The following is a 60,948-nucleotide window of genomic DNA, read 5'->3' as shown; positions in this document are numbered from 1 at the left end:
CAAGCTCCCACGCAGGCGCTGTACCTTGGGGGGATCTGCCCCCAGTCATGTGTTGGTGGGGAAGTTACTTCCATTCCCCTGGCTCAGAGATGATCACAGCTATTTAACATATCTAAGCGACCAGCCAAAGGCTATAGATATGTTAAATGACCACACCAGAGGGTAGCTGCAAGGCTGTTGCTATGCAAAACAGCTCTCAATGGCCTTGCTCCATTTGTCCCTTCCCCCAACCCACACCATGGGGCGGGGGTGGAGACATTTTAAAATCTCCTGGACACCTTAAGTTCTGGACCCCATTTCAAATGTCCATTTGGGGTCCCCCCTCTTGGCTGTACCCTGTAACAGAGGTGGGACAAGGATTTGGTCTCAGAGTTCTCACTGTTTTAATTTAGTCACTTCTGATGAAAAAATAATAATTGCTCCCAAATACCTTAAAGTTAAAACCTGAACATCATTTTTTTTCTAACTTCTGGAATCACCTTTCTGGTTTGGCTCATACTCTGCACAAAGCAATGATTCCTCACAGTGGAGTCTTTCTCTGGGCTCTGTTTGGCTGTCAATAAGGAAGGCCCATACTTCTTTCCATCCCCTATGGAGAGGGTAATATGGATAAGGTGAAAAATTACCTTCTAAAAGTGAGAAAGGGATTAGATTGCTGCTTGAGAACTGTGGAATTATTTGGAATATTTTACAAATGGTTGCTACAACAACAAAAAAGGTAATTACAAAATGTGTACATCACAACATGCTTTTAAAGACACTTTGCATTGTGTTCACATTCCCTAAATGTTCCCAAAGGTGCTCAGCCTTTATCCCAACCAGAATCTCTGGGGAGAGGCAGAGACAGTTTGGCAAGAAAGACATTGAGGGGAGGGGATGGTGCAGAAGCAAAAGGGGAAAGCAGCCTTCCAGTTAAAGATCAGCCCTCAGTTTCAAAGTCAACTTCTGCCCCATGTTACTCAGAGATAGACAGGGTCAGAGGGAGAAGCAGTGGCAGGGCAGGACTGGGGTGCTATACATCTCATTCCAGTCAAGCAGAGTCTGGTACAGCATCCTTTGTGAATAGAGCTCTTCCGCTTTGGTGCATTTCAGTTTACCTTCCAAATCATCAACTGTGTGTTCCAACTTGGCTACCAGTCCCTCAGCAAACTCAGTGGGGGTCTCTGCCTCCTTGAGTTTATCAGTAAGAATCTTTATCTCTTCCTCTCATCTGTCTTCTTCTTGTGAGTACTTTTCTTCAGCAGCACTCAAACACTTTAGGTTCCGCTCAGCCAGTCTGATCTGCTTATCCATCTTTCAGCAACGGGACTCTGCCAGCTCAGCTTGTTCCTCTGTGCATTCTAGGTCCCCCTCAATAATCACCAACTTATGAGCCACCTCTTCATACTTCCTATCTGCCTCTTCTGCAGTGTGCTTAGCTTCTTTGAATTGAGTTTCCTCTTTCCTTCATCTTTTAAAGCTCAGTTTTCAATAACCTTCATACCTTTCTCTCATTAGCAGCTTTCTCAGCTTCCTCCAGCTTTTGCAGGGCAGTGGCCAGGTGCTCCCAAGCATGGTCCAGCTCTTCTTCAACCAGCTGAATCCTATGGTTCAAGGAGACAACCACAGTCTTAGCTAGTTCCCGGGCCATCTTCTCTTTCCACTTCCAGCTGGAGGTGCTGGGCCCTCTCCTTTGCATCATTGGCCTGCTGATGCAGAACTTGGACCTTGCGTTTCACCACCTCAGTATTGGTGATCCCTGCCATGGTGCCCACCCAGCTCCTGCTCCTGTTCAGGGTCCTGCCTTCTCTACTTGATGCTGTAGCCACTCCTCTCTGCTAGTAATCTTATTGAGGATTTCTTATAAGTGACATTTTGCTTCTCTCTTGCTGCTTTCAAGATTCTTACCTGGTCTTTGTCTTTTGAAAGTTTGATTATAATGTATCTTGGGTCTCTTTGAGTTCATCTTATTTGGAGTTTGCTGAGCTTCCTGGATATTTATATTCATGTCCTTCATCAAATTTGGGAAGTTTTCGGTTAGTATTTCTTCATATATTCTCTCTGTCCCTCTCTTTATTTGGGACTCCCACAATGTGATGTTGGCCTGGTTTTTAATGTCCCACAGGTCCCTTAGGCTTTTTTTTCTTCACTCTTTTTTTATTCCTGTTTTTTTTTAGACTCAATGATTTCCATTGTTCTATCTTCAAGTTGTAGATTCTTTCTTTTGCCTGCTCAAATTTGCCTTTGAATCCCTCTAGTAAATTTTTTTAATTTCAGTTATTGTGCTTTTCAATTTCAGAATTTCTTTTTGGTTTCTTTCTTATGCTTTCTATCTGTTTATTGATTTTTCATTTAGTTTCACGCATAAACTTCTTGACTCTCTATATCTTCCTTCTTCAGGGACAGTTTCTGTTTATAGTTTTTCTTTGAATGGACCACTTTCCTGTTTCTTTGTATGCCTTGTGATTTTTTTTGTTGAACACTGAAAATTTGAATTTAATAGTGTAGTAACTCTGGAAGTCAGATTTTCTTCCTTCCCCAGGGTTTGCTGTTTTTTTTTTGTTGTTATTGTTTATTATGCATTTTCCCTTCCTTCCTTCCTTCCTTCCTTCCTTCCTTCCTTCCTTCCTTCCTTCTTTCCTTCCTTCTCTCCTTCCTCCCTTCCTTCCTTTTTTTTTTATTGTAGGTGGTCTCTGTTCCAAGGATCAGCATGAGGTGTAAACTAAAGTCTTCTCAAGCCTGTTCTCAACTTTTGCCTGGGCATACATGGTCACTTTCTGATTTTTCCCAGGAATGCAGTTTTTTAATGTCCTAGTCTTTAATTTCTGATTCCTAAAAGCGGAAAAGCAAAAAAAAGGGAGGGGGGAGTGGGAAGGAAAGAGTACCAGCCCTTTAAATCCCCTGGAAGTGGGGGAGGGGCCTGCAAGAATTGGGAGAGGTACAGTAACAGTGGCTAGCTGTTTCTTTTCTTGCACCTTTGTAATCAGAAGCAGCAATTACTGATTAGAGCACGGACCCAAAATACAGGAATATGTGGTCCTTTTTGCCTACCCTAGCTCCCATAAGCCATGGGCAAGCTGCTCCAGGAACAAGTACACAGCTGCTTGCCATGTGGCTGAGAGTGTGGGATGGGTAGCTGCTACTGTGCTAAAGCTGTAATTTACCAAAATTAACTGAAATTTACTAACTTGGTCTTCCCCTGGAGTTGCAAGCCCTCAACAGACTCTAGAATTGCAAAAATAGTTACATTAGACTGATTGTGCAAATGGAATTGTTGTCTAGATGGGGATGAATTCTTTGTGTGTCATACCCCACAAAATTCCTAGAATCCTCCTCTAAATTATTTTTAAATTACCTTCCAACACATAATATAGTCTCCAAGTTGTTAAAGATAAACAAAGCCAGATGCTAGTTAAAGTGGTAAGGACAGATTCTTAATCAGTAATACACTATTGCAATAGGAAAAAGAGTCCAGCATGAATTGAACTCCACTTTGATTTGCAGGGGTAACTAGGCGTTTAAAGAGAGAGACTGAGGGAATAGGGAGGCAGGTAAGCAGGGCCTCAGGAGAGTCGGGAAAGTGAAAAATTACAAAAAAGGGGATGAGGGGTTGGTCCATGTGAAACTCATCCAGGTTTGCTAAGTGATATTTATTAACATCAGGCTCCTACTCTCTCCATAGGCTGGGACAGGGCACTATCATCAGGTGTTGGCTGGAACAGTCAGTTATTGTGGCAGCCTTGAGTTTTCTTAGGCAAACACTCACTTCAAGGAGGGCTGAGGTCATGCTAGGGAATGTCCTTGAACTGTTAGAAACTAAGTTAATGTTTGTTCAAGTCTTTATAAGCCAAGTTTGAGGCTTAGTTGAGAAGAGGGCTCAGAGGATCCTGGCTAGAGTTTGTTCAAGGAGGTAATAATCTTTGTTAATGTAAAAACTACAGGTACAGCCTAAGTTCACTATCATTCCCAACCTTGGTTCTTTCATGCTTCTTTGAACCACCCTTACCCCTGTTATTGGGGTAGGTGAGCCTCTTTCCAAATTTTGAGTGCAGTTATACTCACTTGTGTGCACACGTTTATAGGATATGTGTGTGTGTGTGTGTTTTAACAAAACTGTGTTTACTGGTTCCACTGAACAAGACATCTGAAGGTCTTTCCATGTTGGTACCATTCTTTTTGATTCAAGCATAGTGTGGCTTTCCATAGTCATTCTAGTTTCCTATTCAGGGATATCTGGGTTGTTTATGGTGAGCGAGGCAGCAGCTGGCTGACTGGGAAACTAAAGACTCAAAACCTCTAGCTATAAATTTCTATGGGGTTGCAAAGGTGGGAGAAACTCCCAATCTCAGAGATAGTTTGTTGGAGAGGCCCACAGGATCCTAGAATGTACACAAACCCAACGACTTGGGAGTCAGCACTTGAAAGGGCACAGTTTGCTTGTGGGAAGGGAGGGAAGTGATGGAAAGTGGGGCTACAGCAGAGCCAGTGAGTGGCTGGTGTAGCTCAGTGGATTGAGCGTGGGCTGCAAACCAAAGGGTTGCTGGTTTGATTCCCAGTCAGGGAATATGCCTGGGTTGCGGGCCAGGTCCCCAGTAGGGGGTGTGCAAGAGGCAACCACACATTGATCTTTCTCTTCCCTTCTTTCTCCTTTCCTTCCCCTTTCTCTAAAAATAGGTAATTAAATAATTTTTTTTTTAGATTTTATTTATTTATTTTTTAGAGAGGGAAGGGAGGGAGATAGAGAGAGAGAGAGAAACATCAATGTGCGGTTGCTGGGGTTATGGCCTGCAACCCAGGCATGTACCCTGGCTGGGAATTAAACCTGCGACACTTTGGTTCGCAGCCCACACTCAATCCACTGAGCTACACCAGCCAGGGTAATTAAATAAATGTTTAAAATATTGCTCAAAAAACAAATAGAAGATCAAAAATGATGAACAGTAAAATGACAACAAACTCACATCTATTGACAACTGAACTTAAAAAACAAAAGCAAAAACTAAGCAAACAACTAGAACAGGAACACAATCACAGAAATGGAGATCATGTGGAGGGTTATCACTCAGGAGGACTAGAGGGAAAATGGGAGAAAATGTACAGGGAATAAGAAGCATAAATAGTAGGTAGAAAATAGGAGGTTAAGAATAATGTGGGAAATGGAGAAGTCAAAGATCTTATATGTACAACCCATGGACATGAACTAAGGGGGTGGGGAATGCTGGAGAGATGGGGGTGAATGGGAGAAAGGGGAGAAAAAATGGGATGACTCTAATAGCATAATCAATAAAATGTACTTTTAAAAAGAGATCCCTCAGCAGGCAGGCATGAGTCCTGGAGACCTTAAGGTTTACCTGTGAGTGTTAATAATAAAAATAAATATACTTTCTATTACCTACTCTATTTCTCCCACTGGGTAAATTAGTTTACAAACATGAACCCCTCTTTCTATAAATGTCATCAGTCTCATTTTACAAGTGGTAAGAATGAGAGACAAAGGTGTCCTAATGTTGTGAGTTAGTGGCAGAGAAGACTCATGCAACTACAGCATTTGCCAGTGGAAAGTGCCTAGACTACCTGTCCACTCAGGGTCAGCTTCCTTTTTCAAAAAGCATATTTTATTGATTATGCTATTACAGTTGTCCTAATTTTTTCTCCCCTTTATCCCCCCTCCATCCTACACTCACCCCTATCCTCCAACATTTCTTGCCCCCTTCCTTATTCATGTCAATGGGTCATACATATAAATTCTTTGGCTCCTCTATTTCCTATACTATTCTTAACCTCCCTGTCTATTTTATGCCTACCATTTATGCTTCTTATTCCCTGTAAATTTCCCCTCATTCTCCCTCCTCCCCCTCCCTGCTGATAACCCTCCATGTGATCTCCATTTCTATAATTCTGTTCCTATTCTAGTTGTTTGCTTAGTTTTTGGTTTTGCTTTTCAGGTTCAGTTGTTGATAGTTGTGAGTTTGTCATTTTACTGTTCATAGTTTTGATCTATTTCTTAGATAAGTTCCTTTAACATTTTATTTAATAATGGCTTGGTGATGATGAACTCCTTTAACTTTACCTTCTCCAGGAGGCACTTTATCTGTCCTTCCATTCTAAATGATAGTTTTGCTGGATAGGGTAATCTCAGATGTAAGTCCTTTCCTTTCATGACTTTGAATACTTCTTTCCAGCACCTTCTCACCTGCAAGGTCTCTTTTGAGAAATCAGCTGACAGTCTTATGAGCACTCCTTTGTAGGTAAAAGTCTCCTTTCCTGTAGCTGCTTTTAAGATTCTCTCCTTATCTTTGATCTTGGGTAACTTAATTATGATGCACCTTGGTGTGCTCCTCTTTGGGTCCAACTTCTTTGGGACTCTCTGGGCTTTTTTTCTGGGCAGTTTCCTGGACTTCCTGGAAATCTATTTCCTTTGCCAGATTGGGGAAGTTCTCCTTCATTATTTGTTCAAGTAAGCTTTCAGTTTGTTACTCTTTTCCCTCTCCTTCTGACACCCCTATGATTCAGATGTTGGAGTGCTCAAAGTTGTCCCAGAGGTTCCTAAGCCTCTCCTCATTTTTTTTTTTTTGAATTCCTGTTTTCTTCATTCTGTTCCAGTTGGATGTGTATTTCTCCCTGTTGCTCCAAATTGTTGATTTGAGTCCTGATTTCCTTCCCTTCACTGTTGGTTTCCTGTATATTTTCCTTTATTTCACTTCGAGTAGCCTTCATGTCTTCCTCCATTTTGCAACTGAATGCAATCATTTTGTGAGCATCCTGATTACCAGTGTTTTGAACTCTGCATCTGACAGGTTGCCTATCTTCTTGCTGCTTGGTTCTTTTTCTGGTATTTTGATCTAATCTTTCATTTGGGCCATATTCCTTTGTATCAGCACACCTGCTACACTTTAAGGTGTGTAGCCTTAGGTATTATAGTCAGGGTGAGGCAATGCACTTCACTGTGTTGTGGCACTGTCTGTGGGGGAGGGGTCAGAGAGGGAACAATGCTGCTTGCTAACCCAGCTTTCAGTCACTTCCCCCTCTATGCACAAATTAATTGGGCCCCTCTGGTGCTAATTCCCAGGTAGGTGAGTTTGTGTACATTCTAGGACCCTATGGGTCCCTCCAGTGGATGCTCCTGGGACACTGGGAGTTTCTCTCACATCTGCAACCCCCACAGGATTTTATAGCCAGAGGTTTTGAGGATTTTTCTTTTCTTTTCTTTTTTTTTTAACCTCACTGGGACCCTGGTTTTTGTGGTCTGTCTCTCTATCCCCAGTTGTTCCTCCTGGTTTATCCGAACATAAATGTGGGACTGCCTGGTCCACCAGCCACAGTCTTGATGTGTATCCTCTCTACCCTGGCTGCCCATCTCCACCCCTCCTACCAGTCTGAATGAATGTTTCTTCTTTAAATCCTTGGTTGTCAGACTTCCATACAGTTCAATTTTCTTGCAGTTCTGGTTGTTTTTTCTTTTTGTTTGTTTATAAATTGGTTGTTGTCCTTCTTTTGGTTGTTTGAGGAAGCAAAGCATATCTACCTATGCCTCCATCTTGTCCAGAAGTCCTGAGGGATCTCTTTTTGGCAGTATCCTTCTCTGTCCTGTCCTTCAGCTTGTGTGGTCCTCTTTCCTTATCTCTCAGTCTCAATAGAGTCTGAGCTTCAGTCTTTGGTCTTCCCTTTGCTGTTCTTATGCAGCTTTCTCCTCTCTGACCCCTCATCTCCTGGTGCCCAGGATGTGTCCCCACCTCCAGCTCCACTTTGGCTAGGTCCTCCTCTCTTTCTAATGAAGAGGAGAGTCAGCCCAGACAGCACTGAGTCACAGGGGGAGGAGCAGAGCGAGCAGGGACCGGGACTTCCGGGTATCAGGTGGAGGAGGGAGGAGGAAGCAGAGTAATGGAAGGGAGCAAGGAGGAAGGAGTGGGGGTGTCAAGGGCAGAAGGCAGAAGCCTTTCCTGAACCTGTAAGTGACCATCCCAGAGCTGGAAGGACAGACACTCAGACGAGGTTGACGAGGTACTGAAGGTGTCTCCCACCTCCCTTACCATTGAAGAGGCTGCTCTGGGGAGCAGATAATTTTGGCCTTCAGAACCTGAGAGTCCTCAGGCCCAAAGTGCCACTGACTGGGAATAAGCAATAGCACTTCCTGCCTTCTATGTTACACATATGGAAAAATGAATAGTGAACAACCTATGGGGTATTATGATGACAAAATGACCTATAAATAAATTCTGTTGTTCTATTTGCAATGCAGGAACTTCATCCACAGCCACATACCCTTCTAATGCACTCCTCCCCAGGGAAGGAGCAGCCCATGCTGCTCTCAGTCACTACCCACATTCCAAAGGCAAAACCGGGTGGCCACTCAGCACCCCTAAAACTACTTCTCCCACTCCTGGCAGGAGGGAAAACATTACTATGACTCTCAACACCTCTCTACATTTCAAACATATTTCTGAAACATTTCTCAAATCTCCAATCAATTCCAACACCCCAACAACTCCGACATCCAAGTTTGTCATCAAGGTAGAAACCACTCCACCTACTACAATAGTCTGTAGGAGCACTGAAGAGTGCATCAAAACAACCAGACTAGTAGTCACCACCACTCACCCCACCACTACATGCATAACAATGACTCAGGTGGCCTTGCCCAACACTTATACAACAGCTGTGACAGGAAGTAACACACCATCTCTAAACACATCATCAAAAACTGTAGCAAGCACAGTACCTTCGGCTACAATGACATCCTATGAATGCAGCCTAACAGGGACTACCATAGATACACAGCAGACATCCACAAACACAGAACCAGAATAAAAAACTGCAGTCTCTACACAGACAGGCAGGACGACAGACACAACCTCTTATGCCACATCTACCCCGAAGACCACACTTACCCCTACCAGTGACGTTTCCACAGAGACTGTCACAACAGAGAGGACTTCTACTCCCACAGTGACATCCTCAGTCACTCCCACAGAAACAGTCAGTTCTCCCACATCCATCACCTCTACCCCAGGGACCACTAGTATCCTGATGTCCACCAGCAGCGTGCTTCTGTCTTTTAAGCCTGTTTCAGCCACACAGCCAGGGCCCATTTTCAGCATAAACACAACACCCCTGTCCTCCTTGATTACTACACGCTCTACTACTCAGGCCCCACCCACCCATAAATCCCCTCCACTACTGTCACTATGGTCATGACTGAAGTCACCACTTCTGCTGACACTTTGACCCCTGCCACCTCAGTCACAGCAACCTCACTCACTCCTTCCACAGTGGCAGCATCCATGACTGCTCCCACCCTCAGGGACCCAACCTCCACCCCGACTGTGACTCAAGCTACTCCAGGCATCAGTACTTCACAGGGCTCCTCCACGGGAAGCACACCCACAGTCACTGCCCCTACCTCTGGCACCATGCACACATCCACAGCCACTACTCCATCTACTGTCAGAACTGAGATCCCTACCACTGCCTCAACACGGGTCACTTTCACATCCACAGGCACCCTCAGGTCCTTGATCCCCATGACTGAACTCACCTTGACACACCTCATCCAGTAGGCTGGCCACCTGCACCGATACCATCACATCATCCCCCACCACACACAATGCAGCAACAACAGCCAATAGCACCTCAGTCTCTGCCACTACGACTAGAGATGATGCTTTGCTCTCCATAACTTTGGGTACATTTTCAAGTGTGTCTTTCATGCCCCTTCTTCCTTCAGTGAGTACATCTACAAATGCAGTAATCAGTTCTTTTAGTACCATTATCTCTTCTTCAACATCTGAAATAACAAGTCTGTCTTCTGTCTCTTCCACCAGTGCTAGTTCAATGCTCTCTGCTGTCTCCACAAATTCTCCCCATTCCTCACAAACCGTCACTGCAGGTACACGTTCTTCTGTCACTGCTTCTCCTACTTCATGTGAAGCTACAAAAACTTCTTCGATCATATCTTCTCCAATAGCCTCTTCTATTGAAACTACTCCGACTGTTTTGATTTCTCCCACCACTCCATATCCAGAATATACATCCGTTACAATAGTGCCTACTTCTCCCACCACTCTATGCATAGAAATTGATCCAAACAGTAAAGTTACTTTTACTCCCACTATCCCATTACCGGTCTTTACCTCTACTGCTGAGACGGCCACCACCCCTTCTAGTTCCACCAGTATGACAGCAGTATTTCCTACACATACGGACACTTCTACTTCAGATTTGGAAACTGATCCCACCAACATCATAACTGACGTCCCTAATTCTCTCAGTCCTGGGACCATTCCCATTAGTACAGTTTCAATGAGAACACGAAGACCCACTAGTGGTACCTGGATGAGCTCCTACTCTGTAACCACCCCACCTGTGTCCAGCTTTACCAGACTCCCACTGACCATGAGGCAAAGCAGCAGTTTTCCAACTGTCATGATGATGTTGAGCAAGTCGACACACCCCAGTACAACCACGACCAGAACTCCAGAGATATCAGTGGTCACCACTCAGACTCCCACCACTTTTACATCACCCAGGACAACTTTGACCACTACTCAGATGACCACATCATCTCGACTGACCACCACCCCAGGTTGGACCTCCTTTCCCCCCTACTAAATTCCCATGTATTCAATGTCTGGTTCTATCCTGAAATTCCCTTTCCTCCTGTGCTACCCAGGCACCTGTGACAGTGGTGGCACCTGGATGCAAGGCCATTGCCTTTGTCACTTGGGGTTCTCTGGGGACCACTATGAGCTCCAGGAGATCAGATGCCAGAACGGAGGTCAATGTGATGGCCTCAAGTGCCACAGCCACAGTACCTTCCATGGCTCCCAGTGCGAGTTTGCTGTGGAACAGGTGGAACTGAGTGAGTGGCCAGAGTCCTGCCCTATGCACTTTCTCCTGGAAGGTGCCCCTGACTCTCCCTGGGCCCAGCCCTGTGGTTGACCTGGAGCCATGGATACCTTCATCCCTGCCTTATCTCCCAAGCCTTCTCCCATCCCATCTCATGCCTCTTCTCTTTCCTCACCTCCAGAAGGTGGCTGACACCACAGTCCCTCTGGGACCTCTCCCCAGTCTGAACTGCTCAGAGCTATTAGTTTCTAATTGCTGTTGTAGGAAACTTCCATAAATTTCGTGGCTGAAACAGTATAAATGTCTTATTTTACAGTTCTGTAGATTAAAAACCCAATGTGGGCCTTGCTGCACTAAAATTAAGGTTCCAGCAGGGCTTTGTTCCTTTTAAAAGGATCTATTTATTCACCCTTTCTAGATTCTGGATCCTTCTACATTGATTGTCTCAAGACCCCCTCTGTCCATATTCAAAACCAGCAACATCGCGTCTATGACTTTCTTCCACCCTCACATCTTCCTCTGACCAGTTCTGACTTTCCCTGCTCCCTCTTCCACTATTAAGGACCTTGTGCTTATATCGGGCCCACCTGAATAATTTATGTTGATTTTCACATATTAAAGTCTAAATTCAACTGATTAGTAATCTTAATTACACCTGTAACTTTGATTCCTCCTTGCCATGTAATATAACATATTCACAGGTTCTGGGAATTAGGACATAAGCATCTTTGGGGACCATTATTGTCTCCCACTGGGGCAGACAAGGGAGAGACTGAGACCACAGGTCTGACTTTGGTGCATCCCAACTTCTTTCTTTCCCCCATCTCAGGACAACTTATCCCGCAATTCCTATGTCTCTCCCTCCTGTTATTCGGTTAGTCCTCAGAGAATATGGGGAGGGGCATGGCAAGAACCCCTGGGTTGGGGTGGTGGTGGTGATGTTGGATAGGAGTAGATGATGATTAGAACAGAGCGTGTTGTGTTCAGAAATGGTAGATGCTGAAGTGAGCATGGAGGTGTCTGTTCAACAGACATTCACCCCGTGCCTCAGTGACAACACTTCTGAGGCCTACATGGATTTCAGCAACACCTTCAAGAATCAGGTGAGGAGAAAGGGGAAGAGACTCAAAGGTCCTCACCTGGAGCTGAGCTTGGGCTCCTTAGGTCTGGAGGTTTAGACATGAGCCCAGGGATCCTTGGCATTTCAGATGAAGAATGTTTACCGAAACATGCAGGGGTTCAAGGATGTGGAGATCCTGTCCCTGAGGTAAGAGACTCTTCTGGGGTCACAGAGATAGTGTTAGGTGGGGGAAGTGGGTGCGAAGAAAGGCTGGAGAAGACATCCCTTGGTTTTGGAAATCATAAGATTTCATAAAGAGAGGGATGAAGAGGGTATGCAAGGAAATCACTCCACGGTGGACATTTTTTAAATCCCTACCCAAGGATATATTTATTAATTTTAGAGAGGGAGGGATGGGGGGAGAGAGGCAACAAGATAGATAGATAAAGAGAGAGAGAAACAACAGTGTGAGAGAGAAACATGGATTGGTTGCCTCCAGTGGGTGCCCTGACCAGGGATCAAACCCACAACATTTTGGTGTATGGGACTATGCTCCAACCAACTGAGCCACCTGACCAGGACCATGGGGGACTTTAGAGATCATTTTCTGGGGTAATTTCTCTGTAGGAGTAAAGCCACCATTACCTTTTTAAGTGCATTTTAAGTAGAGGGATTGCATGGGACATGCAGTGAGGTGGTGCATGTGGGCTGGTGGGAAGCCTGGTGTCTGGACTGTAGCTAGTCTGTCTTTGGCTGGCATCTGGTCTGCTGGGTGGGTCAGTATGAGTGAGGCAGAGAGTCCAGGATGGCCTGGTTTGGTAACAGCTTGAAGCAATGCAAAAGAATGGCAATCATTCCTTGTCCTGCCTTCCCAAACTGACCAACTCAGGGATGCTGGCAGCTCCTTCTGAACATAATGTCTGAAATCCCAGCTCATTGTCTCTGGCCCCCTTCTTCCCAATATGTGCACCCATGGTTGGTCCTGGAGGTGTCCTTCTCAGAATCTATGTGTCCCAGGCCTGGACACCTTTAATGGCCCCTGATCCCCTCGACTCCCTCAGGAATGGAAGTATCGTGGTAGACTATTTGGTTCTGTTGGAGTTGCCCTTCAGTGTCCAGCTGGAGAATGAGTATGAGAAGGTGAAGACAGCCCTGAAGGAGGAACTCCAGAATGCCAGCAAGAACAGCTGTCCGAATAACCAGAGTGAGTTGAGGCTGTGGGCCTTGGGCTGCAAGGAGGGGTCAGCATCCCAATTGCCATCCCAGCCTGTCCTAGTTCAGACAGGGGTCTCCTGGGTTCAGGTGCCAACCTCATGATATCTCCAGCAGATTTTGAGAGGGGACACAGGTCCTCAGCTAACTGGGTCAAGAATGGGACTAAGGAGGAACTTGACAGAACCTGGGTTCTGGGGAAGAGACCAATGACAGTTCCCAAGGTTTCCAGGATTGCTGAGGATTCCTGATTAGTCGTGGATATGATGAGGGAGGCCAAAGGAGCCTTCCCTTGCAGCCTATCCACACGTTCCCCTTACTGACAGAGCCCTTGCTGCCATTCCCTGTGCTTGCCCTGCTTCCGTGCCCATGAACCCTTGACCTTTCCCACCCAATGCCACCTGTGCCTGTGTCCCCCCAGCCCTGTGTTTTAAGCATGACTCCATCAAGGTGAACAACAACACGACGGAGCTGACCCCGGAAGGTGAGGGAAGGGCAAAGGGCTGAGTGGTCTCTGGAGGCCATGACTCCTCTCATCAGGAACATCTGCCCATTGGAATTCCCTGGGGATGATGGAGAGACCTTCTAGGGAGGCATGTGAGGTGGCCCTCCAGTACTGCCCTTCCTGGGCAGCAAGGAAGGTGAGGAGAGGGTGCGGATCCTGGGGCCCTGGCCTGCCCTCCCCTCATGTAATCCCAGGGTCTACCCCACGACACCCCACTCTTGGAAATGTAGTCCTGACATCCATTTTCAGCATCATTATAACCAGGGCCCTGAGTTGAGTGGATGAGGTCACTGTCTGTCTCCACCCTCCCCACCCCATCTTCCCAGCCATCTGTCGCCGCACCGCTGCCCAGGGTTATGAGAATTTCTACTTTCCCTTGGTGGAGGAGAACCGGCTCCGCTGCATCACCAAATGCAGGTCGGGAGTGGATGGCGCCATCAATTGTAACCAGGGCCAGTGCTTTCTAGAGAAGAGCCGGTGAGGCCCGCCCACGAGCGGGAGTTTCGCCCACAGCCCTCTGGGTCTACCATTTGGCCTCGCCCAACCAGGCCCCCAGACCCTCTAAGCCACGCCTACTCGCCATCAGGTGGAGTCCCGCCCACCTGCTAGCGCCTGCAGGGTAAATGTGCTGAATGACCCTGCCAGGGAGGTGGTGAGGGTCTGTGACCTGTGGCTGCCTCCTCCAGCTGCTTCGCTACGAACACGTATTGGTTCCTGGGCTCGCGCTGCGAGGTGACTGTTTCCTGGAAGGCGCTGGTTGGGGGCCTAGCGGGGGCCACGGTCCTGCTGCTGCTGCTGCTGCTGCTGCTGATGATGATGATGGCGGCATTCGGCGTCTTCATGGTGGGTCCCCGAAGGAGGCGCGGCCAAGGTGAAGACTGGTGAGCGCTCTGAGGGTGGGGGTGAGAGTGGTAAAGGGGTCTCAGATGGCACAGCCCTGCCGTGACCACATGCGCCTTGATTCAGGTCCGGGGACACGAAATGGTTCCTAATGTGAGATGAGGACTCTGTGGGGACTTTTACAAACCTGGGCTTCCAGGACGACAGCACAGGTGAATCCTTCCCCTTGGGGGAGGGGGCAGGAGTTTCCCTGGGCACCACTGCGGCCTGGACAGGACCTGAATATCTCCCTTGCTCAGGGCAGACGTATACCTCCTACTAGGGAGCTTAGCTCGCTGCTTGCCCAGTCCTTGCTTGGAAGATCCAATGCCCTACACAGGCCGCTCCAGCAGGGCAAGCACAGAGGCATAGGTGCCACCTGGACCCTGCATAACTCACGTTTCCTTCCCTCCCCATTTCCCCTTCCTCTTTTCTGTCTCTCTAGTCACAGAGGAAAACTTCCATGCGTCCTTGGAGAACGTGCCCACCAATATAAGGGTGAGGGGGCAAAGGGAGGACAGATGGTAAGGAGCTCTCCTAGGTCCAGCTCTGCACACCCTATTCCTACAGGGGCTGAGCTAGGACCAGGAGGCAGAGACCTCCCAGCCAGTCTGAGCAAGGTGGCTCCCTGTTCTAACTCCCTCTCTCACGCACTCTGGGGCAGGTACACACCCAGAGACCTGAGGTGATCTTGTCCTCGATGTGAGCCCTGCACTACCCCTCTGCACTGTTCCAGAGAGCAGGAAGGAACCACCTACATACTGAGTCCATTTCCAGAGATGGTCCAGGTCTCATGCAGCTCAGTGTCCTGGTTTCCTCCGGCAAAATGAGAATGTCCTCTGACACCTGTCTTTCTCCCACCTTGGGTGAAAGCTACCTGGAGACTAAGTTCAGATCCAGGCTCCACTGTCGGGCCTTGGGCAAGTCAGTAACTTCTCTGAACCTGTAAAGTTAGTATAGCATACTTGTTCTGAAGCCTTGCACAGTTACGAAAGCCAGAAGTGCTCAGTCAGTTCTCTGTCCCAATGTACCTTCCTGTGTCAGCCCCCTGCTTAGACGCCTTTCTTCAGATCCTCAGTCCCCATGTCCTTGTCTGGGTCTCAGGCCTTAGTCTCCATTTTCCTGTGAGCATCCCTATTGCCTGTCCCTCAGCCTACACTTGTAGCCAGCCCGAAGCCCATCCCAGCCTCCTTCCATCCCTGTATAACTTCCTGCCATGCCCCTTGCTCCCGTTTCGCAAATCATCTCCCCCTCTGAACCCACTTCTTAAATCACTCCTCCCCCACATCCAGCCCCCAGCCCTAGTCTCCTCCAGGACCATGCACCCCCTTTCACCATCCTTGTACCTTCAGCCCTAGGTCCTTACTCTCCACCCCAGTGCCCCAATCTGATGTCCTCCTTCCTCCCCCACACCCTTGTCCCTAGATGGTACAGATGCCCTTGCCATCTTAGGACCCTGCAGTTGTATTCCCCAGGCTCTGGTCCCCTATTCTGAGGCTCCATCCCTTCCTCTCCTCCTAGGGATCTTGGATCCCCATGGGTGGGGCATTGGGACATGGGTTTCCCCAAGTCCTCAAGGGTGAGGGCAAGTGGGCCCCTGAGGGGAAGGTCCCTCAATCCCCTCCTCCTCATTTCCCTCATTCTTGCTCCCCTCCTTTACTGCCTCATCCCCCTTTTACCTCCTCCCCAGCTCCTCCTCCTCTCCCTCTTCCTGCTCCCACCCCTGTCCCTGCAGTAACCTCTGAGGCCAGAAGCCCCCAGCCTCCTGAGCAGGAAAGTCTCTTTGGGGGCAGGAAGCCTACGAGTCTCCAATTCTCCCATGGAACACAATATAACACTTATTATAAAAGAAGCTGCTCTGTGTCTTTCTCCTTCTTGCTTCCTGGGGCCTCCACGTGGTTGGGGAACAGGGACATCTGGAGGAGATGCGTTATAAGAGAGCCTGGGAAAGCTAGTTTCTGGGGGGCCCCTTGTCTTAGGGAGTGGGAAACCCCTCCATCAGCAGCACATGGGGCCTGGTTGGGTTTGTTATCTGTACTCTTCCCTTCTTGACCTCAGGAGCTTAGGGCTGAGTCAGGGAGGTGGGTAGCCAGACTGGGTGAGCTGCTATTTGTGCTGATGGGTAAGCTGGGCCTCCCAAAAGATCTTGAATTTTGAGACTCCCTAACCCTGGGTGGCAGACACACTCATACCAGGACCTGCCATGCCCGGGGCTTGGGCCCTTCTGCCCCCCCTATTGTGGGCAGCCAGGTCTGCTGAACTGGACCTGAGGGTGGTCAGAGCTGACAGTGCATGGTTCTTTGAGTGAGGGTTTGGAAAATGTTCCTGGGACCTTTTCCCAGGACAGTCAAGGGGCTGGCCGTGGCCAGGGATGGCAGTAGGGAACATAAAGCCTCCGGTGTGAATGGAGCCCCACCCAGGAGAGGGACTGGTGGCTGGAGGCTCTGGGAAGGTTGGCACTACTTTGAAAGGGGCCAGCTTGAGGTGGGTGATGGGGAAGGAAGGCTGGAGGAGAGGGGCCTCTCAGGGGTTGGGGTGGAGGGTTTTCACTTAGCCTGGCCTGCTGCTGGCTGCTCCTGCCAGGGTTTGTCTCCCGCTCCCTCATAGTCACCTCTCCCTGGCATTTCTTGGCTCCTGACTGTTGGTAACCATCACACACTCATAGCTCTGGCTTCCCGCTCCTCTCTCTGGCCCTGCCCCACCTGCGACTCTGGCTTCCTGGCAAGACTCTGGCTCTGGGTAGTCAGCTTTCCAGCAGTTAGAGGGGAGGAGGGTTGACAAGCTGCTCTTTGTCCAACTTTTGTGGTCACTAGGTACCACCCACCCAGCCCCATTACTGCACCTCCACCCGGGGCCAGGCACTGTCTTTCCCCAAGGCAAAGGTCCCCAGGGTCCTTTTTATAGGTGTCTCCTCCCTGGGAGGTACTCATTTCTTGGTCCCTCCTGACAGGCAAAGGTTCTGCAGCCAGGGCTCTGCTCTCTGGGAGATGCTGGTAATTTTGCATCTTGCTATTGGCTCTCTGGCTCTGAGCACTCACCACTGCCACGGCACCTGATGAGTGAGACCCACCCTGGCCCAGAGCTGGGGAGAGGTGGTCCCTGCATGTGCTGGCCTCAGGCAGGGCTACAGCAAGTGGCTGCTGGCTTTTCTACTTCTGTCCTCCCTCCCTCCCTTGGCAGGGCATAGGGCTTAGGGCTTCCAAAGGGCTGGACACCTTTGGGAGTGCTAAAGTGGTCACCCTAGAGACCTGTGGGTACAGAGGAAGAGGCGTGGCCTATGGTTGTAGAGTTGATGGCCAGCACCAAGCATCTGGCCCAGGGGCTGAGTTGGGGCTTAAATCTACTCCCTCTGCCCTCCAGGCTTCCCCTGGGAGAAGAGTGACTTTTTCTTTACCTAGACAGTGGTCTCTGCCTGCCTCATTCTGGGGGCTGCTTCTGCCCAGAAGGCCAGGTCTTTCTGACCTCACAGGCACTCAGTGTCCAGGCTGTGAACCCTGGCTGGGGAGGAAAGGAGTCCGCAGGCATCTGGCAGCTTCCCTGCTTGCTTGGGGAGAGTGTCAGGGGCCCCTGGGAGAGGCCCCTCTAATTGGAAATGGCTGAAGGGCTGAGGGGGAGACAGGCTCTGGGCCCCTTGTTGGACCTTGTCAGGGCCATTTGTCTGGGAAGTGGCAGACTACAAGCTGATTTCCTGTGGGTTCTCTCATGCAGAACAGACTCTCTGGATTCCCCAGAGACAGGGAAGAGCTCTGGGGAGGTGGTGGGCAGGGCAGACACTGGGGCCAGGGTCTATGGGGGATCAAGCCCAGGGCCTCAGGTAGAAGAGGCAGCTCTTGAGTCGAAGAAGCTGCAGGGTGTGCAGGGAGGGATGGCAAGTAGGCGGGAGTGTCTGCAGGAGGGAACCAGGCCCTCAGAGTCCACCTCTGCCTGCCGTGTGCTGACGTACCTCCTTCTCCCTCACCCAGACATGCTGCGCAGCAGTGGCTCAGGCCAGGAGGGGCTAAGGGAAGAAAAGCAAGGGCTGTGGGTGTATAAAGCGTGTGGCTTTAGGGACATTATAAGAATACATTAATTACCGCTTTATTAGCTTTGAAATAATAAACAGAGTATAGGAAGCTATGGTGGGGCCTGGGTGGGGATGTCAACCTTAGGAGGGGTCCTACCTGTGCCCACTTCCCGGGCAGACTCTGGGCCTCACTCTGGACTTCCCAGCTGTCTGAGAAGAGGGATGGTGGCGGTGATGATGACGATGGTGAAGGGCTCAATAGTCAGCAAGAGCATGTATGTACTCGGGCTATGTAATGCATAGCCCAGCTGTGCATTAAGAGAGAGCCACCCTCAGAAGCAGAGGCTCCTATTCCTAAGGCATTGACACAGGTGAAGCCATTAGCATGCAGGAATTAAAAGCCATCTATCTATGATAAGTGCAGAGAGCTGTCAGGGGTGCGGAGGCTGGGCAAACAGGGTCATTCCAAGGGGACACCAGAAAGTCTGATGATACCTGGAGGCCAGCTGCCCTCATTCACAGAGGCTCTGCTATTTACAAAGCCATTTCAGTGCCTGTTTGACTCTCACAAGGGAAACTGTGTAGGCAAGTGAAGGCAGATAGGAAAATGAGGCTCAGAGAGGGTGTGGCCTACCTGGGGCCACACAGCAAATAATTAACATGTTGTTACCCATTTAACACTAGGTTTGTGCTGCTCCATCCCGCGCTGAAGGACCTCAGCCCTCTGCAACACTCCCACTGCCTGAATGTGTTCTGGGTCTCCAGGGAGGGGTTCAGATGTTGGGTCAGAGACCACCAGTGGCATCTGTAGTTTTCTTTGTTTCTAATCTGCACCCTCCTCTGGGTAGTCCAGTTCACCGTGAGGACTGATGAGGTTTTGCACAAGTAAACAGTGAGGAGCAGGAATGCCAGTTTGAGAAGGTAGGAAACACATGCATGGCTAAGCAGGGGAGCTGAGGGGTGGGAGTGCCTGGAAGGTAAGGGGATGTGTACTGCATGGGTGTGAGTTTCGAGGGGGTGAGTTCAGTGGTGAGGGAGCATCTTTGGGTGACAAGGAGCATTAAAGTCAAGTGGAGGTGTTTAGACACCAGAGGACCATTTTGGGTGGGTTGCCCCAAGCCAGGGCAGATCTGAAGAGAAGCAGTGAGAGCTGTCCTTGCACAAGGTCATGAGGGTCCAGCTGGGGATTCAACTTCTCGGGGAATGGAGAGGAAGGTTCCAGTTGGTGATGGGCTGTGAGGGCACCGGGGTAGATGGTCCTAGATCTTGTGTGACTGAGAGGGCAGGGGCCTCTTTTTGGTGGTTGACAATGGCTTTTAGGTGGGCCTGTTGGTTCTGGGTGACCATAGAGTTTCTGGGTGGAGCTGTTCTGGAGGCCTCAGGCTCAGGAGGGAGCACAGGAGTAGATTTCTGCATTCTCCATCAGCTGCAGGGGCTACAGAGTCCAGACAATGCCAGATCAACATGGGGCTTGGAACCTGTACCCTGTTTTGTGTACATAAAGTTCCAAAGTGGTCTTAGTCAGGGTCGGGGCGGGGAGCTCCTCAGGATGACAGTGAGGGACAGGGACTGTCCTGGAGGGTCTGGGGCAGGAGCTGAAAGGGGTCAGAGCTCTGTAGCCTAGAAAGTTGAAGGCAGAAGTGGAAATGATGAACAATACAAAATCAGGAAGAATGTGGTAATGGTGAGAACAGATTTGTTCACAATAGACAAGGGGGCAACTTTGAAACTTGTGTGATGTAAATTTAGAGCAGTTAAAAGCATGTGCTATTTTATACTGAGAATAGTAAACTTGCTCATTCAGCAAACACTCCTAGGCCAGATGGTGGGTGCTTTGGACAAAGCAGAGTGAATGAAACAGCTTATGGTTGAGTTTTTTAGATGGGAACATGGGAATGGTACAGAAAGAAGCATACACCAGGCCTGGTGCTGAAGCTCCGAAAGGGGCCCGAGGTGCCAGAGGAATGTGGAGATGGGCCTCTGGGGCTACTCCTGCCCAGGCTGAATGGGGAGGTTGCAGGGAGAGTGGATTTACAGTTTGGTGGCTGTTGAATAGTACAGGGAGAAAGTATTCATAGTTATTCATAGGCCTTAGACAAATTCAGAACCAACAAAGCCATATGTAGTTATAGGGAGAATTAGAATATTGATTTAAAAATTCCCTGGGGTACAGCAAATTGGGAACCCACACTGACCCTGTAGTCTGGCCATTATATATATATATAAAATAAAGATTTTATTTATTTATTTTTAGAGAGAGAGGAAAGGAGGGAGAGAAACATCAAGAAACATCAATGTGTGATTGCCTCTCACATGACCCTTACTGGGGACCTGGCCTGCAACCCAGGCATGTGTCCTGACTGGGAATTGCACCAGCAACCCTTTGGTTTGCAGGCTGGCACTCAATCCACTGAGCCACACCAGCCAGGGCAACTGGCTATTATATTAATCATTGAAATTGCTGATGTTCATTGAGGGTCTGCTATATGGGATCTATGATCTCATTTAACTTTCCCAACAACCTAGGAGGAAGTGCTGTTACTGATTTCTGTTTATATATGGGGAAACTGAGGCTCAGATATGTAAAATTACTTGTTCAAGGCTACCCACCCATCAAGCGGAGGAGCCAGGATTTAAACCCAAGCTGCTTGGCTCCAGAGCCCACATTCTTTACCACTTGCTATAACCCAGGATGCCCATGTGAGTTAGTTTCTTAGGCTCTGCAACAAATTACCTCAGACTTGGTGGCTTCAAAGAACAGAAATTTGTTCTCTCACAGGTGTGGAGAACAGAGGTATCATCAGGGCCTGCTCCCTCCATCTTGATGAGGACCCTTGCTTGCCTCTTGCAGCTTCTGGTGGCTCCTGGCATTCCTTTGTTGTGGTGGCACAACTCCAGTCTCTGCCTCTGTCTTCCCGTGGCCTTTCTTGTGCGTCAGATCTCTGTTTTCTTTGGTAAGGACATCAGTGTCAGGATTTAAGTCCCACCCTAAATCCAAGATGATCTGATCTTGGGATCCTTAATGACATTGGCAAAGACCCTATTTCCAAATAAGGTCACATTCATAGGTACCAGGGGTTAGGGCTTGGTATAGGTTTTGGGGGAAAACAATTCAATCTGCTACATCATGGCGGCAGCAACCAGGTGCGCTCTCTCTCCAGAAACGCAGCAGCAAGGGGCAAGTGGTACTGCCTTCTGGCACTAGAAAGCCAAGAAGCCCATCCACACAGCACAGGTGCATGCAGGGGGAAGGGGAAGGAGGCAAGGTGGCTCCAGCCTGGTCTCACCCCTACTGCAACTCTGCCAGGTGGGAATGAGCTTACAGAAAAGGAGACAGGCCCAAACCACTGAGTTTGTGCACAGCAGGGCTGAACGTGCACCCAGGACTGGTTGACCGAAGAACATCCTCGTGGTCTCCACCCTGCTTCTCTAGTAGAATATTCTAGAATGAGCAGGTGGTCAGGGAAGTCATCATTCGTCATCATTTTCCAGGGGAAATGAGGTTCAGAAAGGTTGGCTGCATAAGACCCAGCAGCTGTATAGTTGCTGACCTTAGAGGCAAGCATGGGCTCCCACATCCAGGGCTGCTCATGCGGACTGTCTGACTGAGTTCACCACGTGCAGAAGTGCATTTTGGAGGTGGCAGGAGGGGACTGTCTTATAGTACAGTGGTGGTGTTCAGACTTCTTATCTGAGGTACCTTCCAGGAGCTTTCCCCAAAAATGCCACATGTGAAATGCTTGCCCACAAACCAACCGCTTTACTCAAATGATTATCTTTTAAAGAAAAAATCTAAATATGTGTATTGCGAAGAAGCAATACCAGCCGCAAACAGGGCAAGAAAGAACCATGTTTTATTTGTTCAGTAGGAGAGCTGGTGTCTTTGATGGCAAGTGTGCTTGCAGCCCAGGCAAATTACTTCCGACCACAGTAGGTGTGGAGAACTCCAGTTTGGGAATCATCCCAGTGCGTGATTTTTCCTGGGTTCCCCCAAATATTGGGCACACTTAATTTTTTTAATAGCATACACATTTATTGTGTTTTAAACATTATAATATGAATGCACATTTGTGGTAAAACAGACAATATAGACAAACAAAAGGAAGAAAATCTGGCTTAACATTACCACTCAGATAAACATTATTAACATTTTGGTCTTTTTCCAAATATGCATTTAGATTTATTCTATGGGCAGTTCATATTTTAATTCCTGATCAATATTCCATTCTATGGAATGCATGGTTATCTAACCAGTCTCCCATTCTTTGACTCTTGGACATGTTTGCCCTAATTTTTTCGTTATAATAAATAATGATATAATAAACATTCTTTTATAAAAATTTAAAAAATCTGCCCTGGCTAGTTTAGCTCAATGGATCTGGGCATGGGCTGAGAACCAAAGGGTTGCCAGTTCGATTCCCAGTCAGGGCACTTGTCTAGGTTGTAGGCCAGGTTCCTAGTAGAGGGGGTATGTGAGAGGCAACCACACACTGATGTTTTTCTCCCTCTTTTTCTCCCTTTCTCCCCCTCTCTCTAAAATTAAATAAATAAAACATTTAATTTTTGTTTAAATCTACGTCAGATTATTTCATTTTGAGATCACTAACTAGAAACGGAATCATTAAAATGGTATAACTCTGCCTATGGTCCCTGATTTATATTTTCAAGTCATCCTGTAGAAATATGATACCAAACTAATGTACAGCAGCATCCTATCAGAATGCTCCAGCCAACACTAGCTATTATTATTGTCTAACATCACTGAGAGGGTGCAATGGGATAGGTAAAATTAAGTAGCATCTTGCTTTGTCTTGAATTTCTCTGCTTACTGGTGAAGTTGACTTACTATTTTCTTTTTTTTTTTAAGATTTTACTTATTTATTTTTAGAGAGAGGGAAAAGAGGGAGAAACAGAGGGAGAGAAACATCAATGTGAGGGAGAAACATTGATCAGTTGCTTCTCCTATGCGCCCTGACTGTACATGCCCTGACTGGGACCGAGCATGCAACCCAGCCATGTGCCCTGACCGGGAATTAAACTGCTGAATTACACTTCCCGGGAATTAAACCGGGAATTACACTTCTGCTTTGTGGGATGACACCCAACTAACTGAGCCACACTAGTTAGAGCTCCTATTTTCTTCTCATAGCTTTATTGGACATGGGAGTTTCTTTCTTTGGAGAATGTCTGTGCCTTTCTTTGCTCAGCTTCCTGGTTGAGCATCCCTGACTCTGGAGGTTAACTTTGGGAAAGACAGCCTCACCTATTCTGCCACATCATTTGTGTATGCCGTTGCCAGCAGAATCTTGGACTGGGAAGGGCCTGAAGCTCTTCACCGGAGACACTGTTCAGGGCAGGATTTCCTTGTCTTTCCCGGGAGTGAGTGAAAGCTTTGGGCACAGAAGGGGTTGTCTGCCTGGAGTCTGGGGGGTGCAGCAGAGCCTTTAGCTTAGGGCTTCCACTTAGACAGTAAGCAGGGAAGAATAGCAGAAGTGAGGAAAAGGACGAGTCGGTGGCATCTTGGGACTTGAAGAAGATGAGAGATTCCACAAGATGAAGGGCAGCCTGGTGGAATGGGCAGGAACTAGGACTCTTGGAGCTTGTGGGTGTACCCTGAGAGGCAACTATACCTCCTAGAGATGGTTAAGGACAGATTGAATGGCACCAAAATGGAATAAGTGATATAAATCCAAGAATAAAGAGAAGAGAGAGCTGATGTCTGGAGTCCGTCCCAGTGAATATCCTGACTTTCATCTGTGCCCTAGAGCCCACTATGTGGCTGCCATAGTCTCGTCCATCTCCCTGCTTTTGCTCTCACTGCCCCTTCATTCTGAGCACAGTTGGGATCATGGTATTTTGCTGGACGTTCTTAACTGCTTCTCAGTGAAGTCCAGAGCTGGCATCATGTTGCTAGCTTTCCCTCTGCTCCCACTCACCTCTCAGTGTTTAGCTGTACCCCAGGCATGTCTCTGGGCTTCTGTTTGTGCCATTCCCTCAGCTAGAACACTTTTCCTTCCTCTACTCTCCAAACCCTTCCTTGTGTTAAGAGTAGAAGCCACCTTTAGGTTACGCTTAAATTCCAACTTATCAGTTGGTTGAACTAGGAAAGTATTTAACCCTCAGAAACTCAGTTCATGTGTAGAACAGAAATATTAATGTCAACCTTACAGGATTAAATTAAATAAGAGAAAGTACGTGGAAGAATTTCCATTATGCATTTTCTTCAGAAATGCTCCCTGAGCACATGCTCTGGGTCAGGCTGAATTGAGCAGGAATGTTCTTTCCTCTCACGGAGACTCTCTGCTCCCGGGGAGGGGCAAAGGCACCCCGTTGGCCATGGCACCCACACTCATTGAGTTACAGCCCCGATGGGGCAAGTGTGGGAATCTGGCAGGTGCCCAGTAAGTGCCACGTCTCCCTACCCCTATTCATTCTTTGTGATTCAGTTAGGGACATATCATAAACTGCCTATATATGCCTTTTGATTGTTTGACTTGTCTACTTTTATAACTTAAAAAGCCCAGTACAATTTATAATGCCTAAATCCACAAAACTTTTTTTTAAATGAGAAGAAAGATAATACTTTCTCTTTGAAGTTTTCCTCAACAAGAAAAGCGGAGGGGTTTCCCCTCTCTTTCTCTCCACTGTTCCTCTGCACTTTTGGCTCCCACTCTCCCCACATGAGGGCTTCAACTATCCCCACGTTGGGCATGAGGAGCCCAATGAGGGGTGGGGGCTCATTGGTCTTTGATCCCCAGGGCTAGCATGGGGATCAAGTAACTGGTGTGGGAGGGAAGCCTGAACAGGTGGGCTGCAGAGCTGAGAAGTAGTTTTCCCATGGGTGCAAAAAGGCAGGGAGGCTGAGAACTATGGTTGCCTCCAGGTGAGATACAAAGGGGCTTCTGAGGTACAAGTGGAGGAGTTGCCCTCAGAGGCCAGGAGAGCAGAGTGGCCCTTTGGTCAAGGGAGGGACAAGTGGAGAAGAAGGCAGCTCTGCTGCCTGGCCTGGGTTTCCTTTGAGCCCTGCCACCCTTGGCTTTGGGTTGACCAGAGCCCACAAGTGCACTATCTCCCTGGTCCTCCTCTACCCACAACTCAGGGATGTCCCCACCTCCATCCTTGACAGCCTTTCCAGTTCATCCTCTCTGCTTCCACCATGCTGAATTAGAATACACTTAACTCAGAGGCAAGAAGATTAGGCAAAACAGCCCTGGCTGGTGTGGCTCAGTGGATTGAGTGATGGACTGCAAACCAAGGGGTCACTGGTTCGATTCCCAGTCAGGGCACTTGCCTGGGTTGCAGGTCAGGTCTCCAGTAGGGGGTGCTCAAGTGGCAAGCACACATTAATGTTTCTCTCCCTCTCCTCCCTCCCTTCCTTTCTCTAAAAACAAACAAACAAACAAAATCTTAAAAAAAAAAGAAGATTGGGTAAAACAAATGTAACTGCTGGCTTACAAACAACCAAGCAATCTTTTCCATTTTTTCCATTAATTTAGAATTCAAAAAATCTTAGACATTATTACACCTTCCACCTCAACTGTATTAATCAACCATTGATGGTGCTCTTCCTCTAATGTTTTGATGGTAGTCTGCAAAACCAAAGATCCAGAACTGTTGGTGTGGCCAACATATCTTGACTGATTGTTCACTCCCCACCTATACTGGCCTCCAGTCCTGGTCCACCTCTTGGCCTCTCCCTGAGAATTTTTCAAAACCCTGTGAAAATGGCATCTGGGACAGTGGAGGGTGCTGCTACTCTGATGGCCCCCATGATCCCCTCTTCCAGTGGCCAAGGAGGGAGGTGAAAAAGATGCAGATCCAGGGCATCTTTGGAGAGGAGAAGGGGACTGACAGGAGGGACAAGAGGCCACATGCACTGCCCTCTCAAGAAAATACCCTGTAAACCATCTGTAGAATCACTAATAATCCCTAGGTTTATGGCACCACAGACAGAAAGATTCTTTCTATACTGGATCTTATCAATCTCATAGGCAGGGTGAAGAAGAGCCAGGGAGTATCGTCCCATTTTACATAGGAAAAGAGAGTCTTACATGTGCAGTCACATGTTTCAAGTGGCACAGAGAAGATGGAAGAAGCCCTCCAGTCCAAGGGCTCAGGCCCAGCACTCTTACTATGAGACAACTGTAGCCCGATGAGTGAGTTGCAGGGCCCAGAGTAGAGGAGGAGCTCACCTGGGCAGGTTGTGGGGGCCATAGGATGTTCAGGCAGAGGTGGGAGTATGGCAGGGAGAGTGGCTAGCCTCAGTATAAGTGTGTCTGGAGACAAAGGACAGGGAGTAAATTGTGCGTGGTAATGTGCTTTAGTCCTCCTATTCCCCCTGGCCCAGTGGAAACTGCTAGGATAAAGGGGAGTTTCAGATATAAAGGAAGACAGGGAAGAGAGACTTGTCAGACTAAGTATCAGCCAGATGATAGAAGGTGAGTGAATGGTCTGCAAGTCACAGAGTGTGAGGACCAAAAGGAATGTGCATGGGCATTAGTGTGAGTACAACTGTCTGCTCAAATTTATGTTAGAGCACCCAAGCAAGTGAACATGTCCCAGTGTGCTCAGGAAGGAATGTGCAGGCAGAAATATATACATATTTCTACACAACCATATAGATTTGTCAAAGTTCATAGCCATACTACTAGCAGTTCAACTTGTCAATCTCAGTCAGCCCCTCCCCCAAATTATCTAGTGACATCTTGTCCTCTAGACAAACAATAGTATTCTACAGAAGAGACAAAGGTCTAGATCAAACCATTCAAAAACTGTCCAAATCTACAGGTTCCCCTCACACTTCCTATACACCCCTGAAAAGCAAAGCCCTTTACTTTTCAGATGGGCTGCAGCTATCTCTCAGCCAGGCTGAGATGGACTGCCCCTAAATTCAATGACAAATTCACAGACCACAGCATTATCTCTGATTCTTCTCAATCCACAGAATCACCTTCATCCTCCCTTACTGAGAATGTGTCCACATCAAGTTCCAGTGAATTTTTAAAAATATATTTTATTGATTATGGTATTACAGTTGTCCTAGTTTTCCTCCTTTGCTCCCCTCTGCCTGGTATCCACATCCCTCCAGCAATCCCCCCTTAGCTCATATTCATGGGTTGTGCATGTAAGTTCTTTGGCTTCTCCATTTCTTTCTTTTTTTTTTAAAGATTTTATTTATTTATTTTTAGAGAGGGAAGGGAGGGAGATAGAGACAGAGAGAGCGAGAAACATCAATGTGCGGTTGCTGGGGGTCATGGCCTGCAACCCAGGCATGTACCCTAACTGGGAATCAAACCTGCGACACTTTGGTTTGCAGCCCACGCTTAATCCACTGAGCTATGCCCGCCAGGGCTGGCTTCTCCATTTCTTATGCTATTCTTAAAATCCCCCTGTCTATTTTGTACCTACCAATTATACTTCTTAAATCCTGCACCTTTTCCCCCATTCTCCCTCTTCCCCCTCCCAGCTGATAAGCCTCCAAATGATCTCCATAGCTATGATTCTATTCCTTTTCTATGTTTGTCTGTTTTTTAGACTCAGTTGTTTTTTAAATATATGTTATTGATTATGCTATTACAGTTATCTCATTTCCTTCCTTCATTCCCCTCCCCCCTGCACACTCTCTCCCACCCACATTTCCCCCCTTTAGTTCATGTCCATGTGTCATAATTATAAGTTCTTTAGCTTATACATTTCCATACTATTCTTGCCCTCCCCCATCTATTTTCTCCCTACCATCTATGCTACTCATTCTCTATACCTTTTCCCCCTCTCTCCTCCTCCCACTCCCCTCTTGCTAACCCTCCATGTGATCTCCATTTCTGTGGTTCTGTTCCTGTTCTAGTTGTTTGCTTAGTTTGTTTTTGTTTTTGTTTTAGGTGTGATTGTTAATAATTGTGAGTTTGCTATCATTTTACTCTACATGTTTTTTATCTCTTTTTCTTAGAAGTCCCTTTAACATTTCATATAATAAGGGCTTGGTGATGATGAACTCCTTTAACTTGACCTTATCTGAGAAGCACTTTATCTGCCCTTCCATTCTAAATGAAAGCTTTGCTGGGTAGAACAATCTTGGATGTAGGTCCTTGCCTTTCATGACTTGAAATACTTCTTTCCAGCCCCTTCTTGCCTGTAAGGTCTCTTTTGAGAAATCAGCTGACAGTCTGATGGGAACTCCTTTGTAGGTTACTGTTCCCTTATCTCTTGCTGCTTCTAGTATTCTCTCCTTCATTTTTACCTTGGCTAATGTAATTATGATGTACCTTGGTGTGTTCCTCCTTGGGTCCAACTTCTTTGGGACTCTCTGAGCTTCCTGGACTTCCTAGAAGTCTATTTCCTTTGACAGATTGGGGAAGTTCTCCTTTATTATTTGTTCAAATAACTTTTCCACTTGTTCCTCTTCCTCTTCTCCTTCTGGTACCCCTATAATTCAGATGTTGGAACATTTCAAGATGTCCTGGAGGTTCCTAAGCCTCTCTTCATTTTTTTGAATTCTTATTTCTTCATTCTTTTCTGATTGTATGTTTCTTTCTTCCTTCTGGTCCACTCCATTGATTTGAGTTCCAGTTTCCTTCCCATCACTATTGGTTCCCTGTGCATTTTTCTTCATTTGACTTAGTGTAGCAGTCATTTTTTCATCTAATTTGTGACCAAAATCAACCAATTCTGTGAGCATTCTGATCACCAGTGCTTTGAACTGTGCATCTGATAGGTTGGGTATCTCTTGGTCGCTTAAAGGTATTGGCTCTGGAGCTTTGATTTGTTCTTCCGTTTGAGCCATTATTTTTTTGGTTTGGTCACACCTGTTATGCATGAGGGGCGGAACCTTAGGTGTTCACCAGGGCAGGGCAATCCAGTCACTGGGTTGTGACACTGTATGTGGGGGCGGGGTCTGGGAGGGAATAATGGCGCTTGCTCCTCTCTGTGTCGAATTTCAGTCCCCTCTGCCCCTTCCCACAAGCAAATTGGGCCCTTCTAATGCTGGTTCCCAGGTGGGTGGGCTTGTGTACGTTCTAGGACCCTGTGGGTCTCTCCAACAAACTCTCCTGTGAGGCTGGGAGTCTCTCCTGGCACCTCAACCTCCACAAGTGTTTTCAATCAGTGCTTTTAGGCTTTATATCCTGGTGCTGGGGCCCTGGGTTGGGTGGTCTGTCTCACTGCCAGTTTTCACCAGGTTTATCTGTGCGCACGAATGTGTGACTGTGGGCAGCCAGCTGCCTTGCGCCCCTCACTGGGTCTGCTTGTTGCCTCCCCGTGCCTGCGCCCGGGGTCTGCCACCGGGGTCTGCTACCGGGGTCTGCTAGCTGCTGCCTGTGCCCTGTGTACCGGGGTCTGCCAGCCACCACTTTTTCTTGCTGTGACCCTCTCTGCTGGTTGCCGACTCCACCCCCTTACAGATCTGGATGAATGGTTGTTGGGACTTTCATACAGTACAATTTTCTGTCCTTGTTTTTTTGTTTGTGTGTTTCTAAATTTTTGTTGTCTTTAATTTTGGTTGTGTGAGGAGGCACAGTATGTCCACCTACACCTCCCTCTTGGCTGGAAGTCTAGATTCAGTTGTTGATAGTTGTGAATTTGTTGCTTTTTAAATGTTCATGGTTTTTATCTTTTTCTTAAGTAAGTTTCTTTAACATTTCCTGTAATAATGGCTTGGTGGTGATGAACTGGTTAGCTTTTCCTTGTCTGGGAAGCACTTTATTTGCCTGTCCATTCTAAATGATAGCTTTGCTGGATAAAGTAATCTAGGTTGTGGGTCCTTGCCTTTCATGACTTGGAATACTTCTTTCCAGCCCCTTCTTGCCTGCAAAGTTTCTTTTGAGAAATCAGCTGACAGTCTTATGAGAACTCCTTTGTAGGTAACTCTCTGATTTTCTTTTGCTGCTTTTAAGATTCTTTTTTTTTTATCTTTAACCTTTGGCATTTTAACTATGATGAATCTTGGTGTGGTCCTCTTTAGGGTCAACTTGTATGGGACTCTCTGTGCTTCCTGGACTTGTATGTCTATTTCCTTTGCCAAATTAGGGAAGTTTTCTTTCATTATTTTGCAGGTAAGTTTTCAATTTCTTGCTCTTCATCTTCTCCTTCTGGCACATTCCTCTATGATTTGGATGTTGGCACATCTGGAGATGTCCCAGAGGTTCCTAAACTTATCCTTTTTTTTTTTATCTTGTTTCTTCTTTTTGTTCTGGTTGAATGTTTATCTCTTCATTATGTTTCAAATCTTTGGTATGAATCCCCACTTCCTTCCCTTCTGTGTTGGTTTTCTGTGGATTACTCTTTATTTCACTTAGTGTAAACCTCATTCATTCATTCATTCATTCATTTATTCATGCTGAACTCAAGGAGTTTTCTGATTATCCTGATAACAAGTGTTTTGAACTCTGCATCTGATAAATTGGCTATCTCTGTTTCATTTAGTTCTTTTTCTGGGGTTTTATTTTGTTCTTTCATTTGGGCCATGTCTGTTTGTTTCCTCAATTTAGCAGCCTCCCTGTGTTTTTTCTCTGTGTATTAGGTAGAGCTGTCTACACTACCATTTATGATTTGTCAAAATCATTTCCTCTGAAAACTCCTTTATAAAATCTGAAGGATCTTTCACTCAGGTAGGTATCAGGAAACATCATCAACACAGCCTTTACTGTGGAATCCACTGTCTAAAGAATTCACTCTTCTCAGATTCATCTAATCTAACAGTTCCATGTGATATCTCCTGTACTAGTTGGTTTACAAACCATTCTTTTCCATCTGATTCTGGTGATTTAATTTTCACCACAATGGTCTCTGGGAAAACATCCTCAACCTTTCTTAAAGCATCCACTGTCTACACAATCATATCTGATTTGCCTCACCCAACTTTCAGCTATCACCTTCTCTACCATTGTTAACGGAAGCCTTGTTTCCACATCAAGCTTTGTCCAGACAGTTTTCATGGACAAGGCAACTGTCTACATTACCATTTCTAATTTGTACCATTTTACAGTTTTTATTGATACTTCCTCTACTACTCTGAGTGGTGGCCTTGCATCCTCATCAGGTTCTGCCTTATTGCCTTCCATGACCACACAGCCTTCACTGAGACATTCAGTGGCTTTATCACTACTATTTATCCCTCCAACACAACTGATCCATCCAATGCCTCTGACATCACAGCAGATCTTAGTCCATTATTCTTATAAAGTCCATCCATTCTTCTATTTCCCCAGTCACCTCTGGACAAATATTCACCACCTGGGGTGAGGATTCCACTCTCTTTTTTATCAGCAGTGATTCTGTCAAGTCAATTATTTCTATTTCCACTGCTTCTGCCACAGACAGTGCTAGTCCTGCCTCCCCATCAGCTGTCAATTATTCCTCTACAAGTAGAGCCATCTCTGGACTGACAGCCATCACCTTCAGTGGAGGATCTATAATCTTCCAAATCAGCCTAGAGCCACCAAACACAACAGTGTCATCCGACAGCTCCTGAACCACAGTTCCTGATACCTCTTCTTCAGCTTCAACTATTCCAGGCTTCTCCTCCAGGCCAGTTCCTGACCCCTTCTTCAGCCATTACAACATCTGGTTTTTCTCCTATCTCCACTTCACATTTAACCTGGCTCTGCTTATCCTCCCTTCCCTGAGTTCAGTGCTACTTCAACTCTCCATCCCCTGTTCACTAGCACCTTCGCAACTGTAACGACGACCCATTCTCTACCTGCGACACCAAATAAGTCTCTGTATTTTACTCTGTGGGCCTCTCCTGTCCACCTTTCCTCATCAGCTAATCACCTTAGACTTTTTTGTGCTCTTGTTTCACCCTTCCTGCCTTTTCTTGCTGCCAGTGCACATTGTCCCTAGAATGGGATATTACCCTCTTTTGATTGGTAGGCTCTTGTTTTCTTTGGTCATTCTCTTTCATCTCTTGTTTCCTTCCTCCTGTTATCACTCCTCTTTTCCCCACTATCTCCTGGGGATTGAGGTGGCAACTGAGGGGTTTTGGTTGCTGTATGATCATCTGGCTCCATGCCCCTCCTTCGGTGCAATGCTTGAATGATGAGACTTGGAACAGGAGCCAGTATTTTTGTCCCTTGGGCTTCCATGGTGACTGCTTTGCATTCTACCCCATCCACAGAGCAGTGCCAGAATGGAACTACTTGGAATGGAAAAAGAGTATATCTGTCCCCAAGGCCAGTTTAGTTACCAGTGCCTACACCTTTTGGATTTCTTCTTCCTAGAAAGAAGAGACCTTTTCTGAGATCTGTATATTGTTTCCCTGCTCTTTAACTATTTAAAATTGGAGGTCAGCACTGGAAGGATCATCTGCTACCACAGTTTAACTGTGTAGGAAGAGGAGAAAATGTGACTTTTACCCAGGTCAAAACACAGGTAGAACACAGACCTTCTGCTTCCCCTTTCAGGGCCATTTTCACTAGCTCACATGCCCTTCTCATCAGGTTGTTTCTATTTCAATTCTTTCTGGAAACTTCCACTTAGTTTTCTCTGGTTGTGATCCTGGCCACTATTCAGAGACAAGGGGAAGAATTTTAGTGATTCCTACCTGTTTCTTGAATTTCCATCTTCTCTTCTACCCATTTTTCTCTGCCTCCATGACACCAACAGGTGGAGAAGTAACCAATTTCAGAAGACATTACCAAAACATGACTTTCTTGTGCATAATGTGGCCTGTTCCCACAGAATCCCAGAAAAAAAATCAATGCCACATTAAGTGTTGCAGTGAAAGTGACTTTACAGAAGAACTAAAAAACATATCCTCCCAGGCATACTGGGACTTCACTCAGCTATTCAAGAGCAGAGGAAGGCCAGATTCCCAATGTGGATGTCTGATGTGAGAGGAGATGTAGGGGTTCATCTTAATTACTCTTCAGGGTTTCTCAGCTCCTGAGTCCCTTTAATCTACCCACATCCTGAGAGGGGTCTTTGGAGAGCTTCCTTCTTTGAGTCATACCCCACCCACATTCCGGCAGAGAGAGCGTCTCTGTGCCTTCCCATCCTTCTTTCCTATGGGCTAATACATGGGCTCCCTAGGAGAAGAGGCCCTGGGGGTTCCCCCAAGATATGGAACAGGGGTTGCTGTCTGCTCCAGACCTGTATATGCTCGCTGTCTCTTTTTTCTTTTCAGATGAATAAAGCTTACATAAGCAATGGCTTCCCCTTAGTTTAGAAGTATGATCATTAAGAAACTGCTGTAAGCATGTGTGAGGGGTGGATTTATCGACTGTGGGAAACCCCCTCGCTTCCCTGCTTCCTCCTATATGAATGGTCAAAGTATCAGTACCTGGCTGGGCCAGAGGGGCTCCCAGTCCTGAGGCAACACTTGAGTTCTCTGAGACCATTCATTCATTCATTCATTCATTCATTTGTCATTCATCAGGTCAACAGACTTGTATTGAAAATCTGCTCTGTGCTTGGTGCTGGGAACACAGTGGTCCTGGTCTTCGTGAAGCTTAGAGTGGAAGAACACAGATAGCAAAGTGGCTATGCAGCCTGGTTAGAGTTATGGTAAGGGGCACCTGAGGTGCAATTGGAGAGGTCCTGGGGGCAAGCTTGGTGAGGTGGAGGGAAATCTTCCTGGAAGAAGTGACAACTAGGTTTGGAAGATGAGGAAAAATGGGCCAGGTAGAGGGAAAAGAGAGGGGGGGGGTGTTACAGCAGGAGAAGCAATGATAAGGAGCTCAGAGGTGAGAGAGAATGGGGCAGATTCTAGGAATATAAAAAATAGTTGACTGCCTGAGGGCAAAGGGGTCATGGTGGGAAAGGTGGTTGGAAAGATGACCCCTACCAAGTCATTTAGACTTCAAGAATCAGCAGTTATGGCCCATGTGGGACAGTATCTGATTTGCACTGCAGACTACAGCCTGGCTGTTGGACTAAGAATGGGTGGAGGGATGAAATGATGGTGGCCTGGACCAGACATGTGACAATGCAGAAGAAAAGTAGTCTGGTATGAAGGGTTTTTAGGGGGCAGGGCCAGCAGATCATAAGGATTTGATGGGTGGGAGAAGGATAAATGACACCAGATTTCTGGGGTGCTGGAAGTGTGGGGTCCCTTCACTGAGATAAGAAACACAAGGAAGAGTAGGATGGAAGAAGATGGTAAATTTGGTGTAGGCCATGTCAAGTCTCAGGTGCCAGGGTCCCGCTATGTAGAGTGGTCAAGTGATGCAGCAGCCAGCAGTCAAACATGGGGTAGGAAGAGTTTGAGTGGAGACACCAGCGTTTGCATCCCTGGAAGCCCTGGGAGCAGATCAGATGGCCCAGGGATGGCCCCAGCACAGGAGTGACAATATCCCAGGAAAGAAGCACGGGAAGCACCAGCACCTAAGGGATAGGCATGAGAAAGAGAGTTCCCTAAGGAGAGCAGAAAGAAGCAGAAAAAGGGTTGGAAGGGTTCCCTGAGGTTGTCATGTCCCAGCAGCTGGGGGAGGAAAGGGTTTCAGGAAGGAGGGAGATTCACACTGTCAAGAGCCCTGGGTTCCATGGCTCAGGGTCCTCCAACTCTCCCCTCCCCCCACACTTTGGCACTGTTAACACCATTATCTCCATCTCCACTTTGGCCCAGGATATTTTTGGTTCAAGTCCTACTGGGTCCTGCCCCTGACTTCTCTGTCACAATGTCTATGAGCAATGACTGATCTTGTCTCAAGGTCTCTTCCCTTGGCAGCATTGCTGGCCACCTAATAAGAAGTTTCTACGTTGGAATCCTATGTTTCTAAAGTGACTTTATGTTTCTTCATTTCCATAAGCTCATTTATTTGGTTTCCAAAACATAATTCAAGAACCTCTATTTTTAATTTTGTAATTTAAAATATTTTATTGTGGTAAAACACCCATAACATAAAATTTGCCACTAGCCACTTTAAGTTTACAGCTCAGTGGCACCAAGCACAGTGGCACTAAATGCACGGTGGCACTACGTGTCGCTGTGCAGCTCCTGGCACTGTCTGTCTTCAGGACTCCCCTCTTCCCACACTGAAACTCTGTACGCCTGAAATACTAACTACATATTCCCCCTCATCCATCTCTGGCAACCATCTTTCCACTTTCTCTTTCCATAAATTTGACTACTCTAGGTACCTCACATTAGTATTCACATAAATACAGTGTATTTGTCCCTTAGTAACTGACTAGCTTACTTCGCAGCATAATTTCCTCAAGGTTTATCCATGTTGGAGCAGGTGTCAGAATTTCCTTCCTTTTTAAGGCTGAAGAACATACTTGTAGACCTATGCATGCAGACCACATTTTACTTATCCATGTAGCTATCAATGGACACTTGTGTTGCTTCCATGTTTTAGCTACTGCAAGTAATGTTATTCTGAACGTGGGTGTACAGATATCTCTTTGAAGCCTGCTTTCAATTCTTTTCAGTAAATATCCAGAGGTGGAATAGCTATATAATAGGATAGATCTATTCTTATTTTTTGAGGGTCTCTCATACTGGTTTCTGTAGCAGCTGTACCATTTTACATTCTTAACAACAGTGCACAAGGGTTCGATTTCTCCACATCTTCGCCCAAGAGCTTCCAGTTTAAGGAATGAATTTGACCTGTTGGCATTTCCTGTGATCACTGATATTTTGGGATCTTAGATTGTTTTGCTCTGTGGGCTTCCTCTAGGTTATTAACTGCTAGAGGGAAGAGTCTCCGGTCCGTCTTGCTTCTGAGTCATAAGGCTGATTGTCTCTCTCCACCTCTCTTGCTTCTTAGGCCTCACTTGCTGGGAGAGTGGGTAACATGCGGTGACTGATGAACCACCAGCTCCTGGTTCTAGCCATGGCAGTGTCTCAGTGAAACCTGGCACTGTCTTGAGGACACTTCCTAAGTGCCCACTCCAGTGTCCTGGAGGACATTTTACACTTCAGAGTTTCAGGAACTGTTTGCAAACATCACTAAGACTGTAAAGACCAAGATTATGAATGAGACCCAAGAAGCTACCCGGTAATTCTGAAGAGTGAAAAGGTAGGCCCAGCTTTTCCCTTTGGCATCATTAGTGGGGAAAGGGTGGGAGGGGATCCTTTGAGGAGGTCTCAGCCTCATCACCTGCACCACCCCCTGTCTCTCCTCTCTTCTGGAACTTCAGAGACCTCCCTAAAGGGATCTAGGAGCCAGGCCCAGGTGCCTTCCCAGACTCTACAGTGCTCCCAGCAGCCTCTCCCAGTCCCGGAATGAGGTTGTCACCAGCCTTAGTGTCCCCATTTGAGTTTGCTCACAGGCCCAGCTGCATCTAGGGTTGGATCAAGACCCTAGTAGTCTTGTTTCAGCATGGAGGGCATGGCAGAAAAGAAAGAGGAGACTGGCTACCCCAGGGGGAAGAGGGCAGCATTTCTGTTTTGTTCTTTTCTATCACTCTTGGCAGACTCCTCAGTCCTGTGCTTTGATGAGGAGCTCACCACCATAAATGAGACTTTGAAGCTGGGCTTTGATCTGTAAGGTAAGCAACTCCATGGAGTAGTGAGTGTGGGGAGGGCAGAGTGTGGGCAGTAAACGTGGGGGCTATGGCCATGTTAACCAGGCTGACTTTTGCTGTCTACCCCTCACCCTCAGAACAATGCACTCAGAAGTCAGCGAAAGACTATGCCTACATCTACTATGTGGATGAGATGAACGGGAAGCCGGCCTGAGTGACCGAGTGCATTCTATGGATGAAATTGAAACTTAACTGTCACCAGGACAAGTGCCAGCTGCAGAAAAGTGGCCCCTGATGCCTGCCAGTGCCCAGCCACTCTTAGCCTGGTGCCCACACTCTCTGGTGGTAGAGCCACACCCTTGCCCACAGTCATCTGAGAGGGCAGGATGGGGGTGGGCAGAGCTCAAAAGGCATCATCTCCCTGCTCCCCTACATCCTTTTTATTGCTACTTGGGACTCCCATCACACCCAACCCCACCAGAGGGAGAGGGAGGCACAGATTACAGACCTGAGCATCCTAGGACTGAGCAAGTTCCTTTCTGAGAAAATTTCAGTTAGTTCCAAGTCTATATCTATCATCCATTCTCTTTTGTTATCACAGCCATGGACCTATTGTTATGTCCAGCAATAAGTTCAGGAAACTATAAACTAAAGTACAAAAATCATAACATGATAAGAGGCTTGTCATTGTGCCAGCTACTTAGAGATTAGGTAGAAAGAGGCACCTATCACTCTCAGATTCTGAATTCCTGCTTTGCGCTCCTAGGTTCCCACCATCCCCTCACTGCCCCCTTAGCCTTGGGGAGTCAAGGAGGGTACCTAGCACCTGCCTTCAAAGTGAGAGCTGGTTTCCTGGGCTTTGAAATTGATTTTTTCTTTCCCTTTTCTTTTTCACATCCCAAAAGAAATTGATTTTTTCTTTTGGGATGTGAAGGATGTCAGTGGGCTGGCCTCAGCTTGCAAGTGTGTCCCCAGATGTCCAACCTCAGGCACACACTGGTACTGGGCAGAAACCTGTGAAATGAGTGCCAGCAAAAGCTGGGTGTGCAGGAGTGTGGGGGCCGTGCTGGTACTACTGATGGTCATGGTGGTTGGCCTGACCATCTTCTTTAGCTGATTCCAGAAGAAACTGCACAGGTGAGCTTCTGAGCTGGGCCTAATGAGGGGCCCACATTTGGAATATCTCCGCTCTGCTTCTTTTAGCTCAGCAACTGGATGTCAGCCAAGGCCAACAGGATCCAGTCCCTCCCAGCTGTGGATACAGCACAGAGTAGCCTGCTGGTCTAATAGGGTGTATCTGTTTGGCAGAGAAATGGAAACTAACACTTATGTACTGAAACTGCATAATGCAATGAAATGATGTGGCATTTGTAATCACCTTGGCTGTCACAAAGTCCAGGACACCAGAATGCTGGGAATGGCCACACTAGGACACTGATAATGTGCTGTCTGATGTCACTTTGCCCAGCTGCAAAACAAATAAGATCCATTTGAGAAAGTTGCCATGAAATACCACTCAGCACAAGCCTTGGCCAGCAGTCGGCAAAGGGAGCCACTATGACAGTAGTCCAGTGCCCCCACCTCACAGACAAGGAAACCAAGGCCCACTGAGAGGAGTGGAGGCAGGGCAGGCTATGGTGATGTTCCCAGGCATGCTCTTTGTTTTGGACAGCTCCTCCCTGACTCAGGGCTTGGCCATGGTCAGACCCTTCTAGAAGCCGACAGTCAGGGCCTCCTGAGCCCCCTCTTCCATTTCTCTGCCATCAGCTGCTCACAGCCTTTCTGTTAGCAGGAGAGAGTATAATGTGCTTGAGAGTGGCAAAGAGAAGCCATCCTTGGCAGTTTCAGGAACATAGATATCTGGGAAGGTACCTCTTGTCTGGGGCAAAATGGGGTGGGCAAAGCTGGAGGGTTAAAGGCTGGGAAGGCATCTCAGCCAGAACTGGTGTGGCTGTGGGTGACACTCATCCTGCCAGCCCATCCCACATCTGCTTTGACAGCCAGCTGCTCTACAGCATCCTGACCTGGAGCTCCCACAAGCAACCCCTGATGACCTCCAGTCTTTTCTCGGCTGCTCCAGCTGGTGTGCAGTCTCAGCCCACCATTTCCCTCTTCCACGCCTTTCAGCTATGGCACCATTGTCTGGAGGTTCCCCTCGCCCAAGTCTCTGCACACCCGCCCCCCAATACTGTTCTATTCCCAAGATCAGGTTCAAACATTGCCTCTCTGTGAAACCTCCTGTGTGTTCAGCCTCCTCTGGCTCCCAGAGTTCCTAGCAGCCCCAGGCCCAGACGCTGTGGAAAACTATCATGTCATGGCTGTCCACCCCCATCCCCACCCCTGAGCAAATCTTGCCTCCTCAGTCCTCCTGAAAACACTATGGAGGGGCAGCAGGGAGGGCTGGGAGCTGGTTCCTGCTCCCGGAGAGCACCCTGAGTGAGGGCAGCAGACACACACAGTGTGAGGGATGATAGGATCATGTCCAGAAGTCTGTCCGACCCAGTCTGCGTAGAGGGTGTTGCCTGAACCTGATTCACTGTGGACTTAGAGCACTGCTACCTATGAGCTGTGTAAGCTGTGTACTGCCTGCTTCCAGTGAAAAGCAAGGCCTTACTTACCCTAGTGAGAAGGGACAAGGTGTTCCAGGCAGGGGGCACTGCTTTAAAAAAGGTGTGGAGGTGAGAGTGTGGCCTGCACTGAGACTGTAGGCAGGTCCATGGACATGAGGTTTGCAGAGCCAGGTCATGGAGGGCTTCTTGGGCTGCGATTGGAACACCCACTGTAGGGGTTTAAGGAAGGGGGCCAGGTGTGCATTTTGAGCAGTTCACTCAGGTGCATTTAAGGAGACAGCACTAAAGTGGGGAGACTAGGGGAGTGGCTTCCCAGTAATACAAGCGAGGGACAATGAAGCTGAGCAAAGGCAGTGAGGACGGGGAAGAGTGGACAGTAAATGAAAGAGTTTAGATGCCAGTGAGAGGGGCAGGGCTTGTTGCTTGCAGGCTTGGGGAAGGAGAAAGCCTGGTTCTGGGGTTTGGGGGGACCACTGCCTGAGGCAGGACACAACAGGGAGAAGCAGCAGGGGGTGCCTGCTGAGTGGGGTCTGACTGGGGCTGACAGAGGATGAGGTGGGTAGAATGTGGGCATGGGAAGGGAGGGAGGCACAGACAGGGTCCTGAAGATGAGCTTGAAGAAGGCCAAGAGGAGTGAGTGGTCAGGAGGGTTCTCTTAGCCCGTGGCAGAGGAGAAAGTTACCTGAAAGACTGGGGAAGTGGGTGCTGAACCCATGCCAACTTGAATGAGTAGATTCAGGGCACAGCTGGTTTCTGCCTGCATGTTACCATCACTGAGTGTGTATTGGTGACCCTGAGCAGTCCCTTCCCCCCGCTGCACCCTGACTCCAGTCACTCCTGTGCCACATTCACCATGGCCATGACTTCTGACCCCAAGACATATCAGGGTGCTACTGCTGTGGTTCCTTCCTGTCCCTGTATCACAATGGGACAGCTTCCCAGGCTCCAGAGTTATCAAGACCCGCCTCATAGATAAGCTACAAGGGTAGAAAGATGGATGAGCTGCCATGGGCTATGTAGTTTAGGGCAGATTTGGACTATTCCTTTTTTAAAAGATTTTATTTATTTATTTTTAGAGAGATAGTAAGGGAGGGAGAGAGAGAGAGAGAGATAGATAGATAGATAGATAGATAGATAGATAGATAGAAACATTGATGTGAGAGAGAAACAGATCAGTTGCCTCTTGACCAGGGACCTGTAATCCAGGCATGTGTCCCTACCAGGAATCGAACTAGTGACCTTTTGTTTTTCAGAATGATGCCCAACCAACTGAGCCACACTGCTATCAGGGCAGGACTCTTTCTTTCACTAGAAAAAATTTCCCCCTTTATGTCTCTCCAGCCTCCCCCAACCCACTCTCATCCCAGTTGTTCTCCCCACAGATGATAATTTGAAGAACAAATTCAGCCTTGAAACCACCGATAGCCACTTCTGGCCCTTCCTGAAGAATGTGGACCCTACCACAGCTAGGAGCTGCTCCCATTTCCCCACTTCTGCCCACCCCCCACCCTGAGGCTTCCAGAGAAGGGCAGGGCACACATGTTCCAGAAGCAGTCCTCTGTCCTCACCTCCTCTCACGGACCCTCCAGCTGCACATTTAGAGGCCCAGTGAGGTGACGGCTGATCAGGGAGTGGGGCAGTGGGGGGGAGTGGGGCAAGCCTCACCCAGATCTGGACAACAAGACAGCAGCAGACAGAGAGCCCACCACGTCAAGAGGAAACAGATGTTGGGGCCCAAGGCGGTGAGCTCGGAGCCGACAGACTGGGCCCTGACTCCTGCTGCGAGCCCCACGCAGCTCACAGGAGTCCCAAGGTTGCCCAGACACCACTGAATCCTTGTTTGTTCCATCCACAGTGACTCCTCACTTTGGAATTTCCCTACCAATAAAAAAGTCTAAAGAGCAGAGTGTGGTGTGTTCCTTCCTCTCCTGCAGTTGCCTCTGGAAAGGTCCTGCTTGGGGAGGGCACTCCTCCCAGGGTTGGGTGTCAAGTTTGGACGTGGGGTGCTTTTCTCCCCTTCTCGTGCTAACATGTGGAACACAGGGCTGCTCACCTGCTCCAGGCTGGGCAGGACTGGGGCCACCTCTGCCTGGGATCCCTGTGGCAGGTGAGGCTACAGTCAGGTTCTGGTAAAAGAAGTGAGCACTCAGGGAGTCAGGGGTGAGAGCAAAGGAGGGAGCATTTGGTTCTGCTGACCTTGAAGGGGTGCCCAGGTCATTCCAGATGGCCATGGGGCCCATGTGCACAGTGAACACACAGATCTCTGGGTCACAGACCCAAAAACTCTCAGTCATCCCAGGGTAGTGTGGCCATGACGTGCACCCAGTGTCCTGGGGGCTGGGGAGGGTTACCCACAGGAGCTGTACAGAGGGTTTGGCAGAGGGGATGGAGTCAAACACAGGGCACCTTTCTTCTCCAGGCTCAGGTAAAGTCCCCTCTCCTCCTCCCCTCACCTCCCTTCAGGGACCTCCTCAGTTCTCCCAGGCTGCCTCAGATGCTGTGCCTGCCTTTCTGTTGGGGTGTGTCTATGTGCTGCCTGCAGGGGAGGTGCTCCCCCTTCTCTGCCCTTTGGCCTGTCATGTGTGAAACTCCCAGACTGACTCAGATGTTCCCCATTCCTCAGATCTCCAGTGTTTCAAGATCAAAGGGCTCTAGGGCCCATTTATTTCTAAGGTTCCTTGGCTGATGTTTAGTTTGCTTATTTCCAAGACAGCAGAGGACAGGTGTGCTACCCTCTGAGCTCCGATGTCAAGACTGCTGACAATGACGGCCGGCCTGCTACCCCTTGTCCTCCTGCTCCTGTCCCCCCTTGGTACTGTTGACGGAGGTGAGTGACCCCCCAGCATCCCCCCCTCACAGCCTCAGCCCCACCAGAATCCCCGAGATCTGCCAAAGCCCTAAGGAGGGCTGCTTCCTGAGTGCACAGGCGGGGGCACTTTCTGCCCGGAGTGCAGCCTCAAGCCCCTTGTCTTCTCTTCTCCCCTCCCCAGTGAGGTCTGGGGCAAGAGCAAGGGCTTTGGAACTCATTCAAGTTCGCTTCTCTCAGCCTCAGTTTTCTCTCCAGAAAGTGAGAAGGAGAACGCCGACTTGCTAGGACTAGAGGTTTAGATGAAATCCCCCAGCACAACCCCTGGTGCGTGACAGATGTTCAGACGATGTTAAGGTCTGTCCTTACCTTGTAAATGTGCCCTTCCCAACCCCTCTCAACTCCCATCCCTGAACCAAATGCCCACTGTCTTTTTTACATAACATGAGAAAAAGGCCTTAAATCTCTGCCCTTTATAACTCTTGTCCTGGCCATTTCTCCCTCACTCCACCCTCTTTGTGTCTCAAAGATGCCACAAGCCTGTCAGGTGTCCTAGAACCAGGAGAGGGGCCACTGCTGTAGCCAAATGGGCAAAAGATAGGGTTTTGGGAGCTCTGGGTTCTACTCCTATTGTGAACCTGCTGTTACACCATGGGGCCATTCAGTTCATTACTGGCTTGATTCCTCCCAGTAAGGACAAGGGCCCTCTAGGGTCCTTACAACTCAGCTGCTCTGGGCTCCATGACTGTGGGGACCTTATTCAGGTTGGCAGAGGATGACAGCAGGTCCTTGTCAGATCTTCCAGGAGCTCCCTCTGCCCCTCCGTCCTCCCAGAGAAAGAAGGAGGTGAACCAAGGCAGAAACCAAACCATGGGCCTCAGGACTCCCAGCACCTTGAAATGTCATCCCAGAGTGGCCTGAGCACGGATGGAAGGGGGTTTGGAGACAAAGGCGGGGCCTCATACCAGGTCCTGTGATTGTCACTCAAACTGCCATGTCCTGGACTTTGTCCTGCCCTCAGCTCTAGGAGCAGTGGGACCTCCTCATTCCCTGGCCCCAGAGCATGGCCAGCTCTTCTCCAAGGAGGAAACGGGATGGGGGAGGGGGAGAAAGTATACCTGAGCATAATCCTGGAAACTGTATCCTCGTTGGCCCAAAACTACCCACAAGAGGCAGGGCCTTCTCTGAGTGCCAACCTGAGCGCTGACCAAGGGAATGAAGAGGATGGGGAGGCAGGGGGATGAGTCTGCATAAGGATGGGGCAGTGGCTTGGCTTGCTCTAAAGGCCATCACTTGGCAGAGATCCCCAGTGTGGCATTACCTGGAGCTACTATCTTATTGGTATTAAGAATGATAGCCTTGCCCTGGCTGGTGTGGCTCAGTTGGTTGGGCATCATTCTGCAAAGTGAAAGGTTGCTGTTTTGATTCCTGGTCAGGGCACATACCTGGGTTGTGGACCAGGTTCCTCATTTGGGGCATGTGCAAGAGACGACTGATTGATGTTTCTCTCACACGTTGATGTTTCTCTCCCTCTCTTTCATCTTACCTCCTCCTCTCTCTAAAATAAACAAACAAATAAAATCTTTTTTTTTTAAAAAGACACCCTCTTCCTGACGCCTTTTCTAGGTCTTCCAAACTTACTGTTACTTTAATGTTGTTGTAGTCAGGGAAGACTTCCTGGCTTCCTCCCTTTTATCCCTCTACTCTCCTGCCCTCTCTTTTCTTTCTCCTTGTTTTTTCTTCCCCTTTTGGCCCTCTTTCCCCTTCCTTCTCCCTCTCTTGGCCTTCTTTCTCTTCCTTTTTCCTCAACCCCCCCCCCCCCACCCCTTGGCCTCTTCCCCACATTCCACACTTTGACTCATTGTGTCTCTAGCCTCAGTACCCCCTCTGTGAAACAGTCTTTCAGATTCTCTGTCCTACTCTTCAGGATTCTGTGTTCCCACCACTGGGCCTGGCATTGGCTTGCCTACAGAGTCCTGGCCAGCTTTGAGTGGCATGTGACTCTCCCATGTCCCCTCCCTGTGGATCCAGAACAACATCCTTCCACAGACTACTGGGTTGGGGATGCCAGGATAAGGCAGGGCCTCCTATTGGCCTCCACCTGGCTTTTTCTGGATGACACTTACCACTGCCTAACCCTCCTTCATCCAGCACACACTGTTTGTATTGCAAACCAGCAAAAAGCAATGTCCTATCCACCCAGCTCAGTGCTGTTCAGCCTTGGGAAGCATTCTCTCACCTCCCATACCTAGCAGGAATGGGACCAAGGTATGGATGTTTGCTCACCTGTCTTTAACATGTCCTTCTACTCTTTCTACCCTCCCCTGCCCACATCTGTCCTGGGGCCTTTCACCACCCCTTGTTTCCACCACCATCCTACTTTTGTCCTCCTCCTGAGAAAACCTAAGGAGCATACATTCAAGTACCTACCCTTTCCATTCCCCCACCCCTAACCCCACTCCATCTACAAGGCCTGCCTTCTCTGAGGATTCTTCCTGGGTATCTCCACTACCCTCTCCCCTCACACCCACCCCTACAACCACAGGTGACCACAAAAGGAGTACATTTTTTTTTCTTAGGGCTGCCATAACAAATTACCACAACCTGGGTGGCTTAGGACAACAGGAAGTTTTTATCTCATGGTTCTGGAAGCCAGAAGTCCAAAACCAGGTGTTAGCAAGGCTGTGATCCTTCTGAAGATAGCAGGGAAGGATGGGTTTCAGGCTTTTCCCATGGCTTCTGGTGATTTGCTGGGAATCTTGGCATTCCCTGGCTTGCGGACACATCACCCATCCCTGCCTTTGTCTTCACATGTGGTTCTCTCTGTGCACATGTCTGTGTCCAAACTTCCCCTTTTTATATGACTTCACTTCTATTGGATTATCCTCAAGCCATTCCATGACTGGAACCCATTAGTTTCCTAGGGCTTCTGTAGCAAGTATCGCAAATGCTGTGACTTAAGACAACAGAGATTATTGTCCCACAGTTCTTGAGACCAGATGTCTGAAATCAAGGTGTCAGCAGGACCATGTTCAGTCTGGTGGCTCTAGGTTGGATCCTTCCTCACTTCTTCTGCTTCCTGGTGTTTTTTTTTTTTTGGTCATTCTTGGGGTTCTGTGACTTACAGAGAACTCCTGCAGTCACATGGCTGTCTTCTCCATGTACGTCTTCACCCTGTCTTCACTCTCTGTGTCCAAATTTTCTATTTTTCTAAGATACAAGTCATGTTGGGCTAGCACTCACCATAATGGCCTCACTTTAACTTGATCACCACTCTAAAGACCTGTCTTCAAACAGGGTCACATTTGGAGGAAGTGGGGATTAGAATTTTAATATGTTTTTTGGGGGACACACAGTTTAACTCATAATAATTGCCCCAAATCAAAAGACATATTGGTTGCTGAGAGTGTGGGAAACAGGCACTGATACAGCCAGCTGGGGGGAGAGTAACTAGCACAATTCCATTGAATGCCACTTAAAAGGAAGTAACATAGTGTTAAATGCTTCTGCTCTTTCACCTCTCCACTTCCATGTTTAGGAATTTATTGCATCAACACCCTCACACACTTGTATAAAGTCACGCACACAAGGACATTCACATTTTTCTGTTGCTGCCATGACAAAGTTCAATGAATTAGTCACATAAAACAACACCCTTGGATTATCTCACAGTTTCATGGGCTGGAAGTTGGGACACAGATATGGTTCAGCTATGTTCTCTGCTTAGGATCTCACTAGGCTGGGGGCTGCTCTGTGGAGGAATCCTCTTCCAAGCTCATTCAGGTTGTTGGCAAGATCAAGTTTGCCACAAGGTCCCCTTCCTCTGAAAACCCAGTAATGGTGTGTCCTCATGCTTCAGATTTCTCTTCTGATCCTGCTTCCTTCTTTTAAGAGCTCATGAGAAAACACTGAGCCTGCTTTGATAATCCAGGATAATCTCCCCACTTTAATTGATTATTAATTTTAATTACACCTACAGAATTCCTTTTGATGCAACATATTCTTGGAAGTAACACTAGGGAGTACAGGTCATGGAGGTCAAAATTTTGCCTATATCAAACCCAAACTATCCATCCCAGGAGACTGATTAAAGAAATTACAGTACATTTATTCCATGGAACACTGTGCAGTTACTAAAAAGAAGGAGGCAGCTTAATATGTTAGTGACGTTCAAGAAAGTAAGTAAAGAAAAGCAAGACACAGGACAATGTGTATGGTATGGAACTATATGGGCTTTTTAAGGATATATATAAATCCTTGGAAAGCTTCACAAGAAACCAGTTTATAGTAGCTGATTTTGAGAAAGGAAATGAGAAAAGGCAGGAGAAAGACATTTTTCAGGCTATGCCTTTTGTACCTTTCAAGTTTTGTGCCATGTGTGCATCAATTATTCAAAAATCAAACCCCTTTCTTCTTCCTCTTCTTCTTCTTCCTCCTCTTCACTTCCTCCTCCTTCTCTTGTTTTTCAAAACAATTTCTTAGGTAGGTCCTGAGAAATCTCAAGCTAGGGTTATATTTTCCTTTATTGAAGCATGATCTTCCTGAATACTCTACACAGCACTCTGTGAATTATGAGTTTTTCCAGTTTGCCTAGTGGGAACATCATTGTTCTCATCCCTACGTGAGAGCCAATTTCTGTTTCTTCTAATCTTTTCTAGTGGTATTTCCTTGAACTTGGGTAGTTTCTTCATAAGCAACCACTAATCAGTACTGTGCGCCACCCTTTCCTCTGCAGTAACTCTCTTAGGAACTCAAGCTGCCTGGTCTCCTAAGACTCTTGTCTGCATCTCCCCAACTCAGGAAACCTGCTGGGATCCATCTGGCTCCTCTCTCCCTGCACTGCTCCCTGGAATCTCTTCTTAAGTCAGTAAGCTAGGACAATTGCTGGGCTCACCCTGTCTGTTTTCCGTCTCTTGAGAACCACTGCCCTTTGTTGCCTGACATCTAGTGTATTGAAAATCATTGTTTCATATCCTTTGTATGGTGACATGGTTGTTTAGGGGCTGGGTGTTGTTTTAGGTAGGAGGTTAATGCAACCCTCATTACTCCATCTTGACCTGAAGTGAAATCCAACAGCTTTGATGAGGATCTTTCTCAGTGTTTAATCTATTTTACATACTTAGCTAACTACATTCCTTTAAACATTTGAAGTTGCTTTTATAAAATTAATACATTACATTTTCTGTTTAAATACTTCAAGTGTTTGATTAATAAACAAAACCTTTCCAAGCACACAAGGAGCTCCATAAATCTAATGCATTAAATGTATTTATTTTAAAACTTCCCCAAAACTTAAGTAATTTTACACACCTAATAAATTAACTATTTATGGTGAATCTTAGGTTCTCTTAAATGTTCAAATACTATCTACAACCCTAGCAAGATTTTAATGTAAAATAACAGATATAAATCTATCACTCAATTATATATTTTAAGTTGAAACTACAGGTTGGTTTAATAAAAATATTAATACTAAGGTTTGAATTTCTTTCTTTTGGTTTGAATTTTTAAGGACAATGAGAGTAATCATATCTGTTTCAGTTCTTCACTGTATTAGTTAGGATATTTTTGTATCTGCTGTAACAAATATGCCCAAATGTATAATAGCTTCACCACAATAGAATTGTTTTCTTGCTCATACAACAATACAAGGCAGATGTTCCTGGTTGGCAGGTAGCTTTCCTTCATGTGATGATTCAGGGATTTATATTTCTTCTCCCTGAGGCTCACTATGCCCTTGGGCCTCCTCACCATCTGCTTCCAACAGGCAGAGCAATTGGAACCATGAGGGAAGTTTTACGGGAGAAGCCTAGAACTGGCATCTATCAGTTGTGCTCACATTCCATTGGGAAGGACATAGCCACAAGCAAACACTTACTTTCTCGAAGTCTGATTCCTGAACTGGACAGGAGTTCCCTGTCTATTACCTCACCACGTGACATTGTCCTGGTCTTCTCAAGTACTTGTGAAGACTCACGCCCACCCCCAATTTTCTTGCTTTACCTCTGCGTGGACTAGGTCCTGATGCCTGATTTCTAGACTGTAACACAAGGAGGTGGTTGAGGTACCAGGGCCCTTTCCAGAGGAGAGTGGGGGAACTCACAGAAGTCTTGAGGGAATAAAGGACCCTCAGATTGGGGAGGAGGGTTAGAGCTCCAGTAGAATAACTTCCCTTTCTCTCAGACATCAGTGAGGGCAGGGCTGTTTAGGATAGAGGAGGGTGTATATACCAGGAAGATGGCTAGGACTCCAAGAGGCAGCAGAGCAATAAAGTAGGTGAAGCACTGCAACCTAGGAAGTAGAGAAAAGGAGGCCCCTTCATGTAAAAAATTGGAACAACCCTCAGTAGGCTGGCAGAGAAACCTGATTTTACAGGCCATGACTGCTTGGATACTTGGGCCTTATAAATATTCCTCAAGGGCCAGGAGGAAAGGGCCAGGCTATGAAAGGGGGTTCAGGCTCAACATCCCTAAAATCAGACTAGGAAAAAAGGTGTGAGACACAAAATGCCTCTAAAAACTATATTCAGTTCATTTCAGGCCATGTGCTCTGAAACGTAAATTTCTCTGAAGAAAGCTTTAGTCAACAGTCTACCATAATAATGATTTCTGGCAATGACTCCTGTAAAGCCCAAAGTGTAGACATAGCTAATCATTAAAAGATGTAAAAAAAAGGGGGGGAACACACTTGGACTAATTCTAAATGACCTCACATAACTTATCCAAGTGAAAGTACCACTAACATTTATACATGAATTCCTAAGATAAAGTCTCTATTAAACCCTGATGGCAGTACACACAATTACACTACTGCTAAGGGACAAGTGCATCCACAAAAATATCTAATCACAATGCCACCTCCACTGCAGGGTCTACTGGACAAGGTACATCTTCACTTCAGAATACAGAAAAGACACAAGCTGTGTCATCTCCAACATCTTCTACAGACACTTCTGCCTCTACTGTGGAAACTACAGCATCTGGACCATCTTCTACAACTCTGAGTGAAAGCAACACTCTTAGCCCAACTTCCACAGAAAGCAGTACATTTACAACAAGGACCAGTGAAACAAGCACCGCAGTGACATCCACTGCAGACACCACCACATCTACAGCATCCACCTCTGTGAGCACCTCCCCAGTGACAACTTCTACAGAGGCTACATCATCTCCAACACCTTCTATAGACAGTTCTGCCTCCACTGTAGGGACTACAGCATCTGGTCCATCCTCAACAACTCTGACTGACAGAACCACTCTTAGCCCAACTTCCACAGGAGGTAGTACAGTTACAACAATGACCAGTGACACCAGCACCACAGTGACATCCACTGATGACACCGCCACATCTACAGCATCGACCTCTGTGAGCACCTCCCCAGTGACAACCTCTACAGAGGCTACATCATCTCCAATACCTTCTACAGACAGTTCTGCCTCCACTGTGGGGACTACGGAATCTGGTCCATCCTCAACAACTCTGACTGACAGCACCACTCTTAGCCCAACTTCCACAGGAGGTAGTACAGTTACAACAATGACCAGTGAAACCAGCACCACAGTGACATCCACTGATGACACCACCACATCTACAGCATCGACCTCTGTGAGCACCTCCCCAGTAACGACCTCTACAGAGGCTACATCATCTCCAACACCTTCTATAGACAGTTCTGCCTCCACTGTGGGGACTACGGAATCTGGTCCATCCTCAACAACTCTGACTGACAGCACCACTCTTAGCCCAACTTCCACAGAAGGTAGTACAGTTACAACAATGACCAGTGAAACCAGCACCACAGTGACATCCACTGTGGATAGCAGCACATCTACAGCATTGACCTCTGTGAGCACCTCCCCAGTGACAACCTCTACAGAGGCTACATCATCTCCAACATCTTCTATAGACAGTTCCGCCTCCACTGTAGGGACTACGGCATCTGGTCCATCCTCAACAACTTTGACTGACAGCACCACTCTTAGCCCAACTTCCACAGAAGGTAGTACAGTTACAACAATGACCAGTGAAACCAGTACCACAGTGACATCCACTGATGACACCACCACATCTACAGCATCCACCTCTGTGAGCACCTCCCCAGTGACAACCTCTACAGAGGCTACGTCATCTCCAACACCTTCTACAGACAGTTCTGCCTCCACTGTGGGGACTACAGCATCTGGTCCATCCTCAACAACTCTGACTGACAGCACCACTCTTAGCCCAACTTCCACAGAAGGTAGTACAGTTACAACAATGACCAGTGAAACCAGCACCGCAGTGACATCCACTGATGACACCACCACATCTACAGCATCCACCTCTGTGAGCACCTCCCCAGTGACAACCTCTACAGAGGCTACATCATCTCCAACACCTTCTACAGACAGTTCTGCCTCTACTGTGGGGACTACGGAATCTGGTCCATCCTCAACAACTCTGACTGACAGCACCACTCTTAGCCCAACTTCCACAGAAGGTAGTACAGTTACAACAATGACCAGTGACACCAGCACCACAGTGACATCCACTGTGGATAGCAGCACATCTACAGCATTGACCTCTGTGAGCACCTCCCCAGTGACAACCTCTACAGAGGCTACATCATCTCCAACATCTTCTATAGACAGTTCCGCCTCCACTGTAGGGACTACAGCATCTGGTCCATCCTCAACAACTTTGACTGACAGCACCACTCTTAGCCCAACTTCCACAGAAAGTAGTACAGTTACAACAATGACCAGTGACACCAGCACCACAGTGACATCCACTGATGACACCACCACATCTACAGCATCCACCTCTGTGAGCACCTCCCCCAGTGACAACCTCTACAGAGGCTACGTCATCTCCAACACCTTCTACAGACAGTTCTGCCTCCACTGTGGGGACTACGGAATCTGGTCCATCCTCAACAACTCTGACTGACAGCACCACTCTTAGCCCAACTTCCACAGAAGGTAGTACAGTTACAACAATGACCAGTGACACCAGCACCACAGTGACATCCACTGTGGATAGCAGCACATCTACAGCATTGACCTCTGTGAGCACCTCCCCAGTGACAACCTCTACAGAGGCTACATCATCTCCAACATCTTCTATAGACAGTTCCGCCTCCACTGTAGGGACTACAGCATCTGGTCCATCCTCAACAACTTTGACTGACAGCACCACTCTTAGCCCAACTTCCACAGAAGGTAGTACAGTTACAACAATGACCAGTGAAACCAGCACCACAGTGACATCCACTGATGACACCACCACATCTACAGCATCCACCTCTGTGAGCACCTCCCCAGTGACAACCTCTACAGAGGCTACGTCATCTCCAACACCTTCTACAGACAGTTCTGCCTCCACTGTGGGGACTACGGAATCTGGTCCATCCTCAACAACTCTGACTGACAGCACCACTCTTAGCCCAACTTCCACAGAAGGTAGTACAGTTACAACAATGACCAGTGAAACCAGCACCACAGTGACATCCACTGCAGACACCACGACATCTACAGCATCGACCTCTGTGAGCACCTCCCCAGTGACAACCTCTACAGAGGCTACGTCATCTCCAACACCTTCTACAGACAGTTCTGCCTCCACTGTGGGGACTACGGAATCTGGTCCATCCTCAACAACTCTGACTGACAGCACCACTCTTAGCCCAACTTCCACAGAAGGTAGTACAGTTACAACAATGACCAGTGACACCAGCACCACAGTGACATCCACTGATGACACCACCACATCTACAGCATCCACCTCTGTGAGCACCTCCCCAGTGACGACCTCTACAGAGGCTACGTCATCTCCAACACCTTCTATAGACAGTTCCGCCTCCACTGTAGGGACTACAGCATCTGGTCCATCCTCAACAACTCTGACTGACAGCACCACTCTTAGCCCAACTTCCACAGGAGGTAGCACAGTTACAACAATGACCAGTGACACCAGCACCACAGTGACATCCACTGATGACACCACCACATCTACAGCATCGACCTCTGTGAGCACCCTCCCCAGTGACGACCTCTACAGAGGCTACGTCATCTCCAACACCTTCTATAGACAGTTCTGCCTCCACTGTAGGGACTACAGCATCTGGTCCATCCTCAACAACTCTGACTGACAGCACCACTCTTAGCCCAACTTCCACAGGAGGTAGCACAGTTACAACAATGACCAGTGACACCAGCACCACAGTGACATCCACTGTGGATAGCAGCACATCTACAGCATTGACCTCTGTGAGCACCTCCCCAGTGACAACCTCTACAGAGGCTACATCATCTCCAACATCTTCTATAGACAGTTCCACCTCCACTGTAGGGACTACAGCATCTGGTCCATCCTCAACAACTCTGACTGACAGCACCACTCTTAGCCCAACTTCCACAGAAAGGTAGTACAGTTACAACAATGACCAGTGACACCAGCACCACAGTGACATCCACTGATGACACCACCACATCTACAGCATCCACCTCTGTGAGCACCTCCCCAGTGACGACCTCTACAGAGGCTACGTCATCTCCAACACCTTCTATAGACAGTTCTGCCTCCACTGTAGGGACTACAGCATCTGGTCCATCCTCAACAACTCTGACTGACAGCACCACTCTTAGCCCAACTTCCACAGGAGGTAGCACAGTTACAACAATGACCAGTGACACCAGCACCACAGTGACATCCACTGATGACACCACCACATCTACAGCATCGACCTCTGTGAGCACCTCCCCAGTGACGACCTCTACAGAGGCTACGTCATCTCCAACACCTTCTATAGACAGTTCTGCCTCCACTGTAGGGACTACAGCATCTGGTCCATCCTCAACAACTCTGACTGACAGCACCACTCTTAGCCCAACTTCCACAGGAGGTAGCACAGTTACAACAATGACCAGTGACACCAGCACCACAGTGACATCCACTGTGGATAGCAGCACATCTACAGCATTGACCTCTGTGAGCACCTCCCCAGTGACAACCTCTACAGAGGCTACATCATCTCCAACATCTTCTATAGACAGTTCCACCTCCACTGTAGGGACTACAGCATCTGGTCCATCCTCAACAACTCTGACTGACAGCACCACTCTTAGCCCAACTTCCACAGAAGGTAGTACAGTTACAACAATGACCAGTGACACCAGCACCACAGTGACATCCACTGATGACACCACCACATCTACAGCATCCACCTCTGTGAGCACCTCCCCAGTGACAACCTCTACAGAGGCTACGTCATCTCCAACACCTTCTATAGACAGTTCTGCCTCCACTGTAGGGACTACAGCATCTGGTCCATCCTCAACAACTCTGACTGACAGCACCACTCTTAGCCCAACTTCCACAGGAGGTAGCACAGTTACAACAATGACCAGTGACACCAGCACCACAGTGACATCCACTGTGGATAGCAGCACATCTACAGCATTGACCTCTGTGAGCACCTCCCCAGTGACAACCTCTACAGAGGCTACATCATCTCCAACATCTTCTATAGACAGTTCCACCTCCACTGTAGGGACTACAGCATCTGGTCCATCCTCAACAACTCTGACTGACAGCACCACTCTTAGCCCAACTTCCACAGGAGGTAGTACAGTTACAACAATGACCAGTGAAACCAGCACCACAGTGACATCCACTGATGACACCACGATATCTAAAGGATCGACCTCTGTGATCACCTCCCAGCTGACGACTTCTACAATGAAGAGTACCACTGCCCCTACTTCTAGTATTACACTAAGCACATCATGTAAGTAATATTTTGAATCATTTGTTTGAACTATTTTTTTTAGTGTCTCTGTTATGTGGTTTGGTTAAAATTATGGACTCATTTATCTCTGTTGCTCTTACTTGTCTTCCATTAGCAAGTACCTCCATAGTCTTTTGACTGTATTATTCATTTCTCTGTATGTTTAATGTTGTTACCTAGGTCACTCTTTTTACATCAAAGTTTATCTCTCCTAATGTGGACACCCACCTTCTGTTCCCACTACTGTGTCCACACACCTAATTTCCTCCCATTTATACTCTGCCAGTGGCTGTTCTATTGCATTTTATATATTATAGTATCATTAACTTTGTGGCTTTCATTCTCAGTTTTACATCTTTAGAGTTTTTCTCATTTCTTTTGGTCGCGATTAAGTGGAAATTTTTGGTTTTTTTGTTTTGTTTTGCAGGAGATGTTGCCAATAGTATTCATATGTACCTTTGGCAACAGTTTCTCTGCCACCTTTCACTTTTATTTTGTTTTAACTTATCCTCTGAGCATCCACCATAGAAGCAAAAGGAGGTTCATTTCAATCCACTCTGAACTCTGCGTCCATGTCCTTGAGTGTTTATCCTTATGACTCCATCTCCTCTCGTTGGTTCTAGAGATTTTACTCGGCTCTCTTCACTCTGGTTAGGGTGAGAACTGACTGCCCCACTTCGTGCCCACGGTTATAATATACTGTTATTTTATTATATATAGTATACAGTATATGGCATACTATTACACCAGTCAGTATTATTATGAGATTGGGAAAGGGTATTTGACATGCATTGAAGGAAGTACAGTAGGTCTTCAAATAATGTCTCATTCAACTTCATTTTATTGTAATATTAATGAGATGCCTTGGAGTTTAACTCTTGTTTATATCAGTCAGTTTATGGTAAAATAGGTTTTATTTTACATTATGTTAATTTGCAGAACCTATTGATATTGTTAAGTGAGGACTTGCAGTGTACTAGTTAAAATAGTTGAAAACTTTCCTGATTTAAATGAACGCTAGGTATGCTTACAGACATATGACCTGTGTCTGACAGTGCCCAATCTGTCTTGAATTGATAAAGATGAAAGGCAGTTCTTCAGTTTTTGCCTGCTGAATTTTCTCAAGGCTTTGTAAATTGTTTCTGTGTTGAGTTCTGCCTTGCCTGACCTTTCTATTATATAGCTTTGTTCTCTGGTTTCTCTCCAATGTGTTGTTGTCTTGGTGAGTTCTCTCTGGTTCTTAGGCGGTGGACTGAGCGTCTTCATAAGGGAGTTGTACACCTTGTGTTCCCAGGAAATCCTGCAGGTGTTTCACAGTGAATGCCATGTGGCTGTGTGACTGCTGAGCCCAGAGCTAGTTTTGGTCATCTCCTTGAAGACAGATGGTCCCTTCTGTCTTCCTCCTATCCCCTCGAGGTTGGCTTTATCTTTAGACTGTTAGGCAACAGGTAAACACCGCCCAGCAGCTGTTTTTGCTTTACTCACAACTATGGGCTTAAGCACTTTGATCCAATCTGGATGTTCTTCAGTAACGAGAGGGATGGGGGAGGGAGAGGATTTATGAGTCTCCAGTGTGCCCAGGACTCTTGTGTCATCTCTCACATTCTTCCTGAATGTCTTGGACCAGAGGCTGTAAGCAGAGGCAGTTTGCTGTGGCTGTTATGGGTGTGGCCCCTGCTCTCTGAGTCTGGTGGGGTAGACCAGGAGACAGAGGTAGGGCAGGGCTTCGCAGAGTTCATGCACCCCTCATGTGCCTCCCCGCCAGAGGAGCTGTACCTCAAACACTGGTCTTCACAGGCACAGCTCTTTTCAAGAAAAGCCAAAAAGAACAGAACTTTTGATTTTCCAGGTTGGTTGGCATAGATGTTTGAGAGCTATCTATAACTACTTCCTATCTTTTTTTTTAAAAGATTTTATTTATTTATTTATTTATTTATTTATTTATTTATTTATAGAGAAGGAAGGGAGGGGGAGGGAGAGAGAGAGAGAGGAAGAGGGAGAGGGAGAAACATCAATGTGCAGTTGCCGGGGATCATGGCCTGCAACCCAGGCATGTGCCCTGACTGGGAATCGAACCTGCGACACTTTGGTTCGCAGCCCGCGCTCAATCCACTGAGCTACGCCAGCCAGGGCTTACTTCCTATCTTTAAACTAAGTCTGCACTCCTCCCTCAAACTCCATGTTCCAGCAAATTAAAAATGGGTCAGAAACAGTCACAACGGCAGTGATGTCCAGGACAAGCTCCTCTGAACGGGGCATGGAAGGGACAATGGCATGCTTATTCCCAAGCTTGGTGGAGCCCAAACTGATGAAGTTCCCTGAGTTCTCTTCAGTGTCTGTATCTCTTCTTCTCATGCTCAGTCCTGACTGTGTTGCCCCCACTTCTCATAACACCAGGTTTTTCTTTCTTTGATTTCTGGGGCTAAAGGAAAGCATGCTGGAAATAGGACTCCACAACCAGATCAACTCTGCTTCCACGTGGAACCTTAGCCTCACCCCACCTCACTTCTCCCATCTGTAAAGTGAGCATAATACTGTCTGTCCCACCCAGGGGCTCAGAGAACATCAAATTAGATTGTGGTCTGTGAAAATATGTTGCAAGCTATCAAGTACTGCACAAATACATGTGGTTGAGATGGGTCTTGTCCCTTTCAGTGGTGTGCCTCAACGGAGGGACATGGAATGGGAAGGCCTGTGAATGTCCCCCTGGCTTTGGAGGAGAGAAGTGCCAGTCTAAGACAGAGGTCTGCCAGAATGGAGGCTCCTGGGATGGAATCAAGTGTGTGTGCCCCAGCCTCTACCAGGGGCCGAAGTGTGAGGAGGCGGTCTCCAGCATCGAGATAAGTGAGTAAAACTGCAGGGCTCTTTCTTCCCCAACCCTGGGCCCCGCCTCCATGCTGGGCACCCACTCCTGCTCCTTCTTTGGTAGGAATATGGCCTCTTTCTGGGGCAACAACGATTTTACCCAGGGGTAAGAAAGTTGAAATGTTTTTAAAGTGAATAAATCTAGAAGGTATAGTTTGGAACAAAATACAAATTTGGTACAAATTTTACCATAAAATATACTTAAAATAAGTGAGGATATGATGGAGAAGGATACTAAAAGTGTATAGAATTCTCTAATAGAATATAACACCCAAGGTCCCTTGGGCTCCACTGCAAAGCCATGAGGAGTACATTGTACCTCCTCTCTCCAGGGGCACTCTGGTGAGATCTGAGTGGAGGTTGGGGGTGGGAGACCAGGCTACTCCCCAACTCAGAGCAGAATTGCCAGAGGTATGGGTCTCCTGGGTAGGAAGTTTAGTGTGTCCTGCCCTCAGTGATGATGTTGTCTAACCCTCTCAGAACCTCCGGACACTATCTCTGCCGAGATGAAACTGAGTGTAACAGTGACCAGTGTGACTTATACCGACAACCTACAAAACCGGTCTTCTCCAGAGTTCCAGGATTTCAGTAAATTATTCACAAAACAGGTGGGCCTGGGACAGCAAGTCCCCATTGCTACTCAGATCTCCCCAGAGAGGGACCTCTAAGGGTTAAGGACATAGATGAAGGTCATGTTAGAGGTGTGGGAGTTTCTCAGCTCACCTTTTCCTCAGGGCTTGCCCAGGAGGGAGCGGGGGGGGAGGGAGGGGAAAGACAAAGCAAGGTTCCAGCTGGGGCATCCCAGGGGCAGGACTGGTCTCTGGGAAGAGACATCTTTGCTTGGACAGAGTACCCCTGTCCTCTGGGGATGGGGAGAGGGAGATGCTGCATGCCCACCCTCTGCCCTCCTAAGGTTCTATGGAAAGGCCTCGCAGGCCTCCAGGTGGGGCCTCTGGGATAACAGTGGCCTCCTTTCCTTTCAGATGGACCTAGTTTATGCCGACATCAGGGAGTATGAAGGGATTAACATCACACAATTGATGTAAGTATCTGAGGCTCCTAGGAAAAAGGTCTATGGAGTAGAAACTCTAGTCATAATTATAAAGACAATTGTAACTATGCACCCTGAATCAGCCTGCTAGAGCTGTCATAACAAAATATCCCAAACTGGATGGCTTACACAACAGATATTTATTTCTCATGGTTCTGGAGGTGGGAGGTCCAAGACCAAGGGGTCAGCAGGTTTGGTTTCTGCTGAGGCCTCTCTCCTTGGATCACAGACAATTGCCTTCCCACTGTGTCCTCACATGGCCTTCCCGCTGGGCATGTGCACCCTGGTTCTCTTTGTATAACCACATTTCCTTTCCTTACAAAGATACTGATCAGATTGGATTCAGGCCCACCCTGACAGCCTCATTTTAATTTAATAATTTCTGTGAAGACATATTGTGAGATACTGGGGGATTAGGGCTTCAACATATACGGTTTTGGGGAACACAATTTAGCCCATTAAACCCTCTAACAATTATAGTTTCACATACATTTTTCCAAAGGAAAGCTCATAACCACTCTGTGAGTGAGGCCAGTAGGGCTGTTCCCATTGTGCAGATGAAGAAACTGAGGCTTAGAGAGCTGCAGTGAGTTGCTTGAAGTGTCATTTACAGGGTGGTAGTACCAAGAAACCAACACACCAGAACACCTGAGGGCTACAGCTTGTGCGATGGACACCCCATGAGTCTTCACTGATGAAGCTAAATAACTTAACTTGCAAAGGGAAACCCCTAGGACAAAAGATGTCCAAGTTCACAGTTGTCCTATATTCACTCCTATTCACCTAGGATGGGATTCTGCCCTCACAGAATCTTTACCCTGTTACTGATCCCAACTTCATTAAATCCTTGGGGACACAAGGGAGGTATCCTTTCTCATGGTTTACAGAGTCATCATTGATCATTTTCAGAAGGAACTTATAACTAAAGAAAAACATCTTTTTACAAAAAGCACAGAAAAATGCTGTTTACCAGCCTTCATTTTTCTTCCTTCCCCAATTCTAACATGAAACATCTCTCTCACAAGAGAGGCCACCCCAGGTAGGACCAGGTGGGGCTCCCAAGTCTCTTCCCAGGCTGCGTGCACAGCAGGTGCCAGGCCAACTTGGGGCAGGGCAGGGCAGGTCAGCTCTTCGGCAGCTCAGCTGCTCTGGAAGAGAACAGCATTTTTCTTTCTGCCCCTAAAACTCCTCTCCCAAACCGGCATGTGCTGACCTTGTCGGACTCCCTCTTTTGTTCCTGGGGTGGGGATGGGAGTGGGGGACTCTGTAGTGCCAGTCCTCCTCCCTGTACTCCACCTGTCCATCAATCTGTCAGGCAACAGAGGGAGGGAGGGTGGGCTCTGTGGACCAGACATTGAGCCAGCACCTTTATGGTCCTGTCCAAAAGCATCGCGGGTTTTGTCTGTCCCACCTCCTTAGGCAGACAGGAGGAGAGCTGGGCTCTGAGGTCTGTGAGAAAGCACACTGCAAGGAAATGATTCTTGACCAGGGGGTGGGGCATTGGGGGCTAGGGGAAAGGAAAGGAAGCAAAGGGAAGCTGTGAGCATGTCTGAGGCTCTGGCTTCTCCTAACTCTTGAGCCAGGGAGTAGGGAGAAACTTTTGACAAGAATTTTAACCTGTTAGGTATCAGGGACTCCTTTTAAAATTAACAAATATTTGTGGGAGTAAAAAAAATGGACATATGTACCTTGAAATTTTTGCATACAGTCTTAAGAGGCTCACAGACCTCCCACAACCAGACTACCACTTAGAAATTCATGAATCCCGTAGGAATCCCTGGTACACCCTCCTCCCCCATGGTCAATGGCCCCTTATGGATACCTTGCCAGCAGCTGCCCAGTCTCCTGCTTCAGTAAATATAGTAGCACCATAAGGTGGACCACTTCCATGGTGCCATTCCTCTGTCCATCTTCATTCCCAAGCCTCCCCTGAATCTCCCAAGCCATATGGGTCCTACAGTGACGTGCAAGTGCAGTGCCTGGAATAGAGCCTCCACCCAACAGACACTGGGTCTTCATTTTCAACAGTCCTCTCCCAGCTCTGCCTTTCCACGTGGGCCAAGAAGGCAAAGCCTGCCTGGGGAAAGGGTTGGGGAGATGAGTGCCCATTAGCACTCAGGAGGATGACCAAGGACATCTTTCTCTCTCTGCTCAGTCGTGGCAGTGTGGTGGTGAAGCATGATGTCCTCCTGAAGGCCAATTTCACCCCAGAATATGAGGAAGTTTTAAAGAGTGCCACCAAGAAGATAGAGCAAAAAATTAACAATATAACCAACGATCAAGTCATGAAGGATGATAACTGCACAAGTAAATTCCTAGGCTTCTGGGGAGGAGCATGAGGAGGCTTTCAAAGAATCTTTGATCTTCTTATGCCTGGGGTGGGGGAGGGCAGAGGCAGATGGGGGGAGTGGGAGAACACTAAGAGACCAGAAATCAGTCCCAACCCTTATCACTCTGACTGGCAGATGCCAAGAGAGGCTCTGAAAGGAGGATGCAGAGGCAGATGTGCTAAATCCCAAATCTGCACAAAAATGAGGATGAGCCTGACTTATTGCCCAACATAGATGCTTCTCAGTGCAATGAGCAGTGTGGGGGTCTTGGCCAAGGAGGGTGTGGGAGAAGGAAGACACTTGGGGGGATCATGGCTCTGAAAAGCTGGAAACGAGACTGGATTGGCGTTTCCTCTTGGCAGGGACTGATTTTTACCCCCATGCCCTTCCCCCATAGACACACCTGAGTCTCCTGCTAAACAAGCTCATCAGGGGCTTTGTATCTCCTTCACAGGCATACTGTGCTTCAAAGAGAACTCCACCGTGGTGCAAAACATTTCAATTGCCCGATACAGCCCTGAAGGTTGGTGACTCAGGGGCTTCAGGGAGGGCAGGGGAAGCAGGGAGAGCTCCCAGCCTTTTGATCATGTGCCTCCATGCCCCCTCAGAGGAATGCCAGATGAAAACTGGGAAAGACTTTCCTGGGCACTTCAAGTTGGTGTACAAGGACC

General features: G+C 47.6%; 3 protein-coding genes and 1 pseudogene across 4 annotated transcripts in view; 3 read left to right on the top strand and 1 right to left on the bottom strand.

The window, feature by feature from the left end:
• Positions 1 to 975: 975 nt before the first annotated feature.
• On the bottom strand, positions 976 to 1,745 carry LOC123806304 (annotated as a pseudogene).
• A 6,853-nt stretch (positions 1,746 to 8,598) lies between these two features.
• MUC17 (mucin 17, cell surface associated) lies at positions 8,599 to 37,102 on the top strand. The gene is made up of 10 exons (XM_045819341.1): positions 8,599 to 8,647; positions 10,001 to 10,561; positions 10,649 to 10,837; positions 11,812 to 11,927; positions 12,033 to 12,091; positions 12,946 to 13,088; positions 13,518 to 13,580; positions 13,928 to 14,078; positions 14,288 to 14,472; positions 37,026 to 37,102. Exons 1-10 carry the CDS (start codon positions 8,599 to 8,601, stop codon positions 37,100 to 37,102), a joined length of 1,593 nt encoding a protein of 530 aa, XP_045675297.1.
• A 12,458-nt stretch (positions 37,103 to 49,560) lies between these two features.
• Positions 49,561 to 51,531, top strand: LOC123806302 (serine-rich adhesin for platelets-like). The gene is made up of 2 exons (XM_045819340.1): positions 49,561 to 51,270; positions 51,511 to 51,531. Exon 1 carries the CDS (start codon positions 49,561 to 49,563, stop codon positions 51,190 to 51,192), a length of 1,632 nt encoding a protein of 543 aa, XP_045675296.1. The 3' UTR covers positions 51,193 to 51,270; positions 51,511 to 51,531.
• A 1,139-nt stretch (positions 51,532 to 52,670) lies between these two features.
• The window catches only part of LOC123806525 (mucin-17-like), a 14,636-nt gene continuing 6,358 nt past the window's right edge, over positions 52,671 to 60,948 (top strand). Inside the window, exons 1-8 of one of the 2 annotated variants that reach the window (XM_045819725.1) lie at positions 52,671 to 52,952; positions 53,193 to 54,031; positions 56,687 to 56,875; positions 57,377 to 57,504; positions 57,880 to 57,938; positions 60,103 to 60,254; positions 60,732 to 60,800; positions 60,886 to 60,948. The exon at positions 60,886 to 60,948 is cut by the window's right edge and continues 100 nt beyond it. In XM_045819725.1, the coding sequence (XP_045675681.1) occupies positions 52,684 to 52,952; positions 53,193 to 54,031; positions 56,687 to 56,875; positions 57,377 to 57,504; positions 57,880 to 57,938; positions 60,103 to 60,254; positions 60,732 to 60,800; positions 60,886 to 60,948 (1,768 nt within the window). In that variant the 5' untranslated portion in view covers positions 52,671 to 52,683. Of the gene's footprint in view, positions 54,032 to 56,686; positions 56,876 to 57,376; positions 57,505 to 57,879; positions 57,939 to 60,102; positions 60,255 to 60,731; positions 60,801 to 60,885 lie in introns of both variants that reach the window. The other variant, XM_045819724.1, reaches the window with a different exon arrangement.

This window comes from Phyllostomus hastatus, unplaced genomic scaffold, assembly GCF_019186645.2.
Source record: "Phyllostomus hastatus isolate PE091 unplaced genomic scaffold, TTU_PhHast_1.1 phas_scaffold_385, whole genome shotgun sequence".
Taxonomy (NCBI): Eukaryota; Metazoa; Chordata; class Mammalia; order Chiroptera; family Phyllostomidae; genus Phyllostomus; species Phyllostomus hastatus.
This window is presented reverse-complemented; position numbering and strand designations above follow the sequence as displayed.

Bases quoted from the DNA above. Each gene is read 5' to 3' on its own strand.
- LOC123806302 (XM_045819340.1), top strand. From the start codon at position 49,561: ATGACCAGTGACACCAGCACCACAGTGACATCCACTGATGACACCGCC.
- MUC17 (XM_045819341.1), top strand. From the start codon at position 8,599: ATGACTCAGGTGGCCTTGCCCAACACTTATACAACAGCTGTGACAGGA. The intron at 12,092-12,945 runs GTAAGAGACTCT...CGACTCCCTCAG, and splicing joins GTGGAGATCCTGTCCCTGAG to GAATGGAAGTATCGTGGTAG. The intron at 14,079-14,287 runs GTGAGGCCCGCC...TGCCTCCTCCAG, and splicing joins TGCTTTCTAGAGAAGAGCCG to CTGCTTCGCTACGAACACGT.